Below are 72,089 nucleotides of genomic sequence, written 5' to 3'. Positions count from 1 at the left end.
TCTCCTGCCTCAGCCTCCCGAGTAGCTGGGACTACAGGCGCCCGCCACCTTGCCGGGCTAGTTTTTTGTATTTTTTTAGTAGAGACGGGGTTTCACCGTGTTAGCCAGGATGGTCTCGATCTTCTGACCTCGTGATCCGCCCGTCTCGGCCTCCCAAAGTGCTAGGATTACAGGCTTTTTTTTTTTTTTTTTTTTTTTTTTTTTTTTTTTTTTTGAGAGGGAGTCTCACTCTGTCCCCCAGGCTGGAGTGCAGTGGCACAATCTCAGCTCACTGCAAGCTCTGCCTCCCGGGTTCACGCCATTCTCCTGCTTCAGCCTCCCGTGTAGCTGGGACTACAGGCGCCCGCCACCGCACCCAGCTAGTTTTTTGTATTTTTAGTAGAGACGGGGTTTCACTGTGTTAGCCAGGATGGTCTCGATCTCCGGACCTCGTGATCCTCCCGTCTCGGCCTCCCAAAGTGCTGGGATTACAGGCGTGAGCCACCGCGCCCGGCCCCATCTGCCTTCTTATGCAATCTGACCAGCCCCCAAACACTCTACCCCATTACTATCTGGGATACAGCTCACCCCTCCTCTGCTCCCACCTCCAGGCACCTCTGTGCTGATTATGGCTTCTCTATCCTCACCCTCCTTCTGGGTCAGTGTTCCCTAAAGTGGGTTGTATCAAATCACCACAAACCCAGTGGCGTACCAATAACACACGTCTGTTATAGTTCTGGAGGTCGGAAGTCCAAAATGGGTCTCAGAGCCCAAAATCAAGGTGTCTGCAGAGCCACATTCCTTCCTGAGGCTCTAGAGGAGAATCCGTTTCCTGCCTTTTCCGGGTCCTAGAGGCTGCCTGCATTCCTCAGCTCATGGCCCTTTCTCTGTCCTCAGAGTGCTGCACTCCAACCTCTGCTTCCGTCTCCCTGTCACTCCTCTGACCCTGACCCTCTTTGGTCCTGTGGTCACTTTGTAGGATGCCTGTGATAAGACTGGGCCCATCAGGATAATTTAGGATTGTTTCCCCGTGTCAATGCTTAATTCTCTCCCATCTGCAGAGTCCTGTTGGCCTGTGAGACAGGTTCTGGGTATCAGGCCATGTACATCTTTGGGCCATTATTCTGTCTGCCATAGAGATGAGATGAACACAGGGTGAACTGGATGTGAAGTAGAACTAACATGGGATTTGTCGGCCTCAGGGTTACTCCCTTTCCGTTTTTCATGACTCCTCAGAACAGGAGCCGGCGTGGGTGCCATATAGGTAGATTTCAGCCACTGTAACCACTCTGACCTCCTGCCATCTGTTTCTTTGGTATTGAAATGTCCTTTTAGGAAAAGATGGTAAAAGTACACTTGGTAGTTATTATTGCTTTTAATGTATATATCTTGCAAAATAAAAATAGTCTTTTCCATTTGGGATGCAGTGAGAGTTAGAAAAAAATGTGGAAGACCTATACAATGAAAATTATAACACATTACTGAGAGAGATTAATGAAGGCCTACAGCCTACTGAATGAAGAGAGATGCTAATTATGGGTTGACAGATTCAGTACTCTTTGTTTGTTTTGTTTTTTGGTTTTGGGTTTTGTTTGTTTTTGTTTGTTTTGAGACAGAGTCTCGTGCTGTTGCCCAGGCTGGAGTGCAGTGGCGCGATCTCGGCTCACAACAACCTCCGCCTCCCCAGTTCAAGCAATTTTCCCTGCCTCAGCCTCCTGAGTAGCTGGGAGTACGGGGGGCCACCACCATGCCTGGCTCATTTTTGAATTTTTACTACAGACGGGGTTTCACCACATTGGCCAGGCTGGTTTGGGTTTTACCATGTTGGCCAGGCTGGTTTCAAACTCCTAGCCACGAGTGATGCACCCAACTCAGCCTCCCAGAGTGCTGGAATTACAGGCATGAGCCACCATGCCCGGACAGGAAAATAAGTATTTTCAACAAATAATACTGAAAAAACTGGATATCCGTATCAATATGGTTTGGGTCTGTGTCCCCACCAAATCTTATGTGAAATTGTAATCCCCAGAGTTGGAGGTAGGGCCTGGTGGGAGGTGAGTGGATCGTGGGAATGGATCCTTCATGAATAGTGTAACACCATCCTCTTGGTGCTGTTCTTGTGATACAGTTCTCACAAGAGGAGGTTGTTTAAAAGTGCATGGCACCTCCACAGTTCGCTCTCTTGCTCTTGCTCTGGCCATGTGGTATGTGCCTGCTTCCCCTTCGCCTTCCGCCATGATCGTAAATTTTCTGAGGCCTCTGCAGAAGCGGAAGCCTCTATGCTTCCTGTACAGCCTGCAGAACTATGAGCCAAGTAAACCTCTTTTCTTTATAAATGACCCAGTCTCAGTTATTTTATAGTAATGTGAGAATGTACTGGTACACATACAGATAAAAATTAACCTTAATCCTTAATTTATGCCATACAAAAGTTAATTAGAAATGGACTTTTTTCTTTTTCTTTTTTTTTTTTTTTTTTGAGATGGAGTCTCGGTTTGTCGCCCAGGCTGGAGTGCAGTGGCAAGATCTCGGCTGACTACTACCTCTGCCTCCTGGGTTCAAGCGATTCTCCTGCCTCATCCTCCCGAGTATCTGGGACTACAGGTGTGTACCACCACACCCAGCTAATTTTTGTGTTTTTAGTAGACATGGGGTTTCACCATGTTGGATAGGCTGGTCTCAAACTCCTGACCTCAGGTGAGCTACCCGCCTCAGCCTCCCAAAATGCTGGGATTACAGGTGTGAGCCAGTCTGCCTGGCCCGAAATGGATTTTATGTAAATGTAAGGCTAGTTGCAGTGGCTCATACCTATAATCTCAGGACTTGGGGAGGCTGAGGTGGATCACTTAAGGTCAGGAGTTCAAGACCAGCCTGGGCAATATAGGGAGACCCTGTCTCAACAAAATAACCTATAAAAACTAAGACTATAAAAGTTCTAGAAGAAAACATAGGAGAAAAAACTATGTGATCGTGAGGTAGGTGAAGATTTCCTAGATAGCACCCCCCCTACCAAAAGAAAATCCATGAACCTTGAAAGAAAAAAAGTTGATAAACTGAACTTCATCAAAAAAATTTTTAATAGAGTTGTGGGGTCTCACTATGTTGCCCAGGTTGGTCTTGAACTTCTGAGCTCAAGCAGTCCTCCCACATCATCAGCCTCCCAGAGTGCTGGGATTACAGGTGTGAGCCACTGTGTCCAGCCTAACTTCATAATTTTTTTGTTTGTTTGTTTTGTTTTGTTTTGAGACGGAGTTTTACTCTGTTGCCTAGGCTAGAGTGCAGTGGCACAATCTTGGCTCACTGCAGCCTCTGCCTCCTGGGTTCAAGTGATTATCCTGCCTCAGCTTCCTGAGTAGCTGGGATTACAGGCACCCACCACCATGCCTGGCTAATTTTTTTATTTTAGTAGAGATGGGGTTTTGCCATGTTGGTCAGGCTGATCTCGAACTCCTCACCTCAAATGATCCACCCTCCTTGGCCTCCCAAAGTGCTGGGATTACAGGCATGAGCCACCGCACCCAGCCCACTTCATCGAAATTTAAAAATACAATTAAAGATGGCCAGAACCACCATCTTCCAGTAATTTGCCAAAATGATGAACACAAAGGGAAAGAGGAGAGGCACCCAGTATATGTTCAGCCTTTTAGTAAACTTGTTGTTGTTCCTTTGGCCACATATATGCAAATCTATAAGAAAGGTGATATTGTAGACATCAAGGGAATGGGTACTGTTCAAAAAGGAATGCCCCACAAGTGTTACCATGGCTAAACTGGAGAGTCTACAGTGTGACCCAGCATGCTGTTGGCATTGTTGTAAACAAGTTAAGGGCAAGATTCTTGCCAAGAGAATTAATGTGTGTATTGAGCACATTAAGCACTCTAAGAGCCAAGATAGCTTCCTGAAACATATGAAGGAAAATGATCAGAAAAAGAAAGAAGTCAAAGAGAAAGGCACCTGGGTTCACCTGAAGCAGCAGCCTCTACCCAGAGAATCACACTTTGTGAGAACCAATAGGAAGGAGCCTGAGCTGCTGGAACCTCTTCCCTACAAATTCATAGCATAATAGGTGTTTTAAAAAAAATAAAAGACTTCTGCACTGTAAAAAATATTTCTTTTGGCCAGGCATGGTGGCTCATGCCTGTAATCCCAACACTTTGGGAGGCTGAGGCGAGCGGATCACCTGAAGTTGGGAGTTTGAGAACAGCCTGACCAACATGGAGAAACCCATTGCTACTAAAAATACAAAATTAGCCAGGCGCAGTGGTAGGCATCTGTAATCCCAGCTCCTCGGGAGGCTGAGGCAGGAGAATTGCTTGAACCCAGGAGATGGAGGTTGCAGTGAGCCAAGATCGCACCACTGCACTCCAGCTTGGACAACAAGAGCGAAACTCTGTCTCAAAAAAAAAAAAGTAGTCTTTATTGAGTAGAGGGTGCTGTCCTCTCCCCTGCTGGGGGAACCAACCCCCAATATTTCAACTAGGTTCTTTCTATTTTTCTTAAGTGTCGACCAGTCGGAGAAATAAAGAGAAAGAGTACAAAGAGAGGAATTTTACAGCTGGGCCTCCAGGGGTAACATCACATATCGGTAGGTCCGTGATGTTCCCTGAGCTGCAAAAGCAGCAAGTTTTTATTAGTGATTTTAAAAGGGGAGGGGGTGTACAAACAGGGAGTAGGTCACAAAGATCACATGCTTCAAAGGGCAACAAAGATCACAAGGCAAAGGGCAAAATTAGAATTGCTGATGAGGGTCTATGTCCCGCTGTGCACATATTGTCTTGATAAAACATCTTAATAGTAAACAGGGTTCAAGAGCAGAGAACCGGTCTGACCAAAATTTACCAGGCTGGCATTTCCCAATCCTAGGAAGCCTGAGGGTACTGCAGGAGACCAGGAGACCAGGGCGTATTTCAGTCCTTATCTCAACCACATAAGACAGACACTCCCAGAGTGGCCGTTTATAGATCTCCCCCCAGGAATGCATGCCTTCCCCAGGGTATTCCTTGCTGGGAAAAGAATTCAGTGATATTTCTCCTACTTGCACATCCGTTTATAGGCTCTCTGAAAGAAGAAAAATATGGCTGTATTTTGCCCAACTCCGCGGGCAGTAAACCTTATGGTTATTTTCCCTTGTTCCCTGAAAATCGCTGTTATTCTGTTCTTTTCAAGGTACACTGATTTTATATTGTTCAAACACGTTTTACAATCAATTTGTACAATAGTGGTCCTGAGGTGATGTACATTCTCAGCTTACAAAGGTAACAGGATTAAGAGATTAAAGTAAAGACAGGCATAAGAAATTATAAGAGTATTATTAGGGAAGTGATAAATGTCCATGAAATCTCCACAATTTATGTTCAGAGATTGCAGTAAAGACAGGCATAAGAAATTATAAAGTATTAATTTTGGGAACTGATAAATGTCCATGAAATCTTCACAATTTATGCTCTTCTGCCTCAGCTCCAGCCAGTTCCTCCGTTCGGGGTCCCTGACTTCCCACAACACTCCCCCAAAGAAACATTTAAAGCAAATTTTAGTTGTATACTAATTCAGTGTGTCATGTCTTTACTATTCAGATTTAATGTGATTTCTTGCTGAAAGATGTGAGGTGGCTTATTGTGCAACACATTATTCAACTGGTTAGAAAACAGCCACATACCATTTATGAAATATTTGTACTGGCTTGAAGATAGTCTCTCTAAATCATCGTGAAAGAAATAAAATAATTTACAAAAATGTTAAAACATGGAGTAAAGATTTAAATAAATAATTTATGGCCGGGCATGGTGTCTCACGCCTGTAATCCCAGCACTTTAGGAGGCTGAGGAGGGTGGATCATGAGGTCAGGAGTTTGAGACCAGCCTGACCAACATAGTGAAACCCCATGTCTACTAAAAAATACAAAAAAAAAAAGTAGCTGGGCATGGTGGTGCGCACCTGTAATCCCAGCTGCTTGGAAGGCTGAGGCAGGAGAATCACTTGAACCCAGGAGGCGGAGGTTGCAGTGAGCTGAGATCATTCCATTGCTCTCCAGCCCGGCCAACAGTGAGAGATTCCATCTCAAAGAATAATAATAATCCACAAAGGAAGATATATTAATGGTCAATAAGCACATTAAAAACATGTTCACCATCATTAGTCAGAAAAATATGTACACACATTTGGGCTGGGCATGGTGGCTCACGCCTGTAATCCCAGCACTTTGGGAGGCCGAGGCCAGTGGATCACCTGAGAACAGTAGTTCAAGACTAGCCTGGCCAACATGGTGAAACCCCGTCTGTACTAAAAATACAAAAAATTAGCGGGGCATGGTGGCCGGCACCTGTAATCCCAGCTATTTGGGAGGCTGAGGCAAGAGAATCACTTGAACCTGGGAGGTGGAGGTTGCAGTGAGCCGAGATCATGCCATTGCACTGTAGCCTGGGCAACAAGCTCAAAACTCCATCTCAAAAACAAAAACAAACAAAACTACATTGAACTATACTGAACACTAACAAAGGGTAGCGTTGAAAAGATTGACAATACCAAGTGCTGGTGCATCTGTGGAGCAATAAAGGGTAGCGTTGAAAAGATTGACAATACCAAGTGCTGGTGCATCTGTGGAGCAATCTGAATCCTTTACATTGCTGATGCACAAAGGTACAACAATTTCAGAAAACTCTTTGGCAGTTTCCTGTAATGTTAAATATACACTACCATATATCCAATCCTATTTACCCAAGAGACATGAAAACGTGTCGGCTGGGCGCGGTGGCTTACGCTTGTAATCCCAGCACTTTGGGAGGCCGAGGCAGGTGGATCACAAGGTTAGGAGATCGAGACCATCCTGGCTAGCATGATGAAACCCCGTCTGTACTAAAAATACAAAAATTAGCTGGGCGTGGTGGCGGGTGCCTGTGGTCCCAGCTGCTCGGGAGGCTGAGGCAGGAGAATGGCATGAACCTGGGAGGCGGAGCTTGCAGTGAGCCAAGATCGTGCCATTGCACTCCAGCCCGGGTGACAGAGTGAGACTCTTGTCTCAAAAAAAAGAAAGAAAGAAAGAAAACGTGTCCACACAAAGACTTGTACACAAATATTCATAGCAGTTTTATTCATAATAGCCAAACATTGTCAACAACCAAATTTCCATCAGTAGGTGAATGCACAAAAACTTGTGGTACATCCGTACATTGGAAACCTACACAGCAACAAAGAGATGGAATGACTGATACAGCAACATGGCTGAATTGCAGAAACACTGCGCTGAGTGAAAGGAACGAGACACAAAATAAGACATTACTGTATGATCCTGTTTATATGAACTCTAGGAGACGAAGTCTCCAGTGGTAGAAAGCAGATAAGTGGTTGCCTGGGGCTGGAGATGTGGTTTAGGATGACCAGGAAAGAGCACAAGGAAACTTTTAGTGATGCAAATATTCTTGATCATCGTAGTAATAACTTGGCTGTAGACATTTGTCAATGCTCATTAAACTGTACACTTAAAATGTGTGCATATTTGTAAATTTTACTTCAAAATACTTTTGTTTCTATATGCTAGCAATGAACAATTAAAATTGACATTCAACAAGTCCATTTATAATAGCATCAAACAAAATACTAGAGGTAGATGTAAAACCTATGCACTGAAAACTAGAATTTGAGTTTACTTTGGTCATTCTATGTGATCACTTGGAGTTTTTGTATTTAAATTTTAAAAATAGTCAAGCAGGCTGGGCGTGGTGGCTCACGCCAATAATCCCAGCACTTTGGGAGCCTGAGGCGGGCGGATCACGAGGTCAAGAGATTGAGATCATCCTGGCCAACATGGTAAAATCCCATCTCTATTAAAAATATAAAAATTAGCTGGGCATGGTGGCGGGCACCTGTAGTCCCAGCTACTTGGGAGGCTGAGGCAGGAGAATCGTTTGAACCCAGGAGGCGGACGTTGCAGTGAGCCAAGATCATGCCACTGCACTCCAACCTGGGCGACACAGTGAGACGCCGTCTCAGAAATAAAAATAAAAAATAAAAAAAATAGTCAAGCAGATAAAACTTACTTGAAAAAAATAGTTAAACTGTGTGTCACCTGGAAAGTGTAATATTTTTGCTTAGTGAATGAAAATTTTAGTTGATGCAAAATGAGACTCTTGATACACTCCTTTCTTTTTTCAGACAGAGTCTCGCTCTGTTGCCCAGTCTGGAGTGCAGTGGTACGATCTCGGCTCACTACAACCTCTGCCTTCAGGGTTCAAGCAATTCTCTGCCTCAGCCTCCCGAGTAGCTGGGATTATAGGTGCCTGCCACGACACCTGGATAATTTTTGTAGAGACAGGGTTTCACCATCTTCACCAGGCTGATCTTGAACTCCTGACCTCGCAATCCACCCGCCTCAGCCTCCCAAAGTGCTGGGATTACAGGCGTGAGCCACCGTGCCCGGCCTCTTACACTTCTTTCAAAGGTCATTCTCTATTTAGTGGAATGAAAACAAAGTATGGCTTATCTAAATAATACATAATATTAATATTTCACAACTTAACCAAGGCAGTTTGGCTGTTTTTGTTTTTAAAGAGACGGGGTCTCACTATTTGGTTCAGGCTGGTCTTAAACTAGCCTCAAGTGATCCTCCCACCCCAGCCTCCCAAAGTGCTGAGATTAGAGGCATGAGCCACCACGCCCGGCAAGCAAGACAGTTCTGAAAACTCTGGACCCAAGTTCCTAAAGCTGATGCAGAGGTCCCCCACTCCCACCCTGGGTGATTCAGCTCTACAGAGGAATTGATCATCATTTAATCAGAAAATTACATTATTTAGAGCATCTCATCCCACTGGCAAAAACACAGAGTTGATTGCCAGCGGCTTGTAAAAAGCATTTGGTTATTCTTACTCTGAGCTGTATCTCTAGAGTGACTGTCAAACCTTGCTGTACATGTGAATCCTCTGGAGGAACTTTTGGGGGTAAAACATGCTGGGACCCCATCCATGAACCTGTGGGGGTGTGGCCCAGGCTCATCACCCATTAGACCCCAGATTTTGCCCAGTTAGCATCTATGCAAGTTCAATTATCTTTTCTTTCTGAGACAGAGTCTCGCTCTGTCACCCAGGCTGGAGTGCAATGGCACGATCTCAGCTCACTGCAACCTCTGCCTCCCGGGTTCAAGTAATTCTCTTGCCTCAGCCTCCTAAGTAGCTGGGACTACAGGCACCCACCACCACGCCCAGCTAATTTTTGTATTTTTAGTAGAGATGGGGTTTCACCATGTTGGTCAAGCTGGTCTTGAACTCCTGACCTTGTGATCCGCCCACCTCAGCTTCCCAACATTCTGCTGGGATTACAGGCGTAAGCCACGGCACCCATCCAATTATCTGTTTTTATTTTTACTTTTTTTCTTTTTTGAGACAGATTCTCACTCTGTCTCCCAGGCTGGAGTGCAGTGGTATGATCTCAGCTCACTGCAACCTCTGCCTCCCTGGTTCAAGCAATTCTCCTGCCTCAGTCTCCTGAGTAGCAGCAACTACAGGTGCACACAGCCATGCCCGGCTAATTTTTGTATTTTTAGCAGAGAAGGGGCTTCACTGTGTTGGCCAAGCTGATCTTGAACTCACAACCTTAGGTGATCTACCCACCTCGGCCTCCCAAAGTGCTGGGATTACAGGCGTGAGCCACCGCACCCGGCCTAATTCTCTATCTAATCAGCAACCTTTTACAAATGAGGTTGCCTCTTTTGTCTTAAATGAGGGAACACAAAGTGACTTTTTTAGAAAAAAAAAAAATGGGCAGATTTTGTTCAGTATTTGACACATATTTTCCCACTTATTACAATAGCCCTGTTCCTACTAGCGAAGCTGATTGTAGTATTCTGGACATACAGATAAATTGCCCATAATTGAACACATCTAGCAAATGGCAAACTGGTTTTTGAGTCCCTATTCATCCACATTCTGAAGCCTGTGGTTTCTAGACTGGATGCCCCTGCACGTTGTCCCGGCTGCAAGGGCCTTCCCTGTAGTACCATCTTACCTCATAAATTTGAGTGTTCTTAGAGTAGTTCAGAGGGAGTGAGCTGTCAACCGGGTGAAGCAAATCCTAGCAGGCTACCTGTCCAGAGGCCCAGGATGGCAGATCCAGGGGAAATAAAGTCATTAAAGAAGCTAACAGGTAATTTGGTAATTTTAGAAAATTAGGGTGTTGGTTCATTGGATCAGAATTCCTTAGAATTTTTAGTCTTATATTACCATGTCCTTGAGGGATGCACCATTTCTTGTCATGGTATCTGACCCATTTCCCCTGCACTCCACTTCCCAAATGCCTGAAATGTGGTGAGGAAATTAGTGAATTTATAGTTTGTTGGACATCACCAGATTTATTAAGAGAAGGGGAAGGGCATGGTGGCTCACCTGTAATCCCAGCACTTTAAGATGCCGAGGAGGCAGATCACTTGAGGTCAGGAGTTCAAGACTAGTCTGGCCAAAATAGTGAAATTCCATCTTTACTAAAAATACAAAAATTAGCCAGGCATGGTGGCAGGCACCTGTAATCCCAGCTACTTGGGAGGCTGAGGCATGAGAATCACTTGAATCTGGGAGGCAGAGGTTGCAGTGAATCGGGATTGTGCCATTGTACTCCAGCCTGGGAGACAGTGAGATACCATCTCAAAAAAAAAAAAAAAAAAAGAGAAGGAAAACTGTCTCTGTCCCAATGAAAGGTTATTGCTTGAGCTTTCCATGGGCTCGGTCTCATAAACTGATGAAATTTTTTTTTTTTTTGAGACGGAGTCTCACTCTGTCACGAAGGCTGGAGTGCAGTGGCATGATCTCAGCTCACTGCAAGCTCCGCCTCCCGGGTTCACGCCATTCTTCTACCTCAGCCTCCTGAGTAGCTGGGACTACAGGCGCCCACCGCCACGCCCAGATAATTTTTGTATTTTTAGTACGGACCGGGTTTCACCGTGTTAGCCAGGATGACCTCATGATATGCCCACCTCAGCCTCCCAAAGTGCTGGGATTACAGGCATGAGCCACCGCGCCCGGCCTAACTGATGAAAACTTAACCAATGAGTAGATTTCATTCTCATTTCCTAACCCTATTGGCAAATCCAGGTGGAAAACTACATGGTGAGCATGGAGCCAAGATGACTTCATGGCTAATGTTTATGCCTGGGGGAGGCATCTCACCTCAGACAGCATGAATTCCAGGCTGAGGCTGCTGGTCTGGGCAGCCTGTCCCTAAACAATCCCATTTCTTACTGATGGCTGCACCAACGGGTGGCTTAAGTATTCAATCTTAATTGTGTTTGTTACAACAATGCTACACCAATGTTACACGAACTTTAAGACAAAGCCCAGGCTCCCCCATTCCAACCAGATTGCTCTCCCTAAGTCCCTATTATAAAAATTCTGAATCCTTTACATGGTTATTCCTTCATCCAATATTTATTGAGTGGCTACTAAGAGCCAGGGGCCAGGGATACAGCAGTGAAAAGAAAAAATAGACGAAAACAGCTGTCCTTCTGGAGCTTACATTCAAGTAGGAAAAAATGGATTATAAATAGATTAGATGGGAAGGAGGGGGAATGCTGAGAAAGGGAGTAAGTGTGGCAAATTTATTTTATTTTGAGATGGAGTCTTGCTTTTGTCATGCAGGCTGGAGTACAGTGGCGTGATCTTGGCTCACTGCAACCTCCGCCTCCCGGGTTCAAATAATTCTCCTGCCTCAGCCTCCTGAGTAGCTAGGATTACAGGCGCCCACCACCATGCCCGGCTAATTTTTTTGTAATTTTAGTACAGACGGGGTTTCACCATGTTGACCAGGCTGGTCTCGAACTCCTGACCTCAGGTGATCCAGCCACCTCTGCCTCCCAAAGTGCTGGGATTATAGGCATGAGCCACCGCGCCCGGCCTAAGTGTGGCAATTTTAAATAAAATCAAAGAAGGCATGGTTGAGGAAATGACATTTTAGCTAAGAACTGAAGCAATGAGGAAGCGAGCCACATCGCTATCTGCGGGAGATCATTTCAGATGAAGGAGCACAAGCAAAAGGCTTGAGATGAGATGCTGTGGTCAACACACGGGACAATGCTGTGGTCAGCACATGGAACCAGGTGAACAAGGAAGAGAGTAGTAGGAAATAAGGTGGCAGACTGAATGTATTCTGCAGATGGAGAGACATTAGAGGGCTTGGAGGGGAAGTTGATCTTCTCAGAGAAAAATGTTAAGAGGGGTAGAAGACATAGATATTGGTGATTTTGGTACAGAATATGTAGATGAACATTAACTACATGATACCTGCCCCTTAGGCCTGGCTGGAATGGCCAAGTCAAAAGGAAAGAGAAAGAAAGATAGAAGCTTATCTGTAGGAAGCACTTAAAGGATTTCAGGAAACAATTTGTTTCAGATAAAAATAAACAGTATTGTTGAGTGGTGCGTTTTAAGGGATATTATTAATTTCACCTACAGCGCCCTTACTGAGTTGAAGGTGGTGATTAAGTATTTGAGAGGATTAGTTTTTGGGGGTAACTACACATGGTAAATTTGAGGTGTTTGACAGAAATGCTAATTAAGCAGTTATTGGAGGTATTAGAAGAGATTCATCTTTAGGTAGAGAGATGGATTGGATGAGATTCTTTACAAATGCAAAAAATCTGACAATTTTTTTTTTCGTTTCTTTTTTTTTTTCTAGACGGAGTCTCACTCTGTCGCCAGGCTGGAGTGCAGTGGCGCCATCTCGGCTTACTGCAGTCTCTGCCTCCCGGGTTCAAGCAATTGTCCTGCCTTAGCCTCCCAAGTAGCTGGGATTACAATGAGGATTCAGTATTTGTTAGGACGTGTTAAGTATGGAGGAACTGAGTTAAGTGACAATCCAGGCAGAAGGGTTTTAAATGTTTTCATTACTTCATACATTTAAGAGCTTGAGATTTTTTCTATGTAATTCCTAAGCTTTTAATTTTATTTTACAATGATTGTTGGCATGTGTAGTTTCTGACGTCAGCATCTTGCCCAGCTTACCAAGACTGGCTACTATCTTTCTTGAATCTTTTTTGCATCATGTGAGCTGTCTATAGCTTCTAACTCACTGATGCCATTGCACTGTGGCGAAACATTTGGATTGTGCATCAAGCACATGGGGAATGGCACATTTTCCTCCATTCTCTTGGCTTTGAGGAGACTGTCTTCCTTCACGGATCACGAAGTCAGGAGTTCAAGACCAGCCTGGCCAACATGGTGAAACCCTGTCTCTACTAAAAATACAAAAAATTAGCCAGGCATGGTGGCAGTCACCTGTAATCCCAGCTATTTGGGAGGCTGAAGCAGGGCAATTGCTTGAACCCGGGAGGCAGAGGTTGCAGTGAGCCAAGACAGTGCCACTGCACTCCAGCCTGGGCAACAGAGGGAGACTCCATCTCGACGACGACGACGACAACAACAACAACAACAAAATCTCTAAATAGGCCAGAAGCGGTGGCTCACACTTGTAATCACAGTACTTTGAGAGGCTGAGGCAGGCAGATCATGATGTCAGGAGTTTGAGACCGGCTTGGCCAACACAGTGAAACCCCAACTCTACTAAAAATAACAAAAAATAGCTGGGCATGGTGGCAGGTGCCTGTAGTCCCAGCTACTCGGGAGGCTGAGGCAGGAAAATCTCTTGAACCTGGGAGGCGGAGGTTGCAGTGAGCTGAGATGGCGCCATTGCACTCCAGCCTGGGTGAATGCCAGACTCCATCTCAAAACAACAAAAAACCCTCTAAATTTGGTTTTCACTATTGACCCTGAGCCAGCCAGGTCGCTGCGAGCTGCTGCTGGTGATCGCTGAGGGTCACTCAACCTCAATGACAGCGTATCAGATGGTTTTGTCAGGTTTTCTGAACTTAAAAAAGCACTCGCCATGGTGATTTGAGTAAAAAATAATTACCTATAATGTCTATAGGCTTGTACCCTTCAGTGTAAGTACAGAAAAGACTGAAACAAATTAAGGATCTAATGTTTAAAATGCAGGTTACTATCCAGATTCCCATCTGAAAACAGGTCAGGGTCAGTAATTCTACCTATGGCTAGGAGGATTCTTCTGAGTATTAGGTAGGCGAACGTACTCAAACGCTTAGCACATTGCCCAGCACGTAAAGCGCTTAGCCAATGTTAGCAGCTGTATGATAATCCCTTCTAAGAAACATAGTCCCACTCTACAAATGAGGAAACACTGAGAAGTGACATTCTAACCTAAAGTCACCAACGTTCACTCCAGTGGATACTGAGGCTTCTCCTGTAACACTCTACAAAATGTTGTGATCAAGAAATGAAGTAGACCTCCCTCACACCAACGTACACACCCAACCTGCTCCCACAACTGTCGGACTGGGAATGGCAGAAAAGGTAAGAAATCCAGAGAAGTCCCCACAGTGCCAGTTCCCCAAAGGACCAGAGACCACGGTACCTTGGTTGCCCATGGCACTGGGAAGTGTGAGCCATCTCATGGCATGACTGTACCGAGCATAGAGAGTGCTGAATTTACCAGATATCTAGACCATTTGGATTTTTCACCACTGATTTATATAAAGGAATGTGGGAAGCTTTTTTGAAAGAACAGCATTTACCTTGAAGGGATTTCCTAAAAGAGATGCCTTTTTAAAACAATGCCATAGGATTAGTGGTTAAGTCTCTAACACATGAACAGCATATGCTGCCCAGCTACTGAGGTGAAGAGTCTAAGCTAGATTTATTTCTGAGGAACAAAGACCAAAAGACTGCCTTTAGAGCTCTATACCTAGTCAGTCACCTTGGGCTGAACTACAGAAAGAACTGGACAACTAACACCTAAAACGCTGAAAACAAAGACACATACAATTCCAGGTGTGGATTTTTATTTTCACAAAAAGACAACAATGTCTTCCCACATACAAGTATTTACAAAACCCAACTGATTCACCCATCTAGAACCTGGGTTTTTTTCCACTTCTCAACATAGTTGGGAACATGGAAACATTAATACCCACACAATTCCCAAAGATGGAATTTATCCATCAAACAATGCAGATTACCTAAAAGTGCACTTACCTGCACAACTCGGTCTAAGAACCTTGTGAAACAAACCTCATGGCCAAGGTTTCATGAATCTATTTGGTTTCATACCATGCAAACCTGAACAAGTGTGCTGCTACACTAAACTGAAAATCGGTTCTCATTTTACAATTAAAAAGGTTCTCAACACTTTAGCAACTATACAGAATATGAAGGTTTATTTCAAAAAAGATTACATTTTTTTTAAACCAGGATACACAGATGCACTTAATGTAACAGTACCTTCTGCAAAAATAGGTTACATAATACTCAGAAATGCAATGAACAATCTTATTCTCTAAAAATTAGACAGCTAAGACTTCTTAAGCATAGACAGCCTTCAAAATGGAGGCTGAACATGCCTGGTGAAAAGAAGTAACTCTAGAGCCAGACACCACAGAGCTAAGGCTGCAAATTAAACCACTACCACACAGCTGCAAACTACTCTTTATATTCACACAGCGTTAAACAAAACGACTTCAATTCCATCTTTTCAAATGTGTCTCGGTGCTGCAAGAAAAAAAGTTGAATGATACACAAAACTATTAAAAGTTACAACAGAACTATTTAAACATCTTCTCCAAAATTGAGAAAAGCAATCATGTTAAATTTTTAAAAAGAAAAGTCTGACAGAACTCTCAAGCAAGTCAGAGGTCCTTTTCATAAGTAGTCAAGTAGAGTTTACAGGAGATTTCAATAAATTATCATAAAACCATGGCAGAGAGCTCATTTTCAGAATCGTCGTGGAGGTCCACCCTTAAATGGCTTAAATCCGGAGCCACTTCCTCTTGGCATGGAATTGCCACTGATTTGTACAATTCTATTAATTGGGGATGCGTTACTGAAAAAGGTTTAAAAGAAAAAAAGTCAGAGAACAAAGAACAAATCATCACTGCAAATACTTACGCAGCACTTAACATTTGCCAGGCACTGTTCTTGGTACTTTATCCAAAATAAATCATTTACTCTTTTCAACAGTCCCCTGAGGTCTGAACCATTACTAACCCCACTTTACTGATGAAGAAAGAGATCTGGAGGTTGAGGAACTCGTCCAAGGTCACAGAGCTAATAAAATGGTGGAGCAGAGATCTGAACTTGGGCAATCTCACTTTGAAGTCCCATTACTTCAGAAGCCAGTTGCAGATCTGCATGTGGATGGACTACAGCAGCAGATCTCTTAAGTGTGGACCCCAAACCAGTAGCAGTAGCACCAGCTGGGGGCCTGTTAGAAATGCAAATTCTTACCCCCATCTCAGACCACTGAGAAAGAAACTCTGGGGGTGGGACTCCCAGCAACCTGTTTTTCTTTGTTCTTTTAAATATATATATTTTTAGACAGCGTCTCACTCACTTCACCCAGGCTGGAGTGCAGTGGCACAATCATGGCTCACTGTAGCCGCTTGACTTCCTGGACTCAGGTGATTCTCACACTTCAGCCAGCCACCAGAGTAGCTGGGACTACAGGCAAGTGCCACCATGCTCAGCTAATTTTTTAATTTTTAGTAGAGACAGGGTTGCACCATGTTGGCCAGGCTGATCTCGAACTCCTGGGCTCAAAAGATCTGCCAGCCTTGGCCTCCCAAAGTACTGGAATTACAGGCAGGAGCCACCACGCCCGGCCAACCTGTGTTTTAACACATCCTCCAAGTGATTCTGTTGTTTGCTAAAGTTTGTGAGCTAAATTATAGGAAGTCATTTAAAAAATATTTCTGGAATCTTTATGTGTAATGCAACAGAGCAGATGTTAGTAACACAAAAAAGCAGACCCTCTCCTCCGACAAAAAACCTTTAACAGGCCAGGCACAGTGGCTCACACCTGTAATCCCAGCACTTTGGGAGGCCGAGGTGGGCGGATCAAGGAGAACTGCTTGAACCCGGAGGCAGAGGTTGCAGTGAGCTGAGATCATGCCACTGTACCCCAGCCTGGGTGACAGAGTGAGACTCCATCTCAAAAAAGAAAAAACTTTAACAAACCAGGAGATAAAAATTTACAGTGAAGGCCGGGTGCAGTGGTTCATGCCTATAATACCAGCACTTTGGGAGGCTGAGGCTGGAGGATCACCTGAGGAACAGGAGTTTGAGACCAGCCTGGCCAAGAAAGTGAAACCTCCATCTCTACTAAAAATACAAAAAATTAGCCGAACGTGATGGCACACACCTGTCCTAGCTACTTGGGAGGCCGAAAGAGAATCACTTGAACCCAGGAAGCGGAGGTTGCAGTGAGCTGAGATAGCGCCACTGCACTCCAGCTTGGGGGACAGCGACTTCGTCTTGGAAAAAAAAAATTATCTACAGTGAAATGGTTCAGGCAGAATCAAACTAGATTATAAAAAGGCTTAAATGCCAGACTAAGGAATCTGGGCTCGATCCTGTGACTTGGAGCAGCTGCTTGTTATAGTTTTAGAGCAATAAATGGTATAACAAAATGAGAGTTTCAACAGTTCAATTTACAAATAGGGTAATGGAACACAAAAATAATAATTTGGGAAGATCAGATAGAAGCTAAAATGAGGAATAAGGGATAGTTATGATAAACTTTTTTTTTGTAGAGACAGAGTTTTGCCATGTTGCCCAGGCTGGTCTTGAACTCCTCAGTTCAAGCGATCCACCTACCTTGGCCTCCCAAAGTACTGGGATTACAGGAATGAGCCACTGAGCCCAGCCTGAGAAACATTTTTTTAAAAAATGGAGCCACACAGCTGGGTACAGTGGCTCATGCCTATAATCCCAGCACTTTAGCAGGCCGAGGTGGGCAGATCACAAGGTCAGGAGTTCGAGACCAGCCTGGCCAACATGGTGAAACCCTGTCTCTGCTAAAAATACAAAAATTAGCCGGGCATGGTGGTGCACGCCTGTATTCCCAGCTACTCGCTTGAACCTGGGAGGCAGAGGTTGCAGTGAGCCGAGACTGTGCCACTACACTCCAGCCTGGACAGAGCAAGACCCCGTCTCAAAAAAAAAAAAAAAAAAGAACCACACTTAGAAATTTATGGTAGGAATGAAGAAAGGTAAGGACAAGTCCCGTTTTTCCAGTCAGGGTGAGTGAAATGGATGGTGGCATTATCAAATTAAAAGAAGCTGCAGGCAACAAAAGGGACACAAAGGTTTGAAACAGGAGAAGAATGAGTTTGACTGTGACCTTGAATTCATGGATGCAGCAAAGCACTTACATGGCAATGGCAACATGAAGCTGAAAGGAAACAGCAGTGTCTAAAGCTTAGCCATGGGAAGGAGCCTGCAAAGGCAGTCACAAGGGCAGAAAGAAAGTGATGGTGCCCTAGAAAACAGACTCCCTCAAAATAAAGATAAACGACCATGTGAAACAGTGTTTAACCACCAAAGAGTCGAAAACCATGAAAATAAAAGAATCTATATCAGGAGAAAAGTCATCAGTGACCTTTACAAACCGGATACAATGAATGTTGAGCTTGTGCAAGCAGAAGTAGCACACTTACTGAAGTTTGATGGTAGAAGTGACCATGGAATAATAGTGACCTGGGTCACTGAGTCAAGTCAGTATCTCTCCTAAGAGGAATGGGAAAGAAAGGAGGACGTGAAAGAGATGGGGAAGCTGAAGACCTGCTGGCTGAAGGGCCACATCCGACCTCGGTGTGAAGAGAAAGTAAAGCTCGCCTCTTAACGTATGAATAGATTTTGTGTTAAATGTCTAAAAGCTCTGCCAGGAGTTATTTTAAATAACAGGGAGGAAACAGAACACACTTTCAGTTTTTTCTTCCTAAGAATTTGAGGAATGCTAGGTAGGGAACAAGATGATGGTTCCAATGTGAGGTTAAGACTCATTATCTAGACTGGTTGCAGTGGCTCCCGCCTGTAACCTCAGCACTTGGGGAGGCTGAGGCAGGCGGATCACCTGAGGTCTGGAGTTCAAGACCTGCCTGGGCAACATGGTGAAACCCCGTCTCTACTAAAAATATAAAAATTAGCTGGGCATGGTAGCGCATGCCTGTAGTCCCAGCTACTTGAGAGGCTGACATGAGAGAATTGCTTGAACCCAGGAGGCGGAGGTTGCAGTAAGCCGAGATCTCGCCACTGCACTCCAGCCTGGACGACAGAGTGAGACTCCATCTCAAAAAACAAAAAACAAAACAAAAGGATTCATTATCTACTGGATCCTACCATACATACATACCCATATCTAGATCAACTTGCCAGAACGTGACTGAATTCATTTACAAGGAAGAATACAAAGTAACACATTAATATCAGCTGTTCTGCACACAGTCTTTTGGAGACTCTGAGTTGATACAGGGAAATGTTCAGGCCGACCTAGGGTTTTCACTAGTTGCAGTTCAGTCTCTCAGAAACTATAATGACTTTTATAGAAAGGATCAAGTGTTGGTTGTGTGCTGGCAGAAAAAGTCTAAACTGGTTAGTAGTTATTTACCTTGAATGTTGGGTTATCATGCCTGCTCCTGCCCGGCCATCACCCATTCGCCTCGTATCATGATAGCTAGGCCCTTGAGAGGGTGGACCATGCCACTCTTTCCTTGGTCCGCTTGTGTCCCGTCCATGGCGTTCAACCACATGTCGCTCCTCAGGATAGTGCTAAAAGAATAGCATATGAAAAGTCACTTGGGCAGGCGCAGTGGCTCATACCTGTAATCCCAGCACTTTGGGAGGCTGAGGCAGGAGGATCATCTGATGTCAGGAGTTCGAGACCAGCCCGGCTAACATGGTGCAACCCCATTTCTACTAAAAATACAAAAAATTAGCCAGGCATGGTGGCCCACACCTATAATCCCAGCTAGTCAGGAGGCTGAGGCAGGAGAATCACTTGCACACTCCAGGAGGTGGAGGTTGCAGTGACCTGAGATCACGCCATTGCACTCCAGCTTGGGCAACGATAGTGAAAACCCATGTCAAAAAAAAAAAAAAAATCACGACACCCTCAGTCTCGGTCTCATACCAACTTATATTTTTAATGTCAGAAGCAAATTAATAAGATGTCTGAGAAGATAAAAGGATGAGTAGTGCAACAGCATATGGAAAGAGTTTGTATCTATTTTGTAGTGAGAAGCTACTCAGGCTTCAGGGAAGGGTATGGAGGAAATGATTCAATACTTTTTGTTGTTGTTGTTTTGTTTTTTGAGATGGAGTCTCGCTCTGCTGTCAGACTGGAATGCAGTGGTGTGATCTCGGCTCACTGCAACCTCCACCTCCTGGGATGGAGCAATTCTCTTCCTCAGCTTCCCAAGTAGCTGCAACTACAGGCATGTGCCACCGTGCCCAGCTAATTTTTGTATTTTTAGTGGACACGGGGTTTCACCATGTTCGCCAGGATGGTCTTGATCTCTTGACTTTGTGATCCGCCCACCTCAGCCTCCCAAAGTGCTGGGATTACATGTGTGAGCCACCGTACCCAGCCAATTCCTGTTTTTAAAAATAATTTTTGGAGACATGATCAAGTGCTGCCTAGGTTGGAGCAGTTGCTGGTACTGAGGTCTGGAGCAACACTGTTGCTACCATAACTCACTGCAACTGTGAACTCCTAGGCTCCAGCAATTCTCCTGCCTCAGCCTCCTGCCTAGCTGGGACTACAGGGTGCACACCACCATGCCCAGCTAATTTTTTAATTTTCCTATGGAGATGGGGTCTCACTATATTGTCCAAGCTGGTCTCGAACCTCTGGCCTCAAGTAATCCTCCTGCCTTGGCCTCCAAAAGTGCTGGGATTACAGCCATGAGCCACCAGGGCTGGACATTAATTTCTATTTCTACATTTTCTAGCACCCAAGGGCTTTTTGACCCTTGATTATTTCAAATACTTGGATCTTATATTGACTGTAAGAACGCACAGACAGAGATCAAAACCTTAAGACAAGCCACGGCGGGGCCTATGATCAGCCTATCAGGACAACATGCAAACAGCACAGAAAACAGGAGTTGTCAACTTATTTTACATCATACTAGTTAGTGCTATGGCACTTACAAGGTGCTACATCTGTAACTACGGAAAACAGAGTAGCAAACACGAAGAAAGAAACTGTAGAACTAGGGATCTAAGGAAAGAGAAAGCAAGCATTGTGATACTTAGCTTACAGGAAAGAAAGCAGAAGGTACCCACAGAGAGGCTTAGATATAATAGTGGCAGAACAATTTACAGACTAACACTATGAAAAAGAAAATTTTCAAGGGAGGATACAAGATCTCCTCCTCAGGACACATTTTCTAAAAGGACATCTGAATGCAGAGGGCTGGTCTTTGAGACTTTCTTAAATTTTACTGTAAACAAGGCAGACTTATCTGGATTATACACTCAGTCTTAAAAATTCTGTTTAGGGGGTGGGCGTGATGGTTCATGCCTGTCATTCCAGCACTTTGGGAGGCAGACGAGGGTGAATCACCTGAGGTCGGAAGTTTGTAACCAGCCTGGCCAACATGGTGAAACCCCACCTCTACTAAAAATACAAAAATTAGCCAGGGGTGGTGGCGCACATCTGTAGTCCCAGCTACTCGGGAGGCTGAGGAAAAAGAATCGCTTGAACCTGGGAAGCAGAGGTTGCAGTGAGCCGAGATCATGCCACTGCATGTCAGCCTGGGTGACAGAGTGAGACTCCATCTCAAAAACAAATAAACAAACACACTAATATGTATTAAAATACAAAACAAACACCAGCATATAATGGAGACACACACACTGCACAATTCTTTTTGGTATATAATTTATGAAAGTATGTCCTAACTGTGCTACTATCAACCCATGTGCCAGTATTTCATCAGTAGAATACTTTTAAATGAGGCAAAAGGTTTTTGTTCATTTCAGTCTCTAACAGATGAAGATACTTTCCTCTGTCCAGCTCATTAACTTACAAAATATTCAAGTCAATATAAGTGTCACAAGAATAAAAATTTAAATATATGTAACGTTACACTCATCTATCTTTAGGATATGAAGACAAAAAACAGACAAAGCTCTATTTCAATTTTACACTTTAAGCTACTTAAATGAAGCAGGAGAAAAAGATGTATGTGTGTATACATATATATATAAATATATACACATACACACACACACACACACACATATATATTTTTTTTTTTTTGAGACGGAGTCTCGCTCTGTCACCCGGGCTGGAGTACAGTGGCCGGATCTCAGCTCACTGCAAGCTCCGCCTCCCGGGTTCACGCCATTCTCCTGCCTCAGCCTCTCGAGTAGCTGGGACTACAGGCGCCCGCCACCTCGCCCGGCTAGTTTTTTGTATTTTTTTAGTAGAGATGGGGTTTCACTGTGTTAGCCAGGATGGTCTCGAACTCCTGACCTCGTGATCCGCCCCTCTCGGCCTCCCAAAGTGCTGGGATTACAGGCTTGAGCCACCGCGCCCGGCCACACACACACACACACACACACACACACACATATATATATATATTTTTTTTTTCTCCAGACAGGGTCTGGCTCTGTAGCCCAGGCTAGAGTGCAGTGGCGCCATCTTGGCTCACTGCAACCTCCAACTCTTGGGCTCCAGCGATTCTCCTGCCTCAGCCTCCAGAGTAGCTGGGATTACAGGCGCACACCACCACACCCAGCTAATTTTTGTATTTTTAGTAGAGATGGGGTTTCACCATGTTGCCCAGGCTGGTCTCAAACTCCTGAGCTCAGGCAATCTGCCCACCTTGGCCTCCAAAAGTGTTGGGATCACAGGCATAAGCCACCATGCCTGGTCAAGAATATTTTATTAAGAAGGAAAAAGTGAAAAGGAAACACAAATAGAGGTCACAGATTTCAGATCCAGTTTGAAAGCCTCAATTTCTTAAAAAGAAATAAAACCAAAGTTATCATTAGACAGGCTCATTTATCAAATTAACAATTCTTAAATTTCACTAGGAAGTTTAATCAAAATGCAGTATTTCAAGGCTAGTACCTTAACTCTTTGGACTGCTGATGGTCAACTCTGACAGTAAAGTATGAGAAAAATTCAGATTAATTTTAAAAATTAAAATTAAAAATTAATGCCTCTCAATCATTCCAATCTAGCTAGGCCATATCAAAATGTTACTGTATATCCAGAGTAGCTCATGAATCCTCTAAATGTATGTGCGCAGGCTGGAGGCAAGCCTCCCGCAGCATTTACCTGTGATCCACCTCGGTCTGTGATGACTCCTCTGTCTCCCTCTCTGCTCCCGTACCCCGAAGCGCTGCTACGATTCCCAGGGGGAGCACCTCTCACGCTGTGCCCTGATACTTCTCTCCCAGATCGTTCTGGCCTTTCGACTCTGTTAAACAAAACATAAAAACATACATGATCAAAACTTTAATTTTTTTAACCCCAAGGCATGAGACCACTAGGAAAGCATTATGAAGTACACAGCTACCTTGTTTCCCGTTTGTCAGTGGACATACTTCCTTCACTTTTCCAGCTGGTGGGTCTGGAAGGATTGGGCCCTGCCTCTCGAGGATGTCTAGGATGAGTGATATCAGGCCTGTCATGAATAATCACCGTTCTCCTTTCATCTCGCTCCCCTCGAACTTCTCGCCTGTCTGATTCTCTAAGTTCGTTTCTTGGTGGAGGCTCATTTCTTCTGGAGTCACTGAAATTTTTGGGATATCTTTCGAAGCTTGGATCTTCCCTTCGTGCAGTAGGTCGTGCTTTTTTCCCCTCACTTTGACCAACAAAGCGATCCCGCCTATTGATTAGAAACAAAGAATATAGGTCCAAGAAGTGCTTACTTGAGTGCTTAATTCTTCTTAACTTTGTCTGCATAACCTATAATGATGAAACCAAAAAATGAACTTAAGGCAAAGCCATGGAAAAAAGCTAGTCATTGATTATTACAACTCATTTTCTTTCAAACTGAACTAAGTGTCTAGCCTAAGGTTGGTTTTCTTAGTGTTCAGGAGAAATGATACCAAACACTCAAAGTTGCTACCAAGCTGAAGAATGTTTTACTGTTCTTAACAGTTGAGGCACATCCAAAGCGATCAGTGCTCCCACAGTTTTAAAGATAAGAAGAGGCCGGGCGCGGTGGCTCATGCCTGTAATCTCAGCACTTTGGAAGGCCGAGGTGGGTGGATCACTTGAGGCCAGAAGTGCTAGACCAGCCTGGCCAACATGGCAAAACCCCATCTCTACTAAAAATACAAAAATTAGCCGGGCATGGTGGTGGTGCATGTCTATAATCTCAGCTACTTGGGAGGCTGAGGCACAAGAATCATTTGAACCCAGGAGGCAGAGGTTACAGTACGCCAAGATTGCACCACTGTGTTCCAGCCTGGGAGACAGGTGGGACCCTGTCTCAAAAAAATAAAAATAAAATAAAGATAAGAAGATAAAGCCAACCCACTTAATGGTGTTCTAGTTAATTAGTTTGGAATACTGAATCACATTCCCATTAACAGAAACAAAAACCATATAATTTGTTCTGAGCATTCAGTTCTGACCTGGTACTTCTTAATGAAGATTTTAGGAGAAACAGAGTTATCACTAGCAAGGCTCATAAAATAAATGTAACAATTTTCAACATATCTACCTTTCAAAAGAGGAAGACTGTACTGCTGAACTCTCAGGAAACCTGCCCCTCTCTCGGTGATCAAAGTCATTAAATCTGTTCTGTTGACGAGAGTAGTCAGATCCATGGCCAAATCGTGCATCTGTATCTAGAGACAACTTTTTATTCTCGCTCCAGTAAGGATCATCTCGCCTTGAAGAGAAATATTTGCTCATTTACATAAATTAGTTCTACAGTAATCAAACGACATTTACTTGGAGTCATACATACCACATGTTAGAACTGTGGACACAACAGGGCTAATAAACTCAAGACATAACACACTCAGGAGTACAAACTAGCAAAGACTTAATTGTTGAATTACGTAAAGTCAAATAGTGTGAGAGGAATTTAACGGGAGAGAAAAATAGTTGAAAAACTGCATGTCTTATAATTATTAAATGGAAAAGACAAATAAAATACTTGAAACCACTTTATAATAAAATTCTAACCAGCAGTTCACAACCTCTTCAGTTATCCTTAACTTTGGAAACATTAGAGTGGCAAGTCAGAAGCACAGTTCATTCATTCCACCTATTTCTCTACACAATCAACTCATTTTAATAGAATTTATGTTAAGAAAATTAAATGGGCATACTTATATTTTTAAATCTATATGAAGTATGAATCCAAGCACACAACAGAATGTATCTTTCAATCTCAAGTTTATGACTTCCATTTCTATACTATCTGCACTACCTTTTTAAGAATGTTCAAAATCTGTTTAATTATTATTGAATCCTACTACGACAATGTATTTCCAGTCATAATGAAAAACGTTTGGCATCAGAAAGGTAGACAGGGAAAGAAATGCAGACTGTTCCCACTTGCCAGTGCACTGGGTCTACCCCAGTACTGTAATCCTTCCCATCCCTGTTGATCATGACTTTTATTTCAGTGATGGGAATCTATACTTTCTAATTCTCTAGTCTTAGCCCAAAGGGAATAAAACAGCAAGTGTAACTGTTAAGGAATAAAGTGAGTAACTACCTATGATCTACATCACGTGGGCGTTTCAAGGAATTCCTTTTTTCTTGTTCGTAACGAAGTTGCTGTTGTTGCCTTCTGAGTTCCTCTCTTTCTCGAGCAATCCGTTCAGCTTCCTTACGACGTTCCTTCAGACAACACAGAAGGAAGAACCAACCAAGGCAAAATGAAAACATAAGATAAGTATACATGCAACCTTGTTTTAATCCTGTCGCTAAGAAACCATCATAAGCAAAGACCAGGCAAAACACAAACCTATGACACCTAAATTTGATTTCAATAATCTAGGCTATAGCTATTGTTCTGCAACATTAAAAATAACAAGGACTGGGTGGTGAAAGTTGGCAAGTATTTGGGAAGGTCAAGTTTAGTTTAATCATTCAACTAAAATAAAAGCACCTAAAGGGAATTAGAAATAGCGTTCTTAATATGTATGGAGACTAAGTGCCTTAAAACCCTGAGGTGCAATTCTGCAAAGAGAGGCATTATTTCCTTCCAGCCTTGGGAAATCATTCCCACTATAATATGTAAGGAAATCATTATTATTTTCTAAGACTGGGATAGTGACAGAGCCTGGATTACAACTACTCTGGACTCATAGTCCTATGCTCAGACTATTAGGCTGCCATGATATTGCAGAGCTAGAATTATTACCAGTTATCTAGAACAAAGTCACTACTAACTGTATTTTTAACTAGTACCTAATTCACTGTTATCTTTCAGGGACACTTAAAAGCTCATTAGCTAAACTCATTCTATAGACGCTTTACAACAAGTAAAGCAAATTTTAGGGCTAAAATCACAGAGTTTGAAAAAGGTGAGTTATTTAAGATGAAAAGATTTTCTGACTGCACCTGTTCAATACGAATGCGTTCCCTTTCCAAGCGTTCGCGTTCCATTCTCTCTCTCTCTAGTTTTTGCCTTTCAATTTCTAGGCGCTCTCTCTCTCTCTGTAAGCGTTCCCGTTCTTCCCGTTCACGAATTATTCTAATGCGTTCTCGCTCTCGACGCTCTCTCTCTGCAATCTCTCTTCGTCTACCAAAAATCAGTATTTAGAAATACTTAAATTATGCTAGCACTGTGTGAAAGAGAATAGCTTTGAATTTGAATTTTTCCTTGAGGTTGGCAATTTAAAATTTCAACTCAATCTAAGTAGTTTTAATGTAATTGGAAAGAGAATTCAAAGTAAAACTTTAAACAGATCCCAATATTTTCACTTATTTATAAATAAGACTGTCAACTGAGCAGCTAAATTTTATAATAGAGTAGTTGCCTCTTAGATGATTCCTGTTTAAATAAAAATCACTATAATAATAGTCCATTAATTAATTGACATTTTAGAAGGATGTAATCTGCATATATAAATTTACAAAACTACAACTTCCAACACCTGTTTTTGATGGGAAAAAGCTCTAATGCCTATTATATATTCTATTGTATCTGCTTAAACAAAGTATATACTTTATTTTGATGATTTGGGATCATAACAATGAACATCAACAATAGCAAATACTACATACAACAAAATGGTGTCTTTAAGGGCTATTTTGGAATGTTTACTATCCTATAATAGATGGCTCCAAGTAATGTGTTTTCTGAGTCAGAGGTAGTTCAACTGTTTGCTGAACTGAATTGTTATTGTATTAGACTTTTAATGTTATTTTCTTACTGTAAGGTAGTCAGTGTCCTTTTCTGCCTATCATTGGCATGTCTTTCTCTAGTAACGCAGTGGTTCTCAATGGGTCAGTACTATTTCTACAGAAATCAATGGGGTATTTTTAATTATCACAATGACCATGGGGCAGATACTAGCATTTAGTGTATGAGGATGAAGGAATCTAAGCATCTTATTGATGCATGGAATAGTGAGGATAGTCGTACACAGTAAGAACCATCCAACACTTCTCATACCTTTCAGATGCCACAATGGACATTCACACCATTAAAAACAACCAAATGCCTTAAGCAAAAATAACATGTGAGTCTAGAACTCAACCCCATTTTTAATAAATACTAAGTTTGTCTGCTTTGATATGATTTATGTATTTTAGAATTTCCAATAATGCAACTCCATATAAATAGAAGGAAAATTATACTTTCTTGAGACTTTTACCAAGAGTTGCTCACCATTTCAGAAATCATGTCATAATGTCAACACTACTTCTGGTATTTACTAACCAATACAACATATCAACTGACATACAATGTCAGTCTGTATCTGGAGCTGTCCCATTCTCAGTGAGTCTAAATAGGGATGCAAACATCTGACTACTTCATTAAGTCATGCCTAAACATTCCTATCTGGAATACATATTTTTATTATAAATTACTTTTATTTCTCCTTTATATTATAGTTAAGCCATTACTTTTATTTTTGGAAATTATTAGTATAGGTTAAGTATGTTACGCATCAGTTTCATTTCAGGAGAGTAAAGGCATTGCAACATTTTTTAATATAAAAGGGATTTTGGTCTCATAGGGTTTGAGAATCACTGGTCTAGTTGCCCCTCAATCCCACTCTCCTCTCAATCTGTTGTCAACTAAATAAACAGGAAGCTAGGCACATTTGGACTTCATCTTAAAAAAGAGAAAATGGGTTCTATGTGCTATATGGATTACTTCCTTTTAGTAAAGTTGTGTGTCAATTATTATGCAGAAATAACCTAAGTTGCTAAAAGTATCTCTGGTAGTTCCCAACACTCTCATGAATGAATAGATGAAATCCCATGATAAGTAACCCCTGGACAAGATAGGTTAACATTTGAAATAATATACTACAAAACACACCCACAAGACTATTTTAAGTGGCATCCAAAAATTGATATACAAAAGTAAACTGACACTCATGATGAACTGTTGAGATATGGCCACTAAAAATGGAAACATCTTGCTTTGTTTATATTTTCCATTTGTTTTAAAGAGAATGCTTGCTTTGGGATACAATCTGAATACCATTAGGCTCACAGGGCAAATCTTCCTTCTCTTAGGCACTAATACAAACAATAAATTTTTGCTAAATTTGTTAAAATGTCAGATTACAGTATTTGAACAGTACAGCTACTCTGAAACTGTCTTATCTCAAATTTTTCCTTTAAAGTCGTGTTTTTTATGGCAGCAGCTTTGGTGTTGAGGAAAGAGCATTGGACTTGGAGTCAGAAGACTTGGGTCTGAGTCCCGACTCTGCCACTTGTTAGCCATGTGGGCATTGGAAGAGTCATTTAGCCTCTCTGGGCCTCCACTTTTTTCAATTGTATAATGGGCATAACTAGCCTTACAGAACTGTTGAGTTGGAGATAACAGATGGAAAGCACTTGGTAAATTGTAAAGTGCTATGCAAACTTAAGAAATCATTAGATGCTACCGTACTTCTTTAAGGTGTTAAACAGTTTTCTGTGGGAATACAATTTCCAGAAATCTGGCTTATAACCAGTGTTAAATATTCACCTATATTTAACGACAGGTATAAAACAGACCCTCTTCCTACCTTCGAAGTTCCATTGCTCGTCGCAGCCTTTCAAAACGAACTAAATGTTCTCTCAACCTTTGTTCCTTCATCTTTTCAAAAGGCAAGATCTCTTTCCTTCTGTAGTCTTTATCTCTTTTTTTATCTAGACTAGCTCTCTCCTTTTCCTTACTTCTCCCATGAATCTATAGAAAAAAATTAGAAGAACACTAGAAATTAAAATATTTTGGGGCTTTATTTTTCAAGTTTAGCAGGTCATTTAAAAAGTTCAAATAACTAGTAACATTTCCTTTTTCTTGGGTTTGCTAGCATGCAAGTATGCAAAGATGGTTACGGAATAACAGAATTATCTTCTTTTGTAAACAGCTGAAGTAGAATACAGCCATCTTGATCAGAGACTTACTTTCTCATATCTTCCTCTTCTTGATGGTCTACAATGATCTCCTTTAGTTTGGTCTAATATTACCATATGTCCTGGACTCTTTGAACCTAAGGGAATAAAATTATATAAAATAAATGTCTAAAAATTATCATTGAAAAAGAAAATACGTATGTAAAAATGCTAACTTCTGATAGTCACACACCAATACAAGAAATAAAAAACCTACTTATTCTACAAGAACTTAAATGCAAAGAGTTTTTTAAACAGTTCAGTCTGCTAACATGAATACTTTCAGTGATACCAAAAGATCCTAATTCAATAGTACTAATCAATGACCATTTTAAGTCAGCCCAGAATAGCAAAGGAGGTTAGCTGGAAGAAAACATTTGTTTGTTTCCCCAGAGTAGAAAAGAAGACAATTACTCCTGCTAGACCTCCTTTCCTACCACAATGACACCTAACAACAAAGCTTACACCTCTGGATTATAATTTCAGGTTTTCCCTTCCATTGTAAAAATTAAGCAGTAGAATGCATTAGAAAGGGATTGAAAAGATATATGGCATACTTATTCGCTTCTTTTCTTCACTTTTTTTAATCGATTCTGATGTTTGGCCACTTGCTCCATTATCATTCTTCTCATCTTTACCTTCTATTTTCTTAGTATCCTTGCTTTCTTTTTTTTCAGATTTCTCAGATGATCTTTTCTCTTCTTTTTTGACAGAGGCTTGTGTCCTGACCATACCACCCCAGACAAAAAAACCAGAATGAGTACTTTATAATGTACCAAAAAAGTCTGTTTATCGAAATAAATAAATAAAAATAATAAATCCTTACTTGCTACTTCTATCACTCATATTTTTTTTATCTCCGGAACTTCTTGAACTACTCTTTTCATCATTTTCTTTCTTCATTTCTTTCTTAGAGGGATCACCTTTTACCTGAAAGGTTTGAACCAGAAAAACAATTTATACATATGGTTACATTTTTGTGATTATAAAAAGTGTGTTAATGGCAGAAAATCTGGAAAAGATAGAAAATTATAAGGAAAGTAAAAACTACAAACACATAAAAATTAAAAATAATTGCAAATTCTACTCCCTGCTACTGTTAACAGCTATGAGTTGAGAACTAGCCATCAAATTCGACTTGCTTGGATAAACAGTTAGGCAGGCTTACTTTTTCAACAGAAATCAGCTGTCCATGCAGCTCAGTGCGATGAAGATGTGCAATGCACCTGGACACCTCTGTGCTTGAAGACATAGTTACAATGCCATAGCATTTTGCCCCAGGACTTCGAGCATTTGTAACTACTTTTGCACTCAGAACCTACAAAATGAGACTGTACTTTAGAGAGTTTTACAATGTTCCAACTACACACACTTCTAGTTCCAACTACACACGCTTCTAAATACATGAAACTTCAAAACGGAAACTATGTATTAATTCAGGGTGTATCTTATTCTGTTTCATATATATATGTATATATTTTTTTGAGACGGAGTCGCACTCTGTCGCCCAGGCTGGAGTACAGTGGTGTGATCTCGGCTAACTGCAACCTCTGCCTTCTGGGTTCAAGCGATTCTCCTCCCTCAGCCTCTCAAATACCTGGGATTACAGGCATGCAACACCACATCCTGCTAATTTTTGTATTTTTAGTACAGACAGGGTTTCGCCACATTGGCCAGCTGGTCTCAAATGCCTGACCTCAGGTGATCGGCCTACCTCGGCCTCCCACAGTGCTGGGATTACAGGCATGAGCCACTGCACCCAGCCTATTTCATATTCTTGTGATCACCATCTACATTACCCATCTTAATAAATATTCAGGGGAACAATTTAAAGTGCCAAAAAGCAATTTAACCTTCTTTTTATATTTATTTCCTCCCCTCAAATATGTAGCCAAAGTAGCCAAAACAATCTCATCAGTGAAGTAATGACACAATTAATAAAAGCAAATAAATTGGATTTGAAACAAAATATCCCTCTCATAGGCCCACCCTGAATGTCTTTAGAGAAAAAGTTTCCAGCATTTTCATGATGAGTGTTGATACTTTTCTATAATGAGTAAAGAACCAATCACATACAAAAAACCAGACTTAAAAATGCACCCCCCGAAAAACACGCTAAAGCTTGAAAGACAACATTTTCAATCTATGTGCTTTTCAAATGTATATGAAAATGACAAATAATTTCAATTCTGTAAGATGGGTAGTTAAGAAAGACAAAGCAGGTATGGATGAGTGAGAAGAAAAGTGAGAGAGAACGATTCAGTGCCGAACAGAGTAAAGACATAAAGCTGCGAACAAGGAAACAGGAAAATCAGGAGTTTTATGGTGTGGGTGGCTGGAACCAACCAACTTTTACCTCAACCCTAGGAAAGGCTGATTTGCCCCACAGACATTTAATTTTTAACTCTATGGGTCTTCCTACCAAATATATGGTATCCGCATATAGTTTTACTACTAATAAATATCAACATTAAAATATTGTTTTCACATCTCTAACAATATATTATTGAAAACAGAAGAAAAAATAACATAGCCTATCACGGGACTACAATTCTCAGCATTCTATTTCTGACACCTACAAGAACCTCCTTTACACTCAGGCAACTCACTAATTAAAGCAGGAAAAATAGCCTCTGAAAATCAAGAGGGCAGGTTTTGATAATATTAACGGCTATTTACCAATAATGGTCACTAATTCAGTAATTTCAGTATTTGAAAGCCTATCATGTGCACATGAAGTACAGTAAATAAGGTCCCTGACCTCAAAGAGCTTACACTGGAGTACATTAACTATGATGTATATGAAAAACTGTAATGTAAGTAGACAGTATTGAGTGCCCTCAGGGATGCAGCTCCCAATTCAAAGCATTCGTTATTAATGGAGTATTCTTTGACTACTCCTTCTCTTCCTTTAGATCTCCCCTTAACTGCCGGAGAAACTTTTCCTGATGAACTAACCACAGTAAAGCCTCGCCCTTTTAACACCTGTGTACTTTTCCTTCGCAGCACTTAAAACAACTTCTGATTAAATTTATATATACGGGCATAGTGCAGTGGTTCACACCTGTAACCCCAGCACTTTGGGAGGCTCAGAAAGGGGTGGATCACCTGAAGCCAGGAGTTTGAGACCAACCTGATCAACATAGTGAAAACCTCATCTCTACTAAAAATACAAAAATTAGCCCAGTGCAGTTGCTCATGCCTGTAATCCCAGTTACTGGGGAGGCTGAGGCATGAGAATAGTTTAAACTTGGGAGGCAGAGGTCACAGTGAGCCCACATCATGCTGCTACACCCCAGCCCTGGGTGACAGAGTAAGACTGTGTCTCAAAAAGAAAAAAAAAAAGTTTATATATAAACTTAATATAGATACATGTTTGTATATAACTTTATATAAGTTTAAACGATTCTAATGCCTATATAATAGCCAATTTTACATTTTTCTCCATTACTGGACTAGAAATCTATAACAAGGATCGTATATGGTTCCCCCCAGCCCCCAATGAATTATATATCCCACTGCCTAATAATAGTCTAAATATAAATATATTTTTTCAAGATGTCCAAATCAGGCTCAGCAATATGCCAGATCCCCAGCTACGTGCTACAAAGTATCATGATGAATAAACTTAGTCTTTGGCTTAAATAGGTTTAAAGTTTGGAATACAAAGATTCCCAAGGCTCAGAGACAGATTAAATGATGAAACACTATTTATCCCTTAACTCTCATCTACCATTACCACAGAATTCAGTAATTCAGTCTATTAACCGTCCTAAGAGATACAACAAATTAGAAGATATTTATGTAATAGTATTTAGAATACAATCCTCATTTCAAATGCAGATACTAGAAAGACGGATAAAAAGGTAAAAAGAATGTACCTTTCCATATTTGCCAAAGAGGTTCTTCAAATCAGCAGCTTTGGTATTAGATGAAAGTCCACTAACCCAGATATTTTTAGTTGAGCTTCCACTGCTACCACTAGTACTACTTGTACTTCCTAGAATAGATTTAATATCAGATGTTTAAGTATCTCAATCAGAATCTTTATACAAAATTAAAAGGGCCACATTCTTTCCAAACTATAATTTTGATAGTATGACATTACTATATAAAAATCCTGTGTTTATTATTATTGAAATCAAACAAGACAACATAACTAGTGAGGGAAAAAAATCTGAATGTATGTACATTTCCTATTGTATGAGTTCTAAGTTGAAGAGGGTAAAAAAATCAATTTGCTGTTCAGTTTTAATAATTTATAGTCTACCACTGCACTGAATAGAGACAACCAGGAAGCAATCACTTAGCAATGAACAGACTGTTTAGTTGCCACATCTGCTGTGGGCTTTAGATCCTTAGAAATTGACATGGAAGAAGAAAAAGTCAGAGTAACGTATACATTTTTCAAGAATTTACATGGTTAATAACAAAGACAAACCAACTGGTACACCTTCATTCCCTATTAGAGAATAGGTAAGACAAAATGGGAATTATATGCAGCTGGATAACTCTAGAGTCAGTAAGAAACAATCTTCTGAAACAACTATAAGATTAAAGATCAGAGATCTCAAAATCCTTTATAACAGGTAAATGATTATATGAATCATTTCTGTACTATGTCACACACGTATTATGGCTTCATACGTATAGAGGCCATATCTTAGGATACAGGCCTAGCCAGTCACCCTTTTCTTCAAATGTGCTGTAATAAAAGGGAAATTTTCATTCACTTGACTTTATCTGGAAAATAATTTTTACTCACTTTAAGAGAAACAGTATACAAGCAATTAAAAGGAACAATTTCTATATTTCACATTAAATGGAGAAAGAGTAAAAATTTTAGATGTTTTAAAAAATTACATGTGTTAACAGTTGTGAAGCTACTTTCAGCGTAGACTCAGAGGGAGAGAAGATAACACATACCTGGCTCAAATATTTTAAATATTAATGGTTGATACTTGATTCTGTTCTTACAAAGGGTATTCATCAAGGACCTTATGAAATGTTAACTCAATGTTTGTGTATCATTTTTGTTACCAGTAACATTTGGGCCCAGATATGTTACTAATTACAGAAAAAAATTTTTTTTTTCCTTAAAAGACCAATTGGCTTAAAATAAACTATAGAAGATGCATACAATTCTCCTTTACACATTTAGGAGGTATTTAAAAGCTTTGTAGTACCTGAATGTTTTATTTTCCCTTAAAATCCTCTTGTAGAAAGTAAGTATTTTTCAAGTAAACACAGCACATGTACAAGATGAAACTATAGCTCATGGGCATGAGATTTCTCAGTATCAGAAAGCAACTTGATATTGCACTTTGAAACTTACAAGAATTGAAAAAAAAGAAAAACGAACACTAGACTCCACAAATACACACAAGTATTATTTAATTAGCTAAGATATACTATTCAAAATAGTACCAGAAAGTATAATCTGTGAACAGGGAAAAGGTTGTGGTGATATACAGTAGTTATAAATGAGTTAACAAAAGATAAAATAGTTCTGAAATTATAATGTAAGAAAATATCTATTAATATCCAACACAGTCCCTTGGAACACACCAGATAAGTGTTCCCTAGCCAATGGGTTTTTAACATACCCAATACCAGTTTACAAAGTAAGTAAACAGTAACACATCAATCAGTTTCCTATAATCTATATAATTCTACAGTTTACATAAAGACCATCTCAAGTTCCTAGCCTGTCAATAAAATTTTTAAGGACTAAATGTCAAAGAAAACACCACACAACTACTACTTTTTAATGAAAATATGCAATGTCAACACTGAAATAAATAGGGAAAAAAACCCTTTACCTTTGTCATCTTTAGATGATGTCTTGCTGTCTTTAGATTCCTTTGAAGAGCTAAAGAGGCAAATCACCAGAAGAAAATTGAAAACAAAAACAAAAACAAACCCAAAATAGAACAGCTTGATATTCACTATATTTCAAACTAGTGCTATTCATACAAATTAACAATTCCAAAGGCCTAGATTAGGTTATTTGAACAAATGACTCCCTGAGGATTCTTGCACTGATTTTCCCCAAGATGCCTGAAGATCTAGATTTTCTGACAATTCTATTCAGTGGAAATATGGCCATCTTCTCCAGATTTCAGGACTGGGACTTGACTTCATTTTGTGTTCTTAGAACTGATAGTTGTTCATTAACCATCATCACAAGGATTTTAAAAAATAAAACACAAAAATTGTCAATTTGAAAAAAAAAAACAAAAAACAACAAAAAAACCAAATATATGCTGACATTCGACAATGCAATCAGTAGAACACACTGCATTATTATGAAGATCTTGAAAATTTTTAAAAGTAACTTATGACGGTCAAAAATATTATAGGCAGGATCATAAGACACTAATTACTGTACATGTTCTTGAAGCCACCCCCTTAATGTAGAGTGATCTTATTGAATGCTGGAATTCAGTATCGTAAAGAACTGACATAGAAAAACAAACCTCTTTGCTTGACCAGAGGCCCCAGTAGACGAGGGCCCTTTCTTCAAAGTATCCTTTTCTTTGTCTCCAGATTCTGCTTTCTTAGAACTTTCTCTGGCTTCCTTCTCGACAGGGTCACCCTTCACGCAGTCTTCCTTCTTACCATCTTTATGGTTCGCATTCATCTCATAATCCTTGCTTTCCTTCTCCGGGCTCTGTGCAATGGCGTCCTGCCCATCTTTTGGCTTACTTGCTTCAGAATCTGTAATTTTCACATTTTTACCTGTTTCTAGGAGGTCATCACCATCAAAATCCAGAGTGATGGCATCTTCAGCCTGGATTGTGACCGAGATGTTGTCATCCTCAGCTTCTTTCACAGTCGTATGAGCTTCCATCTCTTCATGAGCTGTGTGATCAGCCTCAGCTAGGCTCCCTTCTGAAGGAAGAGGTTTAGATACTTCTTGTGTACCATCACCAGAACCTGCTATATCTAAGAGGATTTAACAGGAATAAATATGGCAAAACAAGAAGTTTAAACAATTTCATATTCATAAGCTAGAATAGGACCTAGAAAATATAAAGCCAGTTATTAGCACTGATGGAAGGTTAGGAGGAAAAAAAAAAAAAAAACACAAGGGTATTAACTAACATAAACCATCCTTTACCCAGGATCACTTATTCTTCATGGAAAAAATGATCTCTACATACAAACACCAAACAACAACAGTGAGAAAATGGTTCCATCCTGAAGATACCAGCTCTTCATTTCTGGTTATAAGTTAATGGCATATGGAAGATTTTGTTCCTCCAAGGGACAGTGACAAAAGTGCAGATTGTTGTTCAATGCTCGAATTATCCTGGGATTGAACCCTAGTGACCTTCAGAACTCCCATGGTGACTTCTTGACAGGTCACAGTCTGAGGATATCAATCAGTCTTCACAGTATTTCAGGGCCCCATCTTTTCCACTCTTCAATGCTTGAGTAGTCCAGATTCGTATGGAAAACTGGTACAGAAGGCTCCAAAGATGCTCCTGCTCCGTAACGTTCAGGAAATTGGTTATTTCCAGTCTTCATCCTGTCCAGTCAGTCTGCAATTACCATTTTCAAAGATGTCTTGCATTCCCCCAAAACAGAAAGGCTTCGGGCATGTGACATTTTCAGTCAGTAGCTTTACTTCGTCATTGCTTCTAGGCTTTTTATTTGCCTTGCTTAACCCTGCTCCATGTCCTTTCTAGTCCAAAGTAGGATCCTTTGACTTCTGTCCAAGGACTCTTCCATAACCTCCTACTGACCACATGTATTACTACTGTTGCCCCTGTAATTGTATTGAATGAGACAGCTCGTCTGAACTAAAATTGTCAGATGACCGTATGGAAGTTTCTCTAAGCAGCAAACACAAAGTCAGTCTCCTGGTCATTCATCATGTTTAGGACTAGTTGTAAAATTCACTGTGAGTTATGCACTCGGACTCCAATAAGCACACATGAGTTACTGCAGTGTCAGTCTTAAGAATTTAATCAACTTACCGTATACCAGAAGTTATTTTAAAAACAAAAATTGGATTAAATAAAAAATAGCATTGCTCACTACAGTAACTGATATGTACTATTAAGTTGGAATATATCTTTAGTGTTCAAAAGAAAATTAAAACCAATTGGAAAATAAAATCAAGATGCTAACTTAATTCACTAAAAGATTTGAAAATAAACTAATTTCAAAAATAAGATTTCAAATAAGGAGTGCTTTATTTTCACATAATTTACTGTTTTTCTAAATTTTAGCAATTTTTAAACTCTATTCAGCATCAAACATACCTTTCTCATTTTCTTCTTCCTCACCATCCTGAAATTCAAAGAATAATCAAATGTAAAATGAATTCACATAAAACTAGATTTTAGTAATAGTACAAAATCAGCCAAGTGAAATTTGGTGGATAGCTTCATATTATTATGTAGGGATACCTAACACTAACAAATAAATAGGCTATTCCAATCAAAACCAGAGTCCATGTAGAGAGAGATGTGGCACAAGTCTGGGACATCTTAGAAAACAGGTATATCTATCAATGGGTAGATCAATAACAAACTGGATTAATTTTGGTATTCAAAACTACTTTATATAATCCAATTCTTCCTCATATCAAAGAGCTGTCAATAAGAAGACTGACCTGATGATGTGTTTTATGTTACTCAGTTCACAGGTACTCCTAGCTAAGATATACTATTTAAAATAGTACCAGAAAGTATAACCTGTAGACGTAACTTTCAAGTGCTTGGATACACAGTAATGAACAAATCAAACAAACAACACTCCCCTTTAAGTATATCATACATTAGAAGAACAGTTACTAAGTCAGTTTCAAATTATTCATTCTTTTAATGTGTTAAAAGTGAGTTCATATCAACCACTGCACTCCAGCCTGGGTGACAGTAAATCCCTGTCTCAAAAAAAGAGTTCATATTTGTCATACATATACTGATGGCCAAGCCAATTTTAAAATGGTATTTGTGCTATAGGGAATTAAAACAAGTAACCCACACATTTTTAAAACATGATTTTAATTTTAAAATATTTGACAGCTTCACTAAAATTAAAATTGAGAATGTGCTAGCTTAAAAACAGAAGTGTCATAAAGGGGAGAAGCTTAATTTGCTCTACCAAGCAAATAATGCAAACATCACTGAAGTAATCAGAGCAACAGAGAACCAACATTTTCCCAAACATAAGACTATAAAGAATAAAGTAATATGCATTCTAATCTCAATAACTGAAAAAATTAAATAATCATTTTACTTTTTAGAGACAAGTCTTGCTATTGATGCTCAGGTGGTCTCGAACTCCTGGCCTCAAGCTGATTCTCCCACCTTATCCTCCCGAGTAGCTGGGATTACAGGTGCAAACGACTACGCTTGGCTTAACAAATGTTTTGATTTTTTTTTTTTTTTAACAGCTTCTTACTCTGTTGTCCAGGCTAGAGTGTGGCAGCATGATCATAGCTCACTGCAGCCTCAAACCCTGGGCTCAAGTGATCCTCCTGCCACACAGCCTCCTGAGTAGCTGGGACTACAGACGTGTGCCACCATGCCCAGCGAATTTTTTTTTTTTTAATTCTAAGTGGAGAAGAGGTCTTGCTATGTTGCCCAGGCTGGTCTGGAACTCCTGGACTCAAGCGTTCATTCCTCCTGCCTCAGCCTCCCAAAGTTCTAGGATTTACAGGTGCAAGCCACTGTGCCCTACCAAATGTTTTATTAACTTTTTTTTTCTTTTTGAGACTGAGTTTTGCTTTGTCCCCCACGCTGGAGTGCAGTGGCACGATCTTGGCTCACTGCAACCTCCGCCTCCTGGGTTCAAGCGATTCTCCTGCCTCAGCCTCCCAAGGAGCTAGGATTACAGGCACCCACCACCATGCCCAGCTAATTTTTATTATTATTATTATTTTTTTGAGACGGAGTCTCCCTCTATCAACCAGGCTGGAGTACAGTGGTGCAATCTTGGCTCACTGCAACCTCCGCCTCCTGGGTTCAAGTGATTCTCCTGCCTCAGCCTCCCAAGTAGCTGGGACTACAGGCACGTGCCACTACGCCCAGTTAATTTTTTTTATTTTTAGTAGAGACGGGGTTTTACCATATTAGCCAGGACAGTCTTGATCTCCTGACCTCGTGATCCACCCGCCTCAGCCTCCCAAAGTGCTCGGATTACAGGCGTGAGCCACCGTACCCAGCCTAATTTTTATATTTTTAGTAGAGATGGGGTTTCACCATGTTGACCAGGCTAATCTCGAAATCCTGGCCTCAGGTGATCTGCCCGCCTCGGCCTCCCAAAGTGCTGGCATTATAGGTGTGAGCCAGCATGTCCAGCTTTTAATAACTTTTAAAAGAAAAACTAATCAGAAGTACACTGTTTAAAGTCAGGCGATGTGAAGCTTGTTGTGAAATTACCACATACAAAGCCTTAGAGCAGTGGTTCTCAAATTTCAGCATGCATCAGAATCCCCTGGAGGGCTTGTTAAAATAAAACACAGATTTTGATTCAGAAGGTCTGGAATGAGGCTTTAGAATGTGCATCTCTAACAAGGTTCCAGGTGAAATTAATGCTGTTGGTACAGAGAGAACACTAAGCATTGCTGCCTTTACAGAGTAACAACCTCTTAGTGAAAAAAGACTAAAAAAGTTGAAACATAAGTAGAACTTTAAACAGCTTATTTATAATACAATTTTAGATTCATATAAAAGCATGCACTTCTTAAAATGTCAAATATTTTACAGTGTGCTCAAACGTACATTTGGATAATAATTTCTTTTTTCAAAATATTTCTTTCTTTTTTAAACTTGTGTGTGTGTGAGACTGTCTCACTCTGTCACCCAGGCAGTGGCTTCACTTGATCTTGGCTCCTGCAACCTCTGCCTCCCAGGCTCAAGTTGATCCTCCCGCCTCGGCCTCTCGAGTAGCTGGAACCACAGGTCTGTGCCACCACACCTGGCTAATTTTTTTGGTATTTTTTGGTAGAGACAGGGTTTTACCATCTTGCCCAGGCTGCTCTCGAACCCCTGAGCCCAGGTGCTCTACCTGCCTTGGCCCCTCAATGTGCTGGGATTACAGACATGAGCCACCACGCCTGGCCAACAATAATAATTTCTATGAATCATTTTATTAATAAATGATATTTGGACTAAGTTAAAGTGTGCCAATTAGGGAATGACCAATTATTTTACAACTAGGGTAACATGAAAGAAACTTAAAAATACTAAAAAGCTCGACCATAAGCTGAGAAGTAAAATAGTCCAGAACAAGTAAATCATCAACTCACAGCAATGTAACTTCTATCACTATCTAAGTCCATTATACTGTGCTCTAAGAATTCCTCTTCATTTTTTCTGAGACAGAGTCTCACTCCGTCAACCCAGGCTGGAGTGCAGTGGCACGATCTCAGCTCTCTGCAAACCTCTACCTCCCGGGTTCCAGGGATTCTCATGCCTCAGCCTTCCCAGTATGCGCCACCACATCCGGCTAATTTTTTTGTTTGTTTTATTTTGTTGAGACTGAGTGTCACTCTGTCACCCAGGATGGGAGTGCAGTGGTACAATCTCGGTTCACCGCACCTCTGACTTCCTGGTTCAAGCGATTCTCCTGCCTCAGCCTCCCGAGTAGCTGGGATTACAGGTGCGTACCATTATACCCAGCTAATTTTTGTATTTTTAGTAGAGGTGGGGTTTCACCTTGTTGGCCAAGATGGTCTTGATCTCCTGACCTCATGATCCACCTGCCTCGGCCTCCCAAAGTGCTGGGATTACAGGCATAAGCCACCGCGCCCAGCCAATTTTTGTATTTTTAGTAGAGACAGGATTTCACCATGTTGGCCAGGCCGGTCTTGAACTCCTGGCCTCAAGGGATCCTATCGCCTTAGCCTCCCAAAGTGCTGAGATTACAGGCAGGAGCCACTGCACCCAGCCTGTAAGAATGTCTTAATAAATTGTTTTACTAGAATATACTTTTAAGCATTATGTGTTCAATTTGCAGTATTTGGAAAGGAAAGAAAAACATTTTAACTTGGGTGGAATGGTAGAGACAGCAAGGGAAGAATGAGTTATGCTTGAATTATGGATAAATCTTTTTCTTTCAAACTGTCTTTTAGTTTAGTAATTTTTCTTGAAGCAATAAACTGAGACACCCTAGCGTGTATTTAAAGCAGACTAAATGAACTTAAAGAATGCAACACGTGGCTGGGCATGGTGGCTCACGCCTGTAATCTCAGCACTTTAGGAGGCTGAGGCAGGAGGTTCACTTGAGGTCACGAGTTTGAGACCAGTCTGGGAAACCTAGTAAAACCCTGTCTCTATTTTAGAAAAATATATATTTTAAAAAAAAATTTTTTTTTAAAAGAATGCAGTTTGATTCTCCTTATCTACCTCAGATGCGAAGAGCACACCATTTCGAAGTTATTATTTTAGAGATGCAAAACTGAAAGGAAGCTTCAAGAAAAAAACATGTCCAAATTATTGGCTATTTTAAAAAGTAAAATTTTTAAAATACTATGATGTAAAAAAATAATAATTTGTTCTATTGTAGTTCCTGTCAATTATAACGTTATTTCTAGTTGCTAAAGTAACTAGCAAGGTTTGTCTTACTTGCTGGAGAAGTTTTAGGTTTTTATCTTAATAATTCAGCATGTCTTCTGAAGGGTTTCATAATTTAAACAGAAATTTTATGATATATACTTAAATGCTGGTAGGGAAATGGCCTGACCCAACTTTTAGAAAACAAAACTGATTACAATGTGGGTGGAGCACAAAAACAACTTGGGTAAAGTAGAAAAGATGAACCACACGTAAATGCCTGTTGATTTTACTGCGCCGTATGTGCAGCAAGCATAGCACTAACCATAAGTCCGAAGTAAGTCCAAAATACTTGCAATAAGGAAACAAACCAAGAAATATAATGGGAAATTTTCCCTGTCTAAATGGTATATATGCACAGACATGATATGCAACTATTTGAAAACAATTCCCCCCCATTGAAGACAGATTTTTTTTTCCAAATGAGGAAAAAAGCAAATAAGTAAATGTAAAACATTTATTTATTAAATGTAAAGCATATTTTAAAATTAACCACTCAAGTTTGTCTTAAAAAAATATTTAACATATGAAGAGGAAGCAAATGTCTACAAACTCATGTTGTTTATCTCACAGGGGGATCTGCAATCCTTAGTCAATGCTAAAAGACATAAAGTTCCTTTATTTTCATTTCATCCTAGGAGCAGCAACGACTGCTAAGAGACAAAGACAAGCCTAGGACTTATTTTTCAGTGAACCAAGTATTTACTACACATTCAATTCTACTACTTCCCATAGGTTATCTTATGATATATGTACATGCATAGGCTAAGTAAGACCTCCTTTCCTCTAGCTTGACATGTAAACACTGTATTCGGACTGAACAAACCTTCACAATAACTTTAAACTACTACTTACCTATCTGGGAATATGCTAAATATCAAGGGAAGTACAAAATGCTTGGCACATAAGTACTCAAAAAATACCTGTTGAATAAATGTACTAAATAAATGCAGTGTAAGACTGCTGTTTTTAGCTGGAAAGACTGAACTAACTGCTTGATTTTCATGTATCTGAAGTGCTTAACTTTGGCACTATGTTAAACAATAGAACTCAGAAAACATTTGCTAGTGTGGAGTTTAGTGAAAAGAATATCAGAATAGGCATCATGACACCTAGGTATTTACCCTGTCTTATCACTGAAACAGTTTTACTCTGTGGTATGTCATCTATCTGGATGAATTTACCTATAAAGTGGAGTTGACATGTAAACCATGTAAGATATATCAAGGATTGAGTAAGGTAATGAATATAAAAAGCTCTCTGTGAACAGTAAAGCACTACATATAAGAGAGAGATGAAAGAAAGCTTTGTGGAGATAGGTGAATCTGGCTGTAAGAGGTATATAGATTTTCATATGACAAAAAAAGGTAAGATTTTTCAGGTTAGTGAAACATTAGGGGCAAGGGCAAATAGAAAAAGGAATACACATAATATTAAACACTGAAGAGGTTCTTGAAACTACAGGAAATTTTTAAGAATATAAGCATATTAAAGCCAGGCATGATGACTCACACCTGTAATCCAAACACTTTGGGAGTCCAAGATGGGCGGATTGCTTGGGCTCAGGAGTTCGAGACCAGACTGGGCAACAAGGCAAACCCCCATCTCCACAAAAAATACAAAAGTCAGACGGGTGTGGTGGTGCACACCTGTAGTCCCAGCTACTGGGGAGACTGAGGAGGGGTGATCACTTGAGCCTGGGAGGTCAAGGCTGCAGTGAGGGGAGATTGCATCACCACACTCCAGCCTGGGCGACAGAGCAAGACCCGGTCTCAAAAAAAAAAAAAAAAAAAAAAATTTAAAGCATTAGCAAACAAGATTTTAGAGAAAAAGCTCCAGAAATTTCTCAAGTAAGCAGTATGTTCAAGCTAGTAAAACGACACTACAAATGACCACTAATTGCACATATACTACATCAGAATCTATGATTAATCCCTGTATCAACTGAGTAAGAATTATAATATTCATTTTATAGACATATAAATTGACTAATAGAGAACCTGCCACAATCACAATATTGTAATTAACTAATAGAAGTAGAATCGGAACCAAAGTCCACCTAGTATAACTTCCTAGAGGCTAATGCCTAAAGATTTCAGCTTCAAGTCAAAGCCTGAGGACTGGCTCTTGAAATAGACAAATCCCTATATAAATATGCTGCACATATGTGTGTGTATATACATATACATATATAATTTCTTTTTCTTTTTCTTTTTTTTTTTTTGAGACAGAGTTTTCTCTGTCGCTCATGATGGAGTGCAGTGGCACAATCACAGGTCACTGCAGCCTCAACCTCCTGGGCTCAAGCAATCCTTCCACCTCAATCTACCTCCTGAGTAGCTAGGACCACAGGTGTGCGCCACCACACCCAGCTAACTTTTGTATTTTTTGTAGTGATGGGGGTTTGCCTTGTTTCCCAAGCTGGTCTCAAACTCTTGAGCCAAGTGATCAGCCCGCCTAAGTCTCCCAAAGAACTGAGATTACAGGCATGAGCCACTGCATCCAGCCAGATTAAATTTTCTAATGTTTTTTTGAGATAAGGTCTTGCTCTATTGACCGGGTTGGAGTATAGTGGCATGATCTTGGCTCACTGCAGCCTTGACCTCCTGCAGTCAAGTGATCTTCCAGCCTCAGCCTCCTGAGTAGCTGGGACTACAGGCATGGACCACCACACCCAGCTATTTTAATTTTGTTTTTTTTTTTTTTTGTAGAGACAAAGTCTTACTATGTAGCCCAGGCTGGTCTTGAACTCCTGGCCTTAAGCAATCCTTCTATCTCAACCTTCCAAAGTGCTGTGATTACAGGCATGAGCCACCACAGCCCACCCAGACTAAACTTTCAAAAGCAATACCTAAATACTGAAAATAAATGAAACAAATCAACCTAGATATGTATCAGTGGGTGATACAACCATACAGAATGGAAAGAACTTAAAATACGGTGATTTGTTCATCCCCAGAGGGAAACATCCTTGCGAAAAATATGTCTAAAAAAATCTTAAATTACTTTCAGTAACTGCATTGGTGGTAGTGTTGGTATAATCATTCTAAAGTTGTTGTATGTGTACCGTAAGATAAAGTAAATGGTTATCTTGGAAGTACCATATGAATTGAAGGTCTGTTTTATCTTAAAAGTAAAAATAAGCAAAAACAAAGAAAACAACTCCAACATTTTCTCTAGCATTGTACATTGAAAAGACCTAGAAACAATGAACAACTCAGTAGCAGTGAACACCTCCACCACCTAGATTGTTGTCTTGAAATACCATTTACCACTATAAAGAAGAAATGCCTAATTATAGTTCTAGAGCAGGAAATGGCACATCTTTACATACCATCAAGCAAGGAATCAATCAAAGTCTACTAGGATCATGCTGAAAGGACTCAAGAGGCAACTTGATGAGGCTCTCACTACATGGAACAACGCAAGCATTAAGGATAACAACTGTGATGGACCAAAATACATTACATATATACAAATCCATGAGTTTGAAATGAATCTAAAGAGGAAAAAAGAAAAAATTAAGAACTGGCCACTGTCAGAGATGCCAGTGAACCAGCTCAATATTCTGAAAATTGGTAAATAAAAATGAAAGAATCAAACATATATCCTGGCTTTCCTGTGTAAATGATACCACAGGGTAACCAAATAGTAAATAAGCGGAAGTTTCTCTTTCTAGAAACATTCCAATATATACAGAAGAAATGACAGAATTAGAATAGCATCCCTTTGCAACCCCTACTTGGGTATGAATCATCAATGATTGGTACCATCACAAAAAGACAACCAGATATTATGTGCATCCAAATAGCAGAACACAGTACTATACCTACGAGGCGGCTATGTGTGTGCTGGGGTGGGGTGTTAACGCTGAATCTGAGAGCAAGCCTCTAGATGCTACAACCAACTTAACAATTTACAAAAAAAATACAATAAACAAAGGAACATGTTGACCACCACAGGAATGTAATCAGCAAAATCCAGGCCTTGGAAGCTCTACAGTGGCGACTGGCAAACTACATGAGATGCCTGTTTTTGCTAACCCTTGCTCTGTGGGATAAGCAAGTTGCTTTTTTCAACAAAATAGTAAGAGGAAAACAGATGGAAGGGAAAACCTCCTAAAACATTTCAATCAATCACAACATACAGATCTTACTGGTATCTGGATTTAAACAAGACATAATGAAAAAAAAAAAACCTATAGAAAAATTGAACATTTGAATCCTAACTGTATATTTCATAATATTAAAATTTTTATTTTAGGAGTGCTAATATAAAAAATAAGAATTCTCTTTTAGAGATACATACTGAAATTTTTCAAGGGAAATATGTTTGGATTTGTTTCAAAATAATGCAGAAGGGAGAAAGTAAACAGAAGCATAGAGGAAAATAAGACTGGCCATTAACTGAAAACAGCTGAAGCTGGGTGATGGTTACACTAAGAAGTATCCCTGAATGCACATAGTAATAGACTCAGTAAGCATGTTTAGATGCATTAGATCATATGGAACCTAGATACATTTATGTTTCTAGATGTTCCACGAGACATTATTTAGAAAGAGGAAAAAGGTCATTTTAAAGAAAACTTCTCTAAAAATGTAACCTCATCTTTTGATACAATATGGCGAATCTTGCTCCCCGATAAGAAATACATAACTGTTCTTCCTTCAGATATATTTCCATCCATTTAAAAAATGTTTGTAATGAAGTTTATTATTTAAGTGGGTATCCTTAGATATGATGCCTTCATACAACTCACACAGTGGACAACTATAGGAGTGATCCTTGACAGAAGCTAATATCCAGCTGCCAAATAATATAAAGACCTCAACTTCCCCTTTTTGCAAATCAGTAATCTAGAAAAGGTACTCTCTCGATTTAAGAGTTAATTTTCCTCATAGATTCTTTTTTTTTTTCAAGACAAGTCTCGGTCTGTTGCCCAGGCTGGAGTGCAGTGGCACGATCTCGGCTCACTGCAATCTCTGCCTCCCAGGTTCAAGCCATTCTCCTGCCTCAGCCTCCCAAGTAACTGGAACTACAGGTGTCCAACACCAGGCCTGGCTAATTTTTTGTATTTTTAGTAGAGACCAGGTTTCACCATATTGGTCAGGCTGGTCTCAAACTCCTGACCTTGTGATCCACCTGCCTCGGCGTCCCAAAGTGCTGCGATTACAGGCATGAGCCACAGCGCCCAGCCCCTCATAGATTCTTTATCACCAGGAAATCAATGTACTTAGGGACAGCCTTACAGACTTTCACCATTCTAATATTTCCTTTCTGAATATTCCAAATGATCAGCAACATTTCTCCCAGAAATGCAATTTTTCTCCAAAATGCAACTTCTCCTCTACTGCAACACACAGAGAGGCAATATATAGCCTCAGAAGCATCTGTGGCTCACTAGCATTTCAAAGGCAAGAGCACTGCAGGAAAGAAAGCATGCAGGGGCCATCAATAAGTAGTCCATGAATACAAGGCCCAAGTACTCTTCTAGGAAATACTACCCAGAGGAAATAACTGACCTGATGACTATTTTTTCTGAATCTAGTAAACAAAGGAACCCATATCTCTATTTGAAAGTACACCATTTAAATAGGACACGATCCTCTCCTACTTGGATAACTGTGGTAATTCTAGAGCTAATACATGCCAATGGGCACTGACTCCCTTCGCCGGGGATGCGTGCATTTATTTATCAGATGAAAACCAACTCGGATCAAAACCACCAAACCCTCTCTGGTTTTTATAAGATTAAAAATTAAAATGAAATTAAGAGGACACAAAAACAAAGGGTTCTTTAGTTACAGATATGAGAAAAAGACAAAGGATAATTTTTTATGCAGAAATTGATCTGCAGATGTCTGCTTATAACATCTGTAAGTCACTTTAAAAAGTCCACTATGTGTATCACATTAGCAGCAACACGTTATTACACATTGAAGTGCAGTCATTTGCAATACACACACCCCCCAAGTAAATTTCTAGAAATTTTTAATCATTTTTAGACTATGCCTGTTACAGGAGTGTTAAATTAACAAAATTTTAAATAAAGCTTTGAAAAGGATATTTATACTTTTAAAAGACTTATTTTACATCAAGTGACAAGAAAAAAATCAAGAAGAATGTAGACTTCTCAAAAGACTAGTAACCAGAGTTAGGTTTTACAGAAAGGATGGACTTTTTTCTAAAATTCTGAAAATGATAGGAAACTCATAATAACTCCAATTATCTTTCTGGCAACAGAAATTTCAGCTGCCGATCTTTTTGTTTGTTTGTTTTTGTTTTTTTTTGAGACAGAGTCTCACTCTGTTGCCCAGGCTGGAGTGCAGTGGTGCGATCTCGGCTCACTGCAAGCTCCGCCTCCCGGGTTCACGCCATTCTCCTGCTTCAGCCACCTGAGTAGCTGGGACTACAGGTGCCCACCATCACGCCCAGCTAATTTTTTGTATTTTTAGTAGAGACAGGGTTTCACTGTGTTAGCCAGGATGGTCTCGATCTCCTGACCTCGTGATCCACCCACCTCGGCCTTGCCAATAGTTTTAAGTACTTTGTGTATGTCACGTAAATAACTCAGTATTAAATTTAAGACAGTTACATGAATTAAAGAATTATGAAGTCAAAATAAGATTCCTTTTCCAAGCCCTTCCACCCACAATATCAAATTCATAGGACTAAATGTAAACTTACTTGGGCTGTTAGAAAGGTATCATCTTCACCTTCTTGAGCTTCAATTTCCTATGTAAAAGGGTATACAATAGCTTTGCTTTACAAAATATCTGGGTAACATGAGAATGCTTTTATGCTTATACCTGATTATCATTTGCCTTGTTTTCTGTATAATGTCTATGATACCATGGGTACTAAATCAATGCTTAATATTCAGACTATATTTTATGCCAAAAAAAAGTTAGCCATGTCGCTAGAGAATTAGAAACATTTCTCTTGAGCCCCTCATTTATTAGGTAGGTAGAAGTGAAGTGTTTTAAGCATGAATACTAACAGCACTGACTCCTTAACCCACTGACTTTCTTAAAATGTACTAACATACTTCAAAGCAGGACAAATGGTCTATTTCAAAGAAAATATTTGGAAATATTATCTACTTTAAAATTAAACTTTCATAAGTAATTCCCCACCCTTGATATAACCAAAGAAATGTAAATTAAAGTAACCTTTTATACTTGCTAAGGTAGCAGAAAGGGGAAAAAACCCTACCACCAAGTAATGCTGGCAATGCCAGAATGAAATTGGTACATTCATTCATCGTGGAGTAGGGAAAAAGCCTTAAAACTTAAAATGTCCAAAATTAAAGGAGTATATTAGAATTGTAGAAAGCAGTCTAATAAATTATGGGAAAATTATGAAATTATATGTTATATGAAAATACAGAATATCAACTTAACTCTGTAACAACTATGTAAAAATATATATTATAAGAAATAAGCAAAAATTTAAAAGGTTGCCTAAGGTGGTAGGATTTTAGATGACTTATAAGTAGCTTTAGTAGCACATCTTTTAAAAATTCTGAGACTTCCAAATTGAACTAGAAAAAAGTACTTTTTATTATTTAAAACTTAATTTATCTGTGTCATGTTTTAAAAAAAACTGGCTAAAGACCTGACTTTCGATGTCCTCTTTTTCTATATCTTCTATTCCTTCTGCCTCTATTAATTCATGAGCTCTCTTGTTTTCTTCTGCAGAGAGTAACTCCTTGGAATGCACATTTTCTTCTTCATTTTCACCAAATTCTTCAGAGTCCTTTAGTTCATCATTTCCATCTTGCTCATGTGCCTCTTGATTCTCCAATTCACAGTCCTTTTAATGGTAAGAAAATTTGGTACAACTAGAGGCAAAGTAGCGTGGGCTATCCACCAAATGTTTTTGGTAATTTACACCTTTAAATGTGTCAAATTTGATCATATTTTAATATTCCCAAAGTTCAATCATTTTACCTTATATATTAACTGTGTCTTTAAAGATAGGTCTAATACCACTATCATCAAACACGAATCTGAGTTCTCAAATTTCTCACACTAAAATGCACACTAATTGAACTGCTACTAGAGATGCTCTAAATTCCAGTTATTTAATATTTACCAAGCCACCTTCTAGGAGCTGTCCAAAAAATATGGCTTGATTTCTCCATGTGCCATACGTTGATTTAACTTCAAAGACTTTGGAAGTCTTATACATTAAAACAAAGTTTACTTCTAATAATAAAGAACACCCAACTGCTGCATCAATGCTTGTTCTTGAAAAATATGCAAATAACTAATTGAAATGTATTTGTTTTGAAATCTACCACTGTGCCAAATGTCAATTAGGAAGGGTAACACAGGTTGGGATTGGGTCTGTTTGTCCTTCAAAGTTTATGGATATATGGTACTTCAGTGAAAATGAAATCAGCAATCTGCTCAATTTCTTCTGATTAAGTGCAGAGAAAGGGGTAAAAGCAATAAAGGTTCCTTCCTTTTTTCCTGTTCTTATGGTAAATCCAGCGGATTTAAGAAAAGGCTTCTGGGTTAAAAGGTAAAAGAGGCAGAGGCATGACTACTAATCATTCACAGCTAAATTGCGGTGAGGAAACTGAAATTTCTATCGAGAGGTGGGCATAGAAAAGAATATGATTGTTTTGGAATGTGGAGTGCTTGCAGAGCAGGGGATCTCTTGTTTGACCAAACGTACTACAGTATGAGTTGGGGAATGTGAGGGGTTGAAAATGGAGTACATGGCTGTATTATGGCAGAAGCATAGGCGCAAGAAAGATCAAGGAAAGTTACCAAGGAAACTTCACCTATTCTGAGGTGCCAACTTTGACCAATCTCCTCACCTATTCACAGAAGCAATTTCTATACAATTCTGGTATTTAGGCAATAGGTGATATTTACCAACCATTACTGTATAAATTCCAAAATTATCAACTGTGGGAGATGAGAAAAATACATTCACTTAATTTCTATCAAATATATCACATGTTAATACTTCCAAAAATAAACTGAAGATATCTTTAAACAGAATTTTTAAAAAAGCTCCTAGGGCTGGGCGTGGTGGCTCATGCCTGTAATCCCAGCACTTTAGGAGGCCAAGACGGGCGGGTGGATCATGAGGTCAGGAGTTCGAGGCCAGCCTGGCCAACATGGTGAAATCCCGTCTCTACTAAAAATACAAAAATTAGCCGGGCCTGGTGGCGTACGCCTGTAATCCCAGCTACTCAGGAGGCTGAGGCAGGAGACTCTCTTGAACCAGGGAGGTGGAGGTTGCAGTGAGCTGAGATTGCACCACTGCACTCCAGCCTGGGCAACAGGGCGAGACTCCATCTCAAAAAAACAAAAACGAACAAACAAAAAGTTCCCTTGTTATTCTAGACGTTATGACCAGGTTTATTTAACAATAACACAAAGGCATCCTTTGTAGCACATATAAGAAACAGTACTATTATTCTTCTGAATAGACGTATGTATCTCCTTAGGACATTTCAAATGACTGTAACATTTTTATGAACTGAAGAGCTGAAAGAAACAAATTTGAAAAGTAGAAGATTTTTTACTGAGTCACAATGTTTTTACAGCTTATGGATAATGTTTGCTTAATCATACACTTACTGGTGAAGACAACTGGAGAAAAATAGGAAGAAAGGAACAAACCTGATGGAAGATATATAATAAGGGTAACAGAATACCAAAACTTAAAGGCTCAAACACAAGCTGATTACAGACATGCAATCATCAATTTTCATGGATCCCTGGGCAAATAGTTCCTAAAATTATCTGCTTTCAGGGTTAACTCCTCAACAAAATACCTTCTGGGGGTAGGGCTGTGTGTGTGTGTGTGTGTGTGTGTGTGTGTGTGTGTATGTGCAGTGTGGAGAGTGAAGAGAGCTAGGAGGCAGGAGAGATGGGTGTGTAAATGAACATGAGCTGACTCTATGGTAAAACACACAAACATCAAGAGACATGATGACAATATGGACTAGTTTTACCCAGGAAACAGAATATATGGGGGCACAAATGTACATAATTCAAGAGAAACTATACTCATGAAATAATTCCTGCAAATACCACAATACTTAAGAACAAATAAGCAGATCACTTTTCATTAAAATAATAATTAAAAAAAAAATTTAAACCCTAACTACAATTATAAACAGCTTGTTCTATAGCTGTAGTATTTAGAACTGCCACAACCCCAATTAAAATTACATCCATAATTTTTCTGGCCAGCCAGTTTTGAAACACACTCATTTTTGGCCCCAAAAGGCCTCGCTTATTCATCTTTAAATGGCAAAACAAATTTCTTAATTTGATCTCTCTCTCTTTCTCTCTTTCTTTTTTTTTTTTTTTTGAGATGGAGTCTTGCTCTGTTGCCCAGGCTGGAGTGCATTGGCACCATCTTGGCTCACTGCACCCTCCACCTCCTGGGTTCAAGCAATTCTCCTGCCTCAGCCTCTCAAGTAGTTGGGATTACAGGCACACGCCAACACACCTGGCTAATTTTTGTATTTTTAGTAGAGATGGGGTTTTACTATGTTGGCCAGGCTGGTCTTGAACTCCTGACCTCAAGTGATCCACCCGCCTAGACCTCCCAAAGTGCTGGGATTATAGGCGTGAGCCACGGCGCCTGGCCCTTAATTTGATCTTTATCAAGTAGTAACACCTCAGCAATTTTCTCGGTGTATTTTGAGGTCTACATTACTCTAAGTTCTGTAAATTATATATAAAAGCTAAATGCAATGGCAGATAAAAAATAAATTATCAATATCCTTCCCTGTGATATCTTGTCCAGGAACTAACATACATATCTATTATCTTGTAGCTATTTCCCTGGCCAGCTTTCTACCTAAAGGCCTGGAGAGATTATTATTTTTAGCTTTTGTATCTCATTTAATTAAAGTTATTTACTCTATTTCTCAATTATGAGAGTTAATGAGATTGACAATATTATACATTGTCAGTATATAGGTCTTTATCTTTAACCTACATACTTCAGTGACCATTCTTCAATGCAATGCACAAAATTCATGATGCAAAATACTAGGCTTAAACATCTTAACCTGAGTAATGAACACTTTACCTTGATAAAAGCATCATCTTCCACAGAAGCATCTCCACTCAACTCGTCTGCTTCATGTTTTTTACCTGTGAAAGAAGGAAAATGGGCTAACAACTGATATTTTATTACTTTAAGAACAAAAAATATTCAGAGTCTACCCTGCAATAGCACTCTCCACTCCCAAACTATCTAACAAAGCTAATGCCAACTGCTTATAAACCACCTGGTCAGAGCCGTCCCAAACAAAAAAAGCTTTCCTATGTCATGCTGTTTGAAATACACTGTGCACATAATCCTACACATGAACCCATCAGCTTCACTGATTTGACATGTATGATGCATTTTTCTTTACACCAGTTGAATTTTCTATCCTCAATTATCTGAGAAGTTGTGATACCTTTCAATGGCATTCTACTGACTATATATACACAGACACCTGATAGCTAAGTACAAGATCTGTACCTCCCACAAAGCCTTTCCTATGTTCTTCTCTTCAACAAGCATTCTCTGAAACAAAAATTCTCACACTTTAATCTTCATCTTACAATCCATCAGGTGATTGATGACATATTGCCTTGTACTCTGTCTCTAGTATACCTTGCCTCTTCATAGAGAAGAAATTCCTTAAATACAGTGACTACTTTTATGCTAATTATTTATTTATCCAAAAGCCTAAATATAAAGAGTGCTGGCCACTTAACATAATAACTGATTTAAGGCATGCAGAAATTAAGGCAAAGTGAAAACTGTTAATAGCTTTCAGACAAACTACAGACCTTCTTTGCCCATCTTCAAAACTTTGCAAACTGGTAGTTAGAATTTTTTTTTTTTAAGAATAATTATTTATTCTTGAGACAGAGTCTCACTCTGTTGCCTAGGCTGGAGTGCAATGGCACAATCTTGGCTCACTGTAACCTCCCCCTCCCGGGTTCAAGAGATTCTCCTACCTCAGCCTCCCAAGTAGCTGGAATTACAGGCACAAGGCACCATGCCTGGCTAATTTTTGTATTTTTAGTAGAGACAGATGGAGTTTCACCACATTGGCCAGGCTGGTTTCGAACTCCTGACCTCAAGTGATCTGCCCGCCTCGGCCTCCCAAAGTGCTAGGATTTACAGGCATTAAGCCATTGCGCCCAGCTAGTAGTTGGAACTTTAAAAACGCTTTCCACATTTAAAAAAAAAAAAGTTTTCCACAGAGGCAATGCTAAAAGTTTATTATGTTTTCAGGCTAGTCCACAAAATCCTAGTTAAAAATCCTTGGTGTACTAGAAATGTCATTAAAAAACACATCTTCTGGAACTTTACTGTTAAAATTTTTTTTTTCCCCATTTCTTTTGAAACATGAATGGATGTTCTTTCCTAGGGCCAATGAATGAACTTTTTTCCCTTTGCCTATAACCGGCACAGAGAGTGCTACTACCTAGTTTAAGCTTCAGTAATCAGGGTAGAGGTTTAGCTGTTGGGATAAATATTTTAAAAGTTAGTATATCTGCATTTCCCTAGTCTCCTCGGTAGCGCCTATCTGTCATCTACTCCCAACTGTAAGTCATTTCCACGAATGAGTGGTAAAAGGGAAAATGCTATGCTAGTCCTTCCAAGTATGCAAAAAACAAGATTAGGAGTGGGGATTTTTCTTTTACTCAATTGGCAGCTGAAGGCTTGTGAGAACCAAATAAGAAATGAGGTGTGGCGCTTGGTGTTGTGCTAACTTCCTATTTACAATGTTGATGTTTGCATTTTGGGGCAAACAACTTTTTGGTTTAACTTTCTGGTTTACTGTTACCTTTGTAGATTAATGCTTTGCATATAAATTTATAATTACTGTCATCATTCTCTTTATCACTAAACTTAATTTGTACATGAGAATTTCACATGAAAACAAGTCTATCTGATTACGTTGCCCTAAAGTCTAAAATTAGAAGTTACTAAAAGGGCAATCACTAAGAAAAGTCTGTTCATCTGAAAGTATTAATCTATTTAAGAAAGACAAAAAATTAAAGATGTTCTTTTCCTGAAAAAGAAAACTACTAATTTTTTTTTTTTTTTTTGAGACAGGGTCTTGCTCTGTTGCCCAGGCTGGAGTGCAGTGGCACGATCTCAGCTCACTGCAACCTCTGCCTCCTGAGTTCAAGCGATTCTCCTGCCTCAGCCTCCCAAGTAGCTGGGACTACAGGCACATGCTACCATGCCCAGCTAATGTTTTATATTTTTAGTAGAGATGGGGTTTCACCGTGTTAGCCAAGATAGTCTCGATCTCCTGACCTTAGGTGATCCACCCACCTTGGCCTCCCAAAGTGCTGGGATAACAGGCGTGAGCCACCACACCCAGCTAATTAAATTCTTCTATTACATTTAGAGAAAGTTCCATAATACAAAAACCTTAAAGAGGCTACTTTTTAGGAGAAAAAAAAGCTCTTTTAAAATATCAAATCCTGCTGGAAGCAGTGGCTTATGTCTGTAATCCCAGCACTTTGGGAGGCTGAGGTGGGAGAAGCGCTTGAGTCCATGAGTTGAGACCAGCCCAGGCAACACAGTGAGATCCCTATCTCTTCAAAAAAAAAAAAAATTTTTTTTTTAGACACAGCTGGGTGTAGTGGTGTATGCCGGTAGTCCCAGCTATTCAGGAGGCTGAGGTGGGAGGACTGCTTGAACCCAGGAGGTGGCAGGATTGCTTGAACCCAGGAGGGCAAGGCTGCAGTGAGCTGTAATTATACCAACCACTGCACTCCAGCCTGGGCAAAAGAGCAAGACCCTGTCTCAGAAGCAAAATAAACCAAAACATCAAATCCTCTCCCATACCCACTCACCACCAAACAGCCTATAGAGGAGAACTTTCGGGGGAACTCCTTTAGATCATTTACAAATGCTATTTATTCCTTATAATCACAAACTGCCTTACAATTTGCAAAGCACTTAAAAAAAATTTCAGTTGATTTGTCCAGGCACCCTATGATGGTACATGGGTCCATTATCACAATTTTACAAAAGAGAAAATGAGCCTGAGAGGTTAAATACCTTGCCTAAAACTTGAAAATGGTGCTGTCAGAACTGAAGCCAGGATTTCTCACGACTGATCTTGAATTCCTGCCACTATATTTTATTATGACCTGTATAGAACACATTATTCTAATAAGGAGTGGTGAATTAATTCAATTTAATTATCTTTGAGGCCAGATGCAGTAGCTCATGCCCGTATACCCAACACTTTGGGAGGGTGGGGAGGGCAGATCACTCGAAGCCTGGAGTTCGAGAGCAGCCTGACCAACTAGCAAAACCCCATCTCTACTACAAAATACAAAAAAGTAGCTGGGCATGGTGGTGCATGCCTGTAATCCCAGTTACTTGGGAGGCTGAGGCACTGGGTTCAATCACTTGAACCGGGGAGGTGGAGGTTGCAGTAAGCTGAGATCGCCCTACTGCACTCATGCCTTAGAGACAGAGTGACACTGTCTTAAAAGTAAAATAAATAAATAAGGCCGGGCACAGCGGCTCATGCCTGTAATCTTAGCACTTTGGGAGGCTGAGGTAGGTGGATCACCTGAGGTAAGGAGTTTGAGACCAGCCTGGCCAACACAGTGAAACCCCATCTCTACTAAAAATATAAAATTAGCCGGACATGGTGGCACATGCCTGTAATCCCAGCTAATCGGGAGGCTGAGGCAGGAGAATCACCTGAACCCGGGAGGTGGAGGCTGCAGTGAGCCAAGATTGCAACACAGCACTCCAGCCTGGGCAACAGAACAAGACTCTGTGTCAAAATAAATAAATAAATAAATAAATTAAAATGTTCTGAATGTTCTGGCTGGGCATCGTGGCTCACGCCTGTAATCCCAACACTTTGGGAGGCAGAGGTGGGCAGATCACGTGAGGTCAGGAGCTCGAGACCAGCCTGGCCAACATGGTGAAACCCGTTCTCTACTAAAAACACAAAAATTAGCCAGGCGGGGTGATGGGCAACTGTAATCCCAGCTACTTGGGAGGCTGAGGCAGGAGAATCATTTGCACCCAGGAGGCAGAGGTTGCAGTGAGCCGAGACTGCACCAGTGCACTCCAGCCTGGGTGACAGAGCAAGACTCCATCTCAAAAAAATACAAAATAAAAAATTTTTTAAATAAAAGTATTATATTTGAAATGGCAGTCCTCAGCATAATGACAAATTACATACTATGCACACTCTGTATCGAATTTCACTTCTTTTAGTAATAACAGGAAAATCAAATTACACTTCAGCAACAAAAACAGCAGTCATTACTACTGAAGTGGCATCTATGGTCCAGGTACTAGGATAAATACTTCACATGCATTTATGTACTTGTATTTTAAAATTTTATCCTCACAACTACTCTGAAACAATTATGCCCCTTTTACAAAAGAGAAACTAACTCTGAAAAATTAGATTACAAAGCTAGTAAGTGGCAGTGCTTCAATTTAAACGCAGCCCAATTTCCATTCCTCAAAACCATTAGATCTTTGAGGAGCTACAATATGCCAGTTGTTTAAAATATTATCTCTGTTAGTGTAAACAGAAGCTCCAAAATCCACATGTATAAAATTTTAAAATGTGAGACTCGCCCGATGACTATGACGCATGGGCAACAAGAGGCAGCGCTGGGGTATGTAAAAATGGTCTAACTTTGCTGTCCCATACTATTTCCAACAGCAGTTAAAGTACAATCACACTGGACATTTAATGTTTCAGCTTGTAATCTTAAAAGCCATTAGGACAACATTGTCAAACAGTGATGAAACTGCAGTAACAACCTGATAGATACATAATATTCAAGAAAACTGAAATCTTACATTAGCTTTGCACTGCTTTCATAATTTGTAACTTTTGGCTTGTTTTACACATAGTAAATTAGAAACTATATTGTAACTTCTTTCCTTTTTTTTTTTTTTTTGAGACAGGCTCTCACTCTGTCATGCAGGCTGAAGTGCAATGGCATGATCTCCACTCACTGCAACCTCCGCCTCCCAGGTTCAAGCAATTCTCATGCCTCAGCCTCACAAGGAGCTGGGATTACAGGTGCATGCCACCACACCCAGCTAATTTTTGTATTTTTAGTAAAGACAGGGTTTCAGCATGTTGACCAGGCTGGTCTCGAACTCCTGACACCAGTCGACTATATTGTAATTTCTTATTTTGTAAAAAAACACTTCCCCCTCCGTATTTTAAAATGAGTTTAAAATATAACTCATTTTAAAAAGCTATAATGTTGCCAGGCGAGGTGGCTCACGCCTGTAATCCCAGCACTTTGGAAGGCCGAGGCGGGGGGATCACTTGAGGTCAGGAGTTTGAGACTAGCCTGGCCAACATAGTGAAACCCTATCGCTACTAAAAACACAAAAAAGTAGCCAGGTGCGGTGGCTCATGGTTGTAATCCCAGCTATTTGGGAGGCTGAGGCCTCCCAAAAGCTAGAATTGTTTGAACCCGGGAGGTGGAGGTTGCAGTGAGCCGAGATCATGCCACTCTGCCTCAAAAAAAAAAAAAAAGAAAAGGCTATAACGTTTATCAGCCAGCTCAGAACCTAGTACAACACTATATATATGTATATAATATAGAATATGTATAATATAATGTGTATGTAATATATATGTACAATATATTATATATTACATTAATTATTATATACATATAACATATTATACATATTATATATAAATATATACATATATAAAATAAATACAAAAATATATAATATAAAACCAGCCAATATTCAAGCATTATATCTTTTCTTTTTTCTTTTTTTCTGAGATGGAGTCTGACTCTGTAATCCAGGCTGGAGTGCAGTGGTGTGATCCTAACTCACTGCCACCTCCATCTCCTGGGTTCAAGCGATTCTCCCACTTCAGCCTCCCAAGTAGCTGGGATTACAGGCACATGCCGCCACCACGTCCAGCTAATTTTTGTATTCTTAGTAGAGACGGGGTTTCACCAAGTTGGCCAGGCTGGTCTCGAACTCCTGACCTCAGGTTAGCCACCCGCCTCAGCCTCCCAAAGTGCTGGGATTACAGGGGTGAGCCACTGCACCCAGCCGCATTATATATTTTCTGACTGATAATGGAGTAAATCCTATGCTGGACACTAATGGAAAACAGGTCGGGCATGGTGGCTCGAAATTGTAATCTCAAACCCTTTGGGAGGCCAAGGCATTGGCCTCCATCAGGTAAAGGCATCATTACCTGAGGTCAGAAGTTCGAGACTAGCATGGACAACACGGTGGAGTCCCATATCTACAAAAAACACACAAACTGGCCAGGTGTGGTGGTGTGCACCTGCCATCCCAGCTACTAGGTGGGCTGATGTGGGAGGATCCCTTAAGCCCAGGAGGTCAAGAATGCAGTGAACCAAGATTGCGCCACCACTCCATTTCAATCTGGGTGACAGAGCGAGACTCCTCAAAAATAAAGAAATAGATAATCTCTAAAAGTTAAAAATAAGAAAACAAGGTCTAGATTTCTATTTGGCCCAGCTGGGAGAAAGGGATGACATGGCAGTTCAACTAACTTCGTGTATAACCCCATCCTGTCAGTACATCCTGTCACTACATCTGCAGGTCCCTAACTTTTGTAATATCAAACATGAGAAAGAATTTTAAAGACCAAATCGTCCTTAAATTCCAACAAGCAGCACTATCTTCAGCACATTTTTGTACAGTCAAGTAACCATTTATATCTGTCCCATTTAAACCTTTGCTATCAAAGCTCCTGCAGCAAATCAACTAAACAGTTTCACCTCTTTTGTCCTACAGGGAATCTAGCAACTGCCACAAAACTGTGAAAGTGGCATGACCAGGATGAAGGAACTAACTGAAAGTATAAGACAGATTGAAGCCAAACTTTTTTTTTTTTGGATACACTGTCTCGCTCTTCTTGCCCAGGCTGGAGTGCAGTGCAGTGGCGTGATCTTGGCTCACTGCAACCTCTGCCTTCCGAGTTCAAGCAATTCTCCTGACTCAGCCTCCTGAGTAGCTGGGATTACAGCCTCATCCCACCACACCCAGCTAATTTTTGTATTTTTAATACAGACAGGGTTTCATCACATTGGCCAGGCTGGTCTCGAACTCCTGGTCTCAAGTGATCCACCAGCCTCGGCCTCCCAAGGTGCTGGGATTAGAGGCGTGTGAGCCACCACGCTCAGCCTGAAGCCAAACTTTTATGCTTTGAGGAAAAAACTACAAAATAAATTGGGCAGTAAACATAATCTGAATAACAAAATAAGCAAAATTAACCTATCACATCCTAAACTATCACAGTAGTAACATGGCTATTTTGAAATTACAAAAAAAAAAAAAAAAAAAAAACAACCTAAAATATTATTTGCATGATTTTAGGGTCTAAAGTAAAATGGCAAAGTAAAAATGTATATACAAGAGAAACACAAGACTATAAACATTTATGCAGCATAAATTTGTATAGGTCCAAAAATTCTCAATGAAACCCTCTGAGATATGTTCCAGAATTCACAATTTTCAGATTTTAGAAGAGTAAAATGTTGCATATACTATTTATTAAGTTAAACCTCCCAGTGGCTTCTGGAACAGTATTTCACATTCACAGAAACATTTTGTGCAAGGAAATGTATGCAGATTCACATCAAATGGGATACATTAAGACTACAAATAACTTTGCCACCAAACTTAAGAAAAAACTTTCAGTTTTCAGAACTTTTTGTATTTGAGAATTCTGAACAAAGAATTTTGGATCATAAATTGGCTTTCTCCTCCAAAGGCAAATTGGTTTTTATAAGGGTTTGCAATTTTCTTTTTCCTCCAAAGGCAAACTGGTCCTTATAAAGGTTTGCAATTTTCCTTTTTAAGTACCTCCCAAACAAAAACAAATCCCACTTAACAATGAGTTTTTTTTCTTTGAGACAAGGTCTCGCTCTATCGCCCAGGCTGGAGTGCAGTGGCAGTCATGGTTCACTGCAGCCTCAACCTCCTGGGTCCAAGCAATCTTCCTGCCTTGGCCTCCCAAAGTGCTGGGATTACAGGCGTGAGCCACTGCGCCCAGCCCAAGGAAATTTTAAAATCATTTTGCCAAAATACTTTATGGCTGAGTAACTTTTCCCCTTAAACATCCACAAAAAAAAAAAAAAAAAAAAAAAAAAAAAAAAAAAAAAAAAAAAAAGCTTAGTTATAAAATTTCTGCTGGAAGGGAGGGGAAGATTAAGAAGATATGCCAAACTGAAATGTTTCCAACAACAACCTCTCCTCAGTTGCATGGAGTATCTTAAAACAATCACAGGCCATGCCTTGAATTGTCTGCAAGTGTTTTAGCTTCTCTTCTATTAAACTGACATTTTACCAATAAAATCATTTTTCTGAAAGGCCTTGTACATTGTCTTAAACACAACAGTCATACAATACGTCACTTTGGGTTTTTCGTTTTTGTTTTCGTGGCAGGGTCTTACTCTATTGCCCAGGCTGGAGTGCAGTGGTGCCATCTCAGCTCACTGCAACCTCTGCATCCTGGGTTCAAGTGACTCTCCTGCCTCAGCCTCCTGAGTAGGTAGCCCAACACCACGCCCAGCTAGTTTTTGTATTTTTAGTAGAGATGGGGTTTCACCATGTTGGCCATGCTGGTCTCGAACTCCTGACCTCAAGTGATCCACCCGCCTCGGCCTCCCAAAGTGCTGGGATTACAAGCGTGAGCCATCCCACCTGGCCCAATAGGTCACTTTGAAAAATTACTACAAAGATAATTCACATTCATTGTAATAAACCTTGAATATGCCAAAGGTGTATTTTTCAAATCTCTTACATTTATTATCTAAAGATGAACAGAATAAACATTTCTGGCACACTCCTTCAGGCAGTTGTGCCTACAAACATAAGACTGTCAAAGGTAATTTAACTGGGTTCTTAATGAGTTACCTTTCTACTCTACCAGTAAAAAGAAAATAGTCCTGCCTAACTCTCAGCACCGTTGTGAGAATCAAATAAAGCAATGCAGAAGTTTTTCGAAAACTGAAAAGTATATAAAACAATCTAGAAACTGAGTAGCAGAGAGATGAATAAAAATGATGCTAATTTTCAAGCTTTAGTTTAGATTAGTCAGTAGTTCTTAACTCCAGGTGTACGTAAGAATCACCTGGGGAGCTTTTAGAAAATACATACTGATGCCTGGGCCCCCAACATAACAACCCAAACCAACTCTATGGGGAGTGAAAGCCTGCTTTCTGTATTTTTTAAAACTCAAATCACTAATGCAGGTGCAGATCATGAGCCACAAAGATAAGTGAATCTATCTATAGAAGCTGTTAAGAAGAATACAGACGGAAGGTTATTGTGTTTTGATTCTCCAGACTACAGAAATATTTAAATTCTATCTACCTTCAACAAAACACCATGTATGGTGTGAATCTATTTTAGTTGTTAAAAAGGGGGGGGGAACCCTTAAACATAAACCTCCTGTAAGTACTTGCACACATACCTACACAACTTAGATCAACGTGTGGTAATATGAAATGTACTTTATGTGGCTGATTACTGCATTAGATTGAAACAATTTTTAGAAAGCTTTACAGAGTAAACACGTACTTGATTATAAATATTATGTATGTATATCATATGTAAAATGTTACATATGATAAATTCAGGGTGGTGGGATTATGGGTAATCTTCACTTTCTACTTTTCTGGATTACCTATATATTTTTTTTTTTTTTTTGAGACAGGGTCTTGCTCCATCACCCAGGCTGGAGTGCAGTGGCACCATTTTTGGCTCACTGCAACCTCCTCCTCCCAGGTTCAAGTGATTCTCCTGCCTCAGCCTCCCAAGTAGCTGGGATTACAGGCACATGCCACCACACCCGGCTAATTTTTGTATTTTTACTAGAGAGGGGGTTTCACCATGTTGGCCAGGCTGATCTCAAACTCCTGACCTCGTGGTCCGCCCACCTGGGCCTCCCAAAGTGCTGGGATTACAGATGTGAGCCACCGCGCCTGGCCAAATGTAGGTTTTAATGGCTCTGAAAAAAGGGCTAATTTTGTGAAATGAAAATGACATATACAATCTCTGAGGTTGGACAATATTCCAGCAAAGGTTCAGAGGCTTTTCAGCACAGCATCAATGTGGTAAAGAATAAAAGGACAATGTAATGATTTATGTGTTCTAAAAGTAAGTATACTTTACATATCAATGTGTAAGGAGAAGCCATTAGTGCTCCTCAGAGGCACCTTAAAAAAAAAAAAGATAAAAACTATTAATCCCTGATGTACCTGCTTCTTACAAAGAAATATGCAATTAAAATAGGCACCAAAAGAGATATTTCTTTTTTTTTTTTTTTTTTGAGACCGAGTTTTGCTCTTGTTGCCCAAGCTGGAGTGCAATGGCGCGATCTTAGCTCACTGCAACTTCTGCTCCTGGGTTCAAGAGATTCTCCTGCCTTGGCCTCCCGGAGTAGCTGGGATCACAGCCACATGCCCAGCTAATTTTTTGTATTTTTAGTAAAAACAGGGTTTCACCATGTTAGCCAGTCTGGTCTCAAACTCCTGACATCAGGTGATCCGCCCACCTCAGCCTCCCAAAGTGCTGGGATTACAGGCGTAAGCCACGGCACCCAGCCCAAAAGAGATATTTCTAAAAGCAGTTAAGAAAGCCCCAAAAAGGCCCTCAGTATTCATTCAACAAATATTTTTTGAGCAGTTATTATGTGCCATGCTCTACACTAGGCATTACAGACAGAGGTGAATGAAAAACTACGTCCCAGCTTTCACAGAGCTTTCAGCCTTCGGGTGCCTAAGAAATATCTATAACAATTATATGCCCAAAGTCCTCCTCAATGCCACAGTTCTGATTAAAGTGTCCCTTAACATCTGAACATACTACAGCTGGAGGGAAAAAAAAGCTAATTACAGTACACTATGTTACTATGTTATATGAAATGTGCTTTATATGGCTGATTACTACATTTAATTGACATAAGTTTTAGAAAGCTTTACAGAGTAAACATGTAATTATAAATACGTAGTCTGTGGTATTTTCCACAAAAAATCAGACATTAGATGTTTGGCCAAACCTATAACCTCAAAATATACTTGTTTCTATAGGAGAAAAATCAGCTTTTACACAGCATTTTTAGTCTTTTTGAAGTCGCCAGGTATTGCAATTAAGTTTTCACGTCGGTAAGTACTGCAGTACACACGTTCTAAATCCTGTACTGATTAACCACATCACTTTTGCTGAAGTTAATTGGTGACTTTAGAGGTTGAAAATCTAAAAGAAAAGGATATGCCAGTGTCAGGTAAACCAAAAGTCTTTAAATCTATAATCTCTAAAACAACCTAATGAGAAGTTAGCTCTACCTGTTTAGCTACTTTTTAAACACACACCCAATTAATGTAACCGTAAACTTCAATGGGTGAAGCTTTCTTCTAAGTTACCTATTTAAAAGTTCATAACAGAGTGTGAAAAGACTCAATAAAGCTATTCTAAGATACAAACGTCCACTCTATTAACTACATCTAAAGGAATTTTATAAATATGTTGTTATAAATGTCAGAGCCCACTATAACATTATCAACATTGTTTGTGCTTGTAATAGCTGCATTTAAAAAGTATTCTAGGAGAAACTTAAAAATGTAGGTTCCTTTCCCTCTAACCTCTCTAAATACAATCATTTTAACATACCTTTTTAAAAGTTACCCTATAGTTATTTTATAGGAGATAAGCTTAATGTTTCACCAAAGTATTTTTTCCATACCCAGGAAGCTTCTCTCTTGTCATTTAACTTTTAATCACTACCTTAATATTGTCATAAGAATGATTTCTTTTCCTGACAAGCTATTATACATTATGTCTTGCTGATGTCCACATAATTACCTCTAAGTAATCCCCTTCTTGGCACTTTTCGTTTTCTAATAATTTGTGCTGAAGAAAAACTATACTGATTTCCTATGAGCTTACTTGTTGCTTCCTTAAACATCATTTTAGTTAAACAGAAAGAATTTTCTTCTCATTTTTGGCTATATAATTATTAAATTTCAGAACTAAAAGAGCCTTATAGGTGAACCAGTAAAATTTCCAGTTTTACAAAAGATAAAACAGGCTCATTGAAGGAAAAGTGGCATAACCAAGATGCAATTATTTCAAGGTAGATACCAGTAAGTAAAGCAAGATCTGGCAAAAGAATTGGATGTAGTAATTCAGCAACTTGACTGAAAAACTGACATCAGCCAAGCACAGTGGCTCACTTTGGGAGGCCGAGGTGGGAGGATTACCTGAGGTCGGGAGTTCGAGACCAGCCTGACCAACATGGAGAAATCCCTCTCTACTAAAAATACAAAATTAGCTGGGCGTGATGGCGCATGCCTGTAATCCCAGTTACTCGGGAGGCTGAGGCAGGAGAATCGCTTGAACCCAGGAGGCAGAGGTTGCAGTGAGCCGAGATTGCATCATTGCACTCCAGCCTGGGCGACAAGAGCGAAACTCCATTTCAAAAAAAAAAAAAAGGAAAACTGACATCACATTAAAACAATATTTAATATATCCTTGGTTTTAAAATCTGTTCATTATTGATATTTTAATAAGTTTCTCTATATAAATTTGGTTTCTAAAAGTTATTACTTAAACATCTTAATTCTTTTTTAAAATAGAGATAGGATCTCACTATGTTGCTCAGGCTGGTCTTCAACTCCTGGCCTCAAGCGATCCTCCCGCCTTGGCCTTTTGGGATTATAGGCATGAGCCACTGCGCCTGGCCTAAAATAATCTTATCACTGTGTAAACTGGCAGAGAAAACATCTCAAAGGCTAGAACTGAGTTGGTATGACGCATTTAAGCAAAACTGGCTCTAAAGATGATCAGTAGCGCTTGGAATTTGACACGAGCATTCTTTAACAAGTAAACTGGGTTCAAAATCTCTCATACTAAAAATAATAAAAATAAAATAATTGAATCAATAAGCATCTTTATTGTAAATTAATTCAAACTACGTTTGGAGGTGGAGATTTACATTATATTCTTTGTAATTCACAGGATTTTCATAACAATGATGGCCGGAATTCAAGGAGACAAGAGCTTTTTGTCATGCATCTCTTACAAGGAGGCCTGCTGCAGACAAATGATTAAACGTTACAACTTTTTTTTTTTTTTTTTTTGAGATGCACTCCTGCTCTATCGCTCATGCTGGAGTGCAGCGGTGTGACCTCGGCTCAATGTAATCTCCGCCTCCTGGGTTCAAGCGATTCTCCTGTCTCAGCCTCCTGAGCAGCTGGGACTACAGGCGCGTGCCACCACGCCCAGATATATACATATATACATATTTTTTGTATTTTTAGTAGAGACGAGGTTTCACCATGCTGGCCAGGCTGCTCTTGAACTCCCGACCGCAGGTGCTCCACCTGCCTTGGCCTTCAAAGTGCTGGGATTACAGGTGTGAGCCACTGCGCCCGGCCCCCAAATGTTACAACTTCTAACTGAATACCTTAGGACCTCTTAACATCAGAGTTATGGAATAAAATTCAAATATAACCCATACAAAGAAAAAAATTAACAAACATACTGATAAAAATAAATAATGTTTACTTATTTAAAATGTTGTGGTGGCACGTGCCTGTAGTCTCAGCTACCAGGGAGGCTAAGGTGGGAGGGATCACTTAAGCCCAAGAGTTTGAGGCTACAAAGAGCTATGATGGCACCACTGCACTCTAGCCTGGGCAACAGAGCAATACCCTATTAAAAATATATATACACACACACCCCTATATATTCATACCTATATATTTACCTGTATATCATATATATGATATATACCTGTATGTCATAAAATGTATTGAAAAAATCCTTAAAATTTTATATTGCTGAAATTATTTCTAATGGTGAGATAAATGATGTTCCCAGTCAAAACTGAAAAAGGGGCTGGGCACGGTGGCTCATGCCTGTAATCCCAGCACTTTGGGAGGCCAAGGCAGGCAGATCACCTGAGGTCGGGAGTTCGAGACCAGCGTAACTAACATGGAGAAACCCTGTCTCTACTAAAAATACAAAATTAGCCGGGTGTGGTGGCACCTGCCTGTAATCCCAGCTACTATGGAGGCCGAGGCAGGAGAATCGCTTGAACCTGGCAGGCGGAGGTTGCGGTGAGCCAAGATCATGCCATTGCACTCCAGCCTGGGCAACAAGAGCGAAACTCCATCCCCCCCAAAAAAAAAAAAACTGAGGAAAAAAAAACTGAAAAAGGGATATACACAGAAATTAAAAATAGATGAGAACAGAATAAATCATGTTTATTTTCAATGCTAAAATAATAGTCAACTCAAACAACCTGGGACTATGACAAAGCACAGCATGCTAGGTAAAAGATATGAATCAAAACCACTACAAGACACATGGTTAATTCCTGATATACTTATTTCTGAATTTTTATCATTTTCCATTTTGAAATAGCCTCTGGTTTGTTAGCAGTCTTCTCAGGACAAGCTTCTCTAAACACAGGAAAATGTATCTCTCAAAGTGATACACTGAGTCAGAGTTATCTTAAAAGCTACCTTTAAGATAACTTTTTTACTTCTCTAAACTGCATCTTCATCTCTCCCAGGGAATGCTTCTTAGCCCTTTTCAATTTCCTTTGGCACAAACAGGGGACTTTCCTAACCTAGGAAGACTCAAAATAGTGAGTCGTCCTCATCTCTGATACCCAGGTGTGCTTAAGATCAAAATTTAATATTCCCTTCTTTTCAAGATTAAACCATTTTATTTTAGTTGCAATCATTCAGTCGTTGGGAGTAACATTTGGATCACTTAAAGCAGTGAAGAAAATTAGATTACAAAAAATGCAGCAGCTGTCCATGACAAACTCTGCATGAAAATTGTAGGTAAGGACCAGAATACAGATATATCATGTCCACCCTCTGCCACTGTCCTTATAGGAGGGAGAAATTTGCAGTTATTCAAGTAAAGGTTTCACTCGCCAAGAAGCCTTAAAAAATACCTAAGTTCCATTCATACTGCAAAATGTTCATTTAAAACCACTTTTAGCTAGTCACTAAATCATTATATCCTGGAAATAAATATATTCTGCTCTAGCTTAAAAGTTACAAAAGAAGAATCTTTAACATCCCTATAATTTAAACCTTTTTAAAGCTAATTAATCATGGATTTTTCCCTCTACCTTGTTAGTATGATTGGTGAGGTCTTTTTGAATTTCACTAAAAATTAGGAGGTATAATGGCATAAATGCAAATTAAGTTCACCAAGTCAAACAAAGTACTAAACATAAAGGTTATAGAATTTTAATATACTAAAGAAAACAGCAAGGAGGCAAGGTGAAAGATTTGGTAGGAATTCCATCAATACTCTGCCAATTGTGGGGCAAGGTAGACATGTGTTAAACTGTATTTTATTCAGGTCTTCACACTATGAAGCATCATCACACAACTTGACTTTGTAATTTTTTTCGGAAGCAATAAAGAACTGTTCTCACTTTCTAATCAGCTTCAGCCGAATCTTAAGGGCTACAAGTCACCCAAAGCCTGGCAACAGTAACTTTTCTTCCTTGACCCAAGAAGGCAGAGTGCCAGAGGGAAATAGCAAAGAGTAGCACTATATAAACAGGGCAAGTGGCACAAGAGCAGAGGCAAGTTATATAACCAAAATATATTTTAAAATATGTTCATAACTCGTAACAACCTTTGCCTTTAGTTGGTTTCTTGTTTGGAGTATCAGTTGAAACAGTTAATTCAATATTATCTGGATCGCCTCCTTCCTCTTCAATAGCCTACATTAGAAAGAGAAGTTAATATGCTACACAATCTATCTAAACTTATTTTATAAAAACGAAATGAAAAAAAAATTTAGCAAATCTCAAGCCATTAGAATTGCCAGTTATTTCATAAACCGACTTCAAAAATGAGCAATTAAACTACACGAAAGAGTGAGAGAAACTTTCAGGGGGAGAAAAATCATTAGGTATCAAAATCGCAAGGAGTTTTAAATTCTACCATGTCAAGATAATTAAATATCACATCATACTGGCCAAAAATCTAAATATGTTATATTGCAGAAAAGTTGCTAGCTACTAAAGTAAATAACTAAAAAGAGTTTTCCTAGTTTCTGTAATGCAAACTTACTGCTACTCTACTACAATTCCAACGCTCACTCAAACCAGAAAGCTAATCAGGAATGAAAAAGTAATTATTGCGCTGATGCAAAAACTAAAAGCCTAGTGGAAAACAAAAACTCTCTCTGTCACCCACCCATCAACTCCCACTACCAATTCCCCCTCAAGATGGGGAAGAAACGGTTGGGCACAATTAAACGGTAACTTCGCAGAAGTCACCAAACTAACCATTCCCTCTGAGGCCAAGAAATGCACACGCTCACCATGGCTAAAGGCTGGAGACCGAGCGCCTCCCCGGTCTCCACGATCGCCCTTGGGAGGCCGCGCCGGCCGGCCGCAACCCTCGCAGGCTGGCGGGGACGTCCCGGGGAGGCGGAGGCACGCTAGGCTGCTGTGGCCGGTCCCTCGCAGGCCCGGCCCGGGGCGCGGGGGCAGGGGCACCGCGTAAGGGTCCCCGTCCTCCACGCTCGCGGGAGCCGCCCCGGGCCTCCCTACCATGCTGCCCCGCAGGTCCCAGCTGCTGCGGGCGGCCGGAGGCTGCGGCGGAAGCGGGGCGCCGAGGCGCGGCCTAAGCTCTCCTCCCCGGTCCTTCCCAGTCCTCGCCGGGCCTCACCTGCTTGAGTCGGGAGATGAGCACGGTCTTGACTCCGGTGATGTCTAAGTTCCGCCGCTTCAGCTCGGACTTCAGATCGATGACCCGCAGATCGGTGATCTTTTTACCTTCCGCCTGACCCGAGGCGGCCGAGGCTGCCACCGCACCGGTAGCGGCAGCCATCTTAGAAGAGCAGCGCGCTGCCGAGGCAGCGAGTGGGCTGCAGGGCGGCGGCAGCAGCGCCAACTTCCACCCAGGCCTCGGCGGCCGCCGGCGCCGCACAGCGCTGCGCACAATGAGCCGCTGGCCCCTCCCCCGGTCCGCCACCCTAGCGCAACCTGCAGCAGCAGCCAGCACCCGGATGACGGCCGCGCGTGCGCATTGGCTCAGGGACCAGCAGCGGCGCGTACGGTCGGGCGGGCGGCGGACACTTGGGCGGTGCGTTCCCTTGTGTGTACTGGGAGGTCAGGCACGTCCTATCGCAGCAACGTCTGCCGCGCCGCCGTTCCCTCGTCGCTTCGTTAGCCATTTTCTTGCAACTCCTGAGCCTTCAGCAACAACGATGTGTAGGCACTGAATGACAGTGCGCGCGTTACTCAACACAAACCGAGAAGGCGCGTGCGCGCGCTGAACCTCTCAGGGAAATACTTTATCAGTTCTGCTGAATAATCGAAAAATTGTCGCCGGTGTGCACCAACGAACTAGGTTCCCCGAGTTCCATTCAAAAGACCTCAAAGCAATTCTGGGACTGTTAGTGCAAAGAATAGGAAGGCCTGGCTTTTGACACATGTCTCATTGGCTGTTTCAGGAGAAAACATCATCGCCCTGCTGATGGCAGCTTAGTTTATTCTAGGGCTGCCCCTGCTCGCTTGAAAACAGGAAAACTTTCGTGTTGACCTCAGGTTTGCTATCCTCCCCGATAGACGTGATGGCTCCACACGAAATTGTTCAATGAATGAGAAAACTAGTTTATAAGTACTTGTTGCCGTTATCATATACTGTGTTCACTATTTTGCCCCTCAAAAGAATTGCGATTCGAGAACAGTGACCATCTTCTTATGGAGGATCGAGCTGTAGAAGTGAGTATATTTGTAATTTTGCATATTATTCATTGCTCAAAGTGAAAGCACTGATAGAATAAAACGATTCTATAAATTCCATGGGTGAGTATGATGCACAGTGCTATAGTGTGTTTCCTGGTTTTACAACTTAAATTCCTGAGATCCAGGCTCCTTTAGGTTACTTCTGGGTGGAAACTCCAAAAGGCCTAGACGTTATAAAAAAGATACCTGTCGGTAGTTGGTTCTTTTACGGTTTATAAGACACTGACATACAGTGGCTTATAAATCCTTCCCAACTCTGTAAGTGATAGAAATCTCCATGAGAAGCAGAAGAGATTAAATGACTTGCGTATTCACACCCAGCTGGGTATGTGGCAGAGCTGCAGCTCAAATCCCAGCCTCCTGATTCAAATGCATGCAATACCTGCAATGTGGTTTCACAGTAATGAGAAGTTTAGAATGCAAAGGTTCCTTAGAAATCTCTGGCCCATCACTTGAGGTCAGGAGTTCAAAACTCAAACTGGTCAGAGAAAAAACCCATTCTCTGCAAAAGTAAGAAATTGGCGGGTGTGGTGGTGGGCCTTGTAATCCCAGCTATTAGGAGACTGAGGCAGGAGAATCACTTGAACCGGGGAGGCAGGTGTTGCAGTGAGATCCAGTCACTGCCTCCAGCCTGGACAACAGGGCTGGCAACTGTCTCAAAAAAAAAAGCTGGGTGCTGTGGCTCAGAAAGCCTGTGTCAGCTGCACTTTTGGAGCCAAGGTGGGTGGATCACTAGAGGTCAGGAGTTTAAGACCAGCCTGGCCAACATGGTGAAACCCCATCTCTACTAAAATACAAAAAATTATCTGAGGCGTGGTGTACCAGCCTGTAATCAGCTATTTGGGAGGCTGAAGCAGAGATAAAGCAGACCTTGGGAGTAGAGGTTGCAGTGAGCTGAGATCAGCGCCATTGCACTCCAGCCTGGGCAACAGAGTAGACTCCATCTCAAAAAAAAAAGAAAAGAAAAAAGAAAAAAAATGTTCTGACCCAGTCCTCAAGATTGTAAGAGATTTACCTAGGGACTTACAGCTACACTCTCTCTTGTTTTTGTTTTTGTTTTATTTTTTTGGGAACAGGGTCTCACTGTGTCACCCCAGATTGGAGGGCAGTGGTGCATCATGGCTCACGCGGCCCTCAACCTCCCAGGCTCCAAGAGTGATCCTCCCCCTCAGCCTCCTGAATAACAGACTACGAAGCCCCTGCCACCCCACCTGGCTAATTTTGTATTTTTTTTGTAGAGATAGGGGTTTCACCACATTGTTGCCCAGTCTGGTCTCGAACTCCTGGGCAAGCAATCCCTTTCCCCTCAGCCTCTCCAAGTAGCATGCCAGCACACTCAGCTAATTTTTCTTTTTCTT

General features: G+C 40.4%; 1 protein-coding gene across 11 annotated transcripts; it reads right to left on the bottom strand.

The window, feature by feature from the left end:
* Window positions 1-14,787: 14,787 nt before the first annotated feature.
* Window positions 14,788-70,547, bottom strand: LOC116273149 (SAFB-like transcription modulator). 11 transcript variants are annotated; one of them, XM_031662102.1, is made up of 21 exons: window positions 69,650-70,547; window positions 68,607-68,694; window positions 52,995-53,059; window positions 49,542-49,739; window positions 48,612-48,659; window positions 37,626-37,653; window positions 35,832-36,300; window positions 35,175-35,224; window positions 33,234-33,352; window positions 30,521-30,670; window positions 30,179-30,282; window positions 29,910-30,076; window positions 29,365-29,450; window positions 28,983-29,146; window positions 26,353-26,533; window positions 25,502-25,626; window positions 24,494-24,664; window positions 23,339-23,650; window positions 23,098-23,239; window positions 19,411-19,571; window positions 14,788-15,846 (listed from the first exon to the last, which is right to left on the bottom strand). In XM_031662102.1, exons 1-21 carry the CDS (start codon window positions 69,809-69,811, stop codon window positions 15,738-15,740), a joined length of 3,099 nt encoding a protein of 1,032 aa, XP_031517962.1. In that variant the 5' UTR covers window positions 69,812-70,547; the 3' UTR covers window positions 14,788-15,737. The 11 variants fall into 11 exon arrangements, with proteins under 11 accessions (XP_031517962.1, XP_031517964.1, XP_031517963.1 ...); XM_031662104.1 differs by having other exon boundaries at window positions 29,991-30,076; XM_031662103.1 differs by having other exon boundaries at window positions 35,832-36,246.
* Between the last annotated feature and the right edge of the window lie 1,542 nt (window positions 70,548-72,089).

The sequence above is a fragment of the Papio anubis genome, unplaced genomic scaffold (genome assembly GCF_008728515.1).
Source record: "Papio anubis isolate 15944 unplaced genomic scaffold, Panubis1.0 scaffold397, whole genome shotgun sequence".
Classification (NCBI taxonomy): Eukaryota; Metazoa; Chordata; class Mammalia; order Primates; family Cercopithecidae; genus Papio; species Papio anubis.
The sequence above is the reverse complement of the archived record's forward strand: the minus strand, read 5'-3'. Positions and strand labels throughout refer to the sequence as shown.

Excerpts from the sequence above, each read along its gene's own strand:
- LOC116273149 (XM_031662102.1), bottom strand. The coding sequence starts at position 69,811 with ATGGCTGCCGCTACCGGTGCGGTGGCAGCCTCGGCCGCCTCGGGTCAG. Across the intron at positions 49,740-52,994 it reads AAGATGATGCTTTTATCAAG|GACTGTGAATTGGAGAATCA; the intron begins GTAAAGTGTTCA and ends TACCATTAAAAG. Across the intron at positions 25,627-26,352 it reads AACGCATTCGTATTGAACAG|GAACGTCGTAAGGAAGCTGA; the intron begins GTGCAGTCAGAA and ends TGTTGTCTGAAG.